Source organism: Camelus dromedarius, chromosome 20 (assembly GCF_036321535.1).
Source record: "Camelus dromedarius isolate mCamDro1 chromosome 20, mCamDro1.pat, whole genome shotgun sequence".
Lineage (NCBI taxonomy): Eukaryota > Metazoa > Chordata > Mammalia > Artiodactyla > Camelidae > Camelus > Camelus dromedarius.
In genome coordinates, this window is record NC_087455.1 from 10,102,489 (window position 1) to 10,174,577 (window position 72,089).

The window sequence follows — 72,089 nt, forward strand, 5'->3', positions numbered from 1 at the left end:
TTGTTCAAATGGTATACCTTAATATATAGTAATGTGAAGCTATCTCTCATTCACTGTAATAGTATTTATCCTCACTGTGTCAGTTTCAGCAATGTTTTGGTTAGTTTCAGTTGTTTACAAATAACCTCAAGTTAATATGAATGATTCATTTACTAGAAAAACTTCATTTTGTGAATGGCATGGAAAGTGTTTTTGATGGACTTCCGGAGGCATGTGTGCATAAATAAAATAGATGGTGATAGGTAGGTAGATAGGGAGATGCAGAATTTGTAGACTCTTCAGCATCTTCAATAAACTCTAAATGTTAATGTCAGGTAAGGAAACAGGCTCAGAAAGGTTGAGTAACTGAGCCACAGAAACCGCTCATAAATGAACCAGGATTCAGATCACCTGATAAACAATTTAACAGCACTTACCCACATCATACTGATAATAGATTTTAGATAGATAAATACTAAAATAAGTTCATACTTTATAGCAAACCAAGATAATGACATAAGAAAAGTCAACTGAAGAGAATGGCAGTGCTATCAATATTCCACGAAAAAGCTGCTTTCGAAGCATAAAAAGAAAATGGCTTTGCACCCGCCCTCACCAGGAAAAAAAAAAAGAATGAATCACAGGTACTGTGCATACGCTGTCCCATTTCATCTTCACAATTAACCTACGTGTCGATATTATCTCCCTTTTCCAAATGACAAAATTGAGACTCAAGAAGTTAAATGACATGCCCAGCATCATTCGCTTCTAAAAGTTGAAGGAGGGAGTAAAACCTACGTCTTCACAGCGCCTGTGGCCGCTTCTAAACACCTCCCATTGAAGCTGAGCTCCTGAGAGCCAGCTCTTGGAACTCGGATGGGAAGACTCTCCGTGCCTTCCGTTTGCCTGCATGGAATTATTCTCGAACTGCTTTCTGGGAGGTGACTGAGTGAGTTACTGGAATAGTTTCTTATTTAACACTTCGTAGATGACATATAATTTTCACCTAATAATTCCAAATGCAGTGTTTTAAAGAGCTCAAAGCTATGTGTGGACGTTTGCTGAAATCTCTCAATTACTTAATCGTCTTCCCATGAATGAATACAAAAAGAAAACATATTGAGTCAGATCAGTGGTGCATTCCACACAGTGCACGGCACTCAGGCTGACGTGAAAAGGTCATTTGTCATTTGTGTTCCTTAACGTCAGCTTCAAAGGGCTCAGCAAGTGTCCAAGCGGGTCAAGCATGTCCTAATTACAAACTGTAACTCAACTGTTCATTATTTTAGCACAATCCTTTTAGAATGTATTGCTATAGATTTATGCAGATTTTATTCACTTCTGTAACTGTTAACTCAAAAACATTTATTGAGTGCCTTTTGTGTGCCAAACAATTTCCAAGATCCAAAAAATCACTAAGACCTATTGCCCCTGAAAAGCACAGGTAAACAGACAACTGCTAATGTGATAATAGATTACGATGAAGAACAGCAGACAGCACCACAGAATCACAGCAGGGGGGCTGTATTCCTGTGACGGGTGGGTTGCTTCAGGAACCATGGCCCCTTTATCCCAGGCTCCAGAACAAACACACAGAAAGCAGATATGAACTGAATTCACCTCTTGGAGCCAAGCCCAGAAGATCCAGCAGCCTCAAGCAAAGCCACCCTGCCAAGCCCGGCCTCCATCCACCAAATGGTAGCCAAGTGCCATGACCAACTGTGAAAACAAATGCTTGTTGTTCATAAGCCTTTTGTTTGGGTCGGTTTTCTTTTATGTAACGTCATTGTAATGAGAGCAAACAAGTATATGGCCCTAGCATACGAAAGATGCTCCATAAATGGTAGATCCAACTATTCTTACCCTTCTCTTAACATCAAGAAGCCATTAAAAATGGAAAGTGCATTTAAGTGAATCTGTGTCTACACCATATTAAGCAAAATATTCCATTACCGGAGAGTAACTGCCTCCACATTACATGAAAAGAAAACTGAGACATAGACATTCACCACGGGGTCTAAAATCCACTTAAATATATGACATGTAACAGGGTCAAGTGTCATCTGTAAAAACTATTGCTTAACATGCACTGGTGGTTCAGTTAACATTGTAGCTTCCCCTCAAAGGAGAATCAGAAGTGGGAGGATGGAAAAGGATGGCGAGGCTCTTGCATAGACTCAAGCAGCTTTTCTTTAGAGGCAGCCCTAAATGCCAGGCTTGAGAATATAGAAACAAAGAAGACCACATGATCCTTAGGAGAACCTTCATGACTGCTACCGAGGCAGGTAACTAACCTAGTTGCTCTGCTAATGAAAGCTGTTCTGAACCCGGAAAAGGGAGGAAGAAAATTCTAAGAGATAAAAATAGCCTGGTGTAATTGCTGGGCTTCTCTTTGCTTTTAGTAAAGGGAGAAACTCAAAGTTACTGGAAGCACATTTTTACCAGAGTTGTACTTTGAGAGCTGAACTTTCATTTACAGAGTCCACCTGAGATGGGCTGGTGCTTCAGCGTCTTGGCCTTCACCTGTGTTCTCACTCTACAGACTGAAAAAAAAAAAAAATGGGGACATTTGCACTTTTCATTCATGTTACACATATGTGCCTACCACTTATTTTGTGGCAGCAAAACACTTAAAACATGATCCAGGTTGGGAAGAAAAAAAGGAAAAGAAATTAACAATCCATTGATGGCCACGTATGACGTTTCTTTTCTATTCTTTGAGCTAGTGTTTTAGGTTGGGTTTCCTGGAAACTGATTCAGTGGCAGAGATTTGCATGCAAGAGGCTCATTGGGAAGTACAAATGGGAACCACATCTGTAAGGAAGACATGGGGGTGGGACTGGGCAGAAGAAGTTGAAGCAGTTACAACAGAGACCTCAACTGGTTCTGCAAGGGGCTCTGAAATTGTCCTAGACTGAGACAAGGGGCTACAATATGTCCAAATAACAACACAAATAGAATTCTTTTATTAGTTCCTCATTATAAATAATCAGATAGGAAGAAGGAATTCACTGATTTACCTTATTTGCTCATTCATGCATTGATTGATGATTGATTTGTTCACAAACACTGTTATGTACCAGGAACTGCTCTAGTTCTGTATAAATTCTCAATATTGATTAAGTGTACTTTGCCCTTTGAGAACCTTACAGTCCAATCTTGTGAATGACTGAGTGAGGTCTTTAAGACATATTCATAAATATAGTAAATCTTATATCAAATTAAAACAAGGAAATACCTAATCTGCAAACAAATTTTCCCAAGGCTACAGGAAATCCCTAAGAGACAAGAAAACACTTGTATAGAGGACTCAGGTATTCCCTTCCCCACTGAAAACCACTCTGTGGGTAAGAGCTAATTAAAGGGTGTACTTTTCTGTCTCATCTCTTCTGTTTGATGGATTTGGCTCTGCACAGAGAGCAAAGTCTGGCTTGGACTGCTTCTGAATTTGCCCTTGCATCAACTGTAATCTCTACACTCTTCTCTCTGCCACAGGGGGGAAAAATATTCTTGTGATGAATAATAACCCCTTAAATGAAGGGACTCTAAAACAAGTAGATTGGAAAATAAGGACTGAGCTAAATAAAAATGTCATAATAGGTAAGAAGTCCTGCCAGTATTTTTCCACTGGGACCCTTATCCCACAATCCATCAATATTTTGGGCTTAAAGTAGACAATGTAATTAGTATGACACTATTTGCTGAGACCTCCATGAACATGAAAAAGCAGAGTTCTGGATTCAGAGTGTTCTTGTCAACAGAGCAATTCAAACCAAGTTTCAACAGCTAGAAATACTTAATAAAGACAAGGTGAGGTTTCTCTGAGGTTTCTTTTTATAGTCAACCAGTCTGAAGCAGATACAAAGTACAAACAGCGTGTCCTCCTCTGAATCTCCTGTCACGTTCCAAGAAGTCTGTAGGAGTCCACTCTGACTTACACTGTACTGCCCTGCAGAACGAGGGCAAAAATAAGAACGACTCAGTGTTAAGAGAAAAGGAGGGAGCTGACATTTACAGAGTGTCAAACTGAGGCTGAATTATACTAATTTAATTTCTTAGAAGCACCCAAATCAACAAGCTTTCTTACTAAAAGAGAGTAAAGAAAAACCCTCTGGAAACTAAGAAGAACAGCTCATTCATAAACTCAGTCACTCATTTGTCCATTCAGTGATGTGTGCTGAGCACCTACTATGTGCCAGACACTATTCTATTCTAGGAACTAGGGATAAGCTGGTAAATACAAGAGGGAAAAAAAAAAAAAAAACAACTTTTTTTTTTTTTTTAAACTCACATTCAAGTGGAAAAAAAAGATAATTATCAAATACAAACATAAATTATGCAAATGTAGTATCAAGACCGATAAGGGTTACGGAAAACTTAAAGCACAGTCATAGTACAGAGAGTGATGACAGGGTCAAGGAGCTCAGATGGGGTGGGAGATACCGGCTTCTCATGAGAGGTGTCGTTGGAAGAACAATTTGAAGGAAGAGAAAGCCTTCTAGGGGAATCTACAGGGACAAGAGTGGTCAGAGAAGAGGGAACAGCCAGTTTGAAGGCCCTGAGGTGGAAATGAGTTGGCATAAATGAGGCAATTCTGGCAAGCCAGCTCATGGTCTGTTCATAAAGCTGTGTGCCCTGGTGCATGGTCTCTGAAAGGTTGCCTGTTCCTAGGCTACAACAAAGACGTAGCCCTGGGAGGGCCAGGAGTTTAGCGAGTGAGAGGGAGAATGGTAGGAGATGTGGTAGTTGGCACAGCCAAACCATGATGTCACTAGAAAAGCAATGCACCTTAAGTCGGATGCCCTGGTTTCTGAGTCAGATGTTGCTCCTCATGACAGCATGATTCAGGGCCAGGTCCGGCTCCATGCAGAGCTGCGGGACTTTCTCCAAAACACAAGGGAGCTGAACTAGATGCTCCGTAAGGCCCCTTTCCCCCACACTCTTCATGATTCTATGAACCTGTTGTTTAGACTGGGTGCCTTGGAACTTCAGACCTTGGAGATGCCAGGGGCTAATCCCATCATGTAATGTTTGGCTCTCTGTTTGTTTAGGCTAAAATAATTAAATCAATTATCTTTACACAATAGCCAGCAAGCAATTTTTTAGTGAGATGAGTAAGGGAATTTGGAGACCAAACATGATGGAGAAAGAAGATAGAGAGTGGGTGTGGGATTTTTGCCCTGCTTGAAGAAGATCAGGCCTCATTTGCAACAGGTGGTGGCTGACTACTTAAGTTCTCTGGATTTTTTAAATTTTGAGCTTATTGTTCTTAGGAATCAATTAATAGATTGTCAGGAATTTTTAGAGAAGGCAGATAATTGGATAAGATCCAGTCAGACCATCCATTGAAAGATGAGCAACGAGAAATGTATTTGCGTTTAATTTAACCACAAAGATTAGATGGAAGGTAACTACTTCATTCTACAAATGAGCAGCCAGAAGCCCAAAGTAGCTAGGGAAATTGGTTAAAATTGTTGATTTCCAGCAAAACCAGGGCTAGGATCTAGTTTTCCTGAATCTAAATCCCTTACATTGAGATGTACGTAATTGAAGAATACTATAAGTATATTTAATTTAATATTCAGGACTGATTCCACAGAGCCGTGATTTCTCGTGTACTATTCAGGCTTCTATTGACCCAAAGAGTCCTTTTTGTGTTAGTTGCAAAGATACATAAGTAAAGCCGGCCCATGCCAGGGTACAAGGCTCTGAAGGAAGACCTCAGATTTGATTGCAGGCTCTCCCACCCCACCCTGACAGCCCTGGCTTTGCAGTGTACAAACTGCACAGCTGTATGTGGCAGCCCTTACGCTGACCCACTAACTACCTTTTGACTATTTGAGCACATGGTGGACTTTATCTTTTTTTTTTGACAAAATAGGAAGAGGAAAAAATAAAACAAGCATGACTTACATTTTCTTCGTGCTTTCCAATGTGCTCAACTATTTTTATAATATTTTAGTTGTTCTAAGGAGCAATCTTGTGAGACCGCGAAGACAAAGAAAGGTTTGGTGCCCCTATTTGATCAGTTTTGGAAATGAAGATTCAGAGGATTAGTGTGACCTCTCCATGTTTACCCAGTCAGTAATTAGGGAGGGTGAGTTCTGAACCTAGAATTTCTGACGTCATATACAACTATTTCTCCATATTATTTCAACAGAGAAACTTAAGGCTGGTTATTTATTTATTTATTTTTTCTGAATTCTTAAAGCTTCTGGACAGGCTTTACAAGTATGAGGTCTTGGGAAAGAAGCTAAAATGTGAGCTGCAAAGAAGTTCTGCTATGAGCTATGGCTTTCATTTTTCCAAGGAATTCTTGTGTTCTATTAGGTTGAATCAGGGAGTTGTTCCCACACACTGACTAATGCTGCAGGCAGGGACCTAGATGAGAATCGGCTACACACTGGTTCATGTCTACTTGGGGGGGCTTGGATCCGTCCAAGTGCAGAGAAAACGGCCACGTTACTTATGAGACACATATATGGAACTGAAAAACAGAAACAATTATGTTAATTAAGAGACTTGCTCAGATTTTGGAACACAATGAAAGAGATTTAAAATTATAATAATTTCACGAAAATAAGCTGTTGTATTTAAGAAACAAAACTCCCCCACACTCTGTCTTACGTTTCTCATGCCACATAAAGTTTGGCTAGTTAAGCCTGTTCACTTTTGAGCTCTTTGGGTTGGCATCTGGGCAAGACAGGAGACAGAGAGTTGAGCTTCTGAGTGACGGGCAAGGTAATGAGGACAATGCATCTTAAGACTAAAAATGTGAAGGAGATGCTGGTTAACAGAGAATCACTATGTGAAGATTTAACTTGTGATGGAAGTTGCTTATGTCAGCAAAAAATCCTGTCTTATTTCTGTTCGATTACGTTTGAAAGGGTTCACAGGCAAGAATGCCTAAACAAGCTGGTAGCCAATCTGCAAGTCTTATTAAAAATGGTGGCCTCATTGGAACCACTTTAGTTTTGCCTCTTAGCCTTGCTCAGGGCATCTGTCCAGGCTCCAAGTCCCAAGCCTTCCCTGGGCCTTGTTGCCAACCCCTCAGTGTGCAGCTATTTCTTTCTTCAGGACTGTCTCCAAGGAGCAGACATTTAGGTATGGCCCCATGCTTCCTGGGCCAACCTTCACTCTGAACCCATTCTGGGCTCTCCTCACCTCTGCACGTCTCGAGCAGAGATCAGCCCTTCCCTGGCATGCTTGGCTCTGCCTTTGGAGGGCCCTCCCCAGGCCAAGGCTGTGGAAGCCCCACTGGCCATGAAGGGAAATTTGGATGAAGAGACTGTGACCATTTGGAGAAAGTCTTTGAGAATCTTTGAAAAAAAGAAAATGAGTTGGAAAACCTATAGTCTTCTTCCGGAGGCAAACCCAGATATTAAAAGATAAAACACTTTAAACTGAAGAAACACCTAACAGAACTGCTATTAGAGTCATTTTAGAAAAAAATATTTTCTCTCTGCTCGACTAAAGCATTGAAAAACCACTCTTCGTATGACTAAGACATGGGTTTTACTATTAATGTAAAGGTGCAAATCAGTGTGACTTGAGCAACTGTATTTTCTCCTCATCCTTTGGTGGAAGATGAGTCGCACCATCTCTTCAAGAGACGACAGTAGGCCTTCCTTGATCTTATGCAAACTCTGGGGACAATTAAAGTCCGCATGATGTTTCCAAATGAATTGAGTTGACATATTTTAATGTGATTACAGTAACACTTCAGCTGTTATTGACAATATTTAAGAATGATGATAAATGCGAAAAAGTATCACGAGAGATTGTTCTCTCTTAAATTGAATTGGAAGCCTGTATACTTCATGTTGCATTGATGAAGTTTCCTGTTGTAAAGAAAGTCCTAAGGAAGGCACACTTCTCATCCTTACTATAGGTCATCACACTTGTGGTTAGGGTCTAATATATCAGAATGTGCGTCCACATCACCCACTGGAGTTCACTGACCTCTGACTTTTACGGCAAGCAAGTCTGTTGAGAAATACTTGGATTGTTTTTGATAACTGATCTGCCAGTATAAATACATAAATTGCAGGCCACTAGCTTTGACCGGTAGGTTTATCATCTTAATGACAGCCCATCAACCAAAATGAGACACTAACCTGCAAAGCAACTGCATTCCCAGCATCCAACCTCATCATTTGGGAAGAAGATAGCCATGGCATGTGTGTGGACAAAGAATGAGGTTCCTTCTCGGTTCCATCCATGGCATAATTGTATTTCTGAAGAAAATAAACTGGGCCATGACAATGCTGTAAAGCAAACACACAGAGTATGCATGTATATTTAACCTAGTGTAATAGCCGAGGGAACAAATCTGGAGTCAGACTTCCTGGCTCAAAACTGGTCTTGCCGCTTCTCAACTAAGAGATGCTGGGCAAAGTGTGCTGAGAGCTGCTGGTTTCCCCACCCGTAAAATGAGAGCTGGAACCTGTCATCAGCTTTTTACGGTGATTAAAAGAAGGTTCTACATGTAAATTTCCTGGCTCAGTTGCTGTCATCCAATAATACGAGCCAGTCTAATTTTAACTTAGAAGAGTAAGATCTACCAGCTGAAGTGACTCCAGAAAATTGACAAGAGTGCACTCCTGCTGAATAACCTCTGAACTGCTGCTTTATAAAGCACATGTTGGAGATTATCAAGTGGAAAAGGAAAAAGCCCTAGGTTTACCATCAGGAGAGCTGAATTTGAATTTCCCCCTTGAGCCAAGTTGTGCATCCTCTCTTGGTCTCTCTGAAATGGCAAGGAGGATGCCTACCTCACACTGTTGTAGTGGAGACTAAGGGCATAGATGCAAATTAACTGACACAGTGCCTCTAAGGAACAAAGGAGGTGCTAAATAAACTAGTCCCCTCATCCTCTTTTCTCTTCCTCAGACTCTGATGTCAGACTTCATAACTTGTCTAAACTGGAGACTTGAGCAATGACATTTCTCAGTGATGTTTTAGGTCAAGACTCCTTGTCCCTCAAACCAGTTCATGAGCCTCTAGTTTAAGCGCTTGGACTTTGGCATAGATTGGACAGAGTTTCATCACAAAGCGGCTTCACCCTGCATCCGTGGAGGAAACTCTCTTTCCAGCTTGGTTCAGCTTTCTGATAAGGTGCCTTTCATGTCACGGCTTTTTGTTGATTGGAATGACACCAACGCTCACATTTCACATTCATGGCCTGAAAATAAGGTATCTGAGAGACTTCGTGAATTTGAGTCATCTCCTCCAGACTCCAGACCTGTCTGGAGAAAATACCGCCCCCTTTTTATTGGAAATACATGAAGGTGTAAGTTGTACCTAAGTTTCTCACCCATTGAGTCCAGCTTCTCCTCTTCTTGATTCAGACTGTTCTCAGGAAGGTAACTGACAATTTCTAGTCAAATTAAGTGGATTAACCAGAGATTTTATTTTACCCACTGTTTTGCTAGATTTTAATAAGTTATGATGGTGACTAATGTGTTCCAGTTTCAGGCTAGGACAAGATAACCCTTCCCAGAAAGCTAGTTCACTTTTTTTCAAAGACAGAATTGTACTGTGCAGTTGAAAGACCAGTTAGGGATTTCCATTCTGGTCGGAAGTCTGGTAAATGTATGCTAATTTTCAAATACAGGGTTGACTCGGACTTCCCTAGTATTAGGAGATTCTGTTTAGAAGGCAATGGATTCAGTCAATTCCTTGCTGGCTTAAAATTTCACTTATTTTAAAAGTGAAAGAGAGGCGGAAGTCAAACTTCCTTTTAACTTGAAGCTGTCAGGTCACAAGATCTTCCTGAACAAAATGTTTCTTTCTATTGCACATGACACAAAATAAATGCTCAGCATCATGACCAGACCGGACATTAATGTTGTAATGGAGTGTCATCATGTTTCCATGCAGCATTCGGAAAGTAATTTGCATCTCCCAGGAAAGTATCTGAATAGCTTTTCTAGCACTCAGTTCCGGGATGCTTTTCCTCAATGAAGTTCATTGCAAAGGTCTGGCTTTCAGTCTACCTGACTAATCTAGCTTTACAATAAGACTGAAAGCATTCAAAAACATGCACTGAGTTCCTTAAGAATTACAACCACATACACCTGCTACCAAGAATTAGACAGTAAATACTGGTGTGTGATCTTGCTATTCAATGCTTTGCAAAGCCTGCCATTGGAGTCTTCATTGTTATGGGAAGTGCCTTTTGTTTGTTTGTTTTTTATTTTGATTCCTTCTGGGCAGTGATTCATATTCAGATTTAGCTAATGTTTGTAGGCTTTTACTGTATGCAAAACGCTGTGATGGGCACTTCACTTGTGTTACCTCATTTAATCCTTGCAATGATTGCTGAGGCACGTATTATTTTTCCCATGAGTTTCAGAAGTTGAAATGACTTGTCTAAACTCACTCCACTCTAAGTGGATAAAGCAGTGACTTAGAAAATGGCAAACCCTGGATTTGAACCCAGTCTTCCCAAGTTAGGCATTGTACTTTGCCAAAACTGTGTTCAATAAAACACACTCTCATTATAGAAAGAAACCAAAAAACAACCCAAGAGGCCTATCATTAAGGAAATTTGAAGAGCGTAGGATAAAGCAAAGTTAACTGGTTTCTTGAGTATAAAATTTTCTTAGTACCAAAAATGAGATTTTTTGCGTTAGCCAAGAAGAGCCTATGGTTGAATGATGACCCAAACATTTTACCAATCTAGTCCTTTCTATAAGCAGCCACTTGTAGGGGTCAACCCTTGTTGGGAAATGTTGCATGACAACATTCTGAGCCTAGCATCGTGTGCTACTTCCTGAGCTTTTCATAACATCTCAAAGAATGGCAGACTCCTTTTGGTTCATCATGGAGTCCTACTGTTCAAGTCATTCAGTGTCTAGCTGGGGAAACATGGCCGACACCGTGAAGCCATTAAGACCCCACAGAGTATGGGTCCTGCTGAGTTTACTTCAAGCATGTCTGCTTATCCAAAAGCATGACTAGGATCCTTTACCTAAAATCATGAGTTTGGAAATACCTAAGGCAGTGAGATACAGACTCTATCTTCTAAGAACATTGATTCCAAGAGCCACAAAGGGACTTTTTATGTTCCATTTTGTGATTCTCTGCTGGAACTTTATAGGAATCAAAATTCTGGGAAATGATAAACTACTGTCCTTGTGAGGAACAAAAGATCATGGAGATATTCTCTTTTAAAATATGTGTCTGAAGAAGAATTTAATGATCTCGTTTGCTCTCAAATCAGCTGGAAAGGAATCCAGAGAAGGGAGATTGCAGAAGAAGCAGTTTCCAAATATGAAATCATGATAAAATCCATTGGACTGAAGCAAAACTTCCCGAATCCTGGATGTCCTGCCCTTCCCACATTTTAGGCTGGTTAATGTGGACTTGCAGGTATGGTGGGAACTGGAAGAGATGGGGGAGGGACAATCCTTCCATCCGTTAACCGTTGTTAACAACAAATGACAATGTGAGACAAGGAAGGTGAAGAATGACTAATTCCCTCACTCTAGATTATTGTACTCACTCTCTGAAGATGTCACCCTCTGGGGATGTTGCTGCAGCTGCACTTGTTCGCTGTGTGTGAATGTGGCTAGAATTCTTGGTATGCAACTGCAGGTCCTTCTACACACGGGCAGGCTAGGTCAGCCTTCTGTGTGATGTCCGCACGACTGACGGGCAGCTCTTCATCATGATGGCTGTTGGTTCACACGCTCAGCTTCTTCCATTCTATCGATACCTCCAACATCTAGGATGCTCTACTTAGGATCACATCCCTCTTTATAATAGGGCAGGTGGCCACCATCTCTGTGAGCTGACTGCCAACTCCAAGATTTTTGTCTTTGATTGTATTTCAAGTTTTGGGAACTACAGATACACACATAGCCATAAGCAAATACATTCTGAGATATATATCTTAACATGCATTAATATAATACACGTTCGTCTATATTAATACCTACTTGTATGACTTCATTTATCCATCATCCTGAAGTGAATTGGGATCTTGGTATAGAACAACAGAATTGTCCTGGCCGTACTACACCACTATACATTTCATTTTTGGCAAGAAATTTTTCTCCAGGAGGGCAGTTCTTCATTTGGAAAGTGAGGCTGATAAAAACTACCTCACTGTGTGATTGTGAGTTTTAATTATGCATTAAAATATTATGCAAATAGTGACAAGCAATATCATTTTGCTATCTTATTCATTCATTGATTTTGCAAAAACACATTATGAATCTACTACGTGAGAACATTTGGCAAGGTGTAGGGGCTCAAAAATAGATAAAGTCGTGTCTACCCACAAAGACTTCCTATCAATGATAGAAGTGCTTAATGCAACAATACTTACTTGACATTTTAGCAGTATTTAATTACAGCCTCCTCATTGAAACCTACTTCTCTTGTGTTCCAAGAAACTGCAGTATGGGTATTCCTTCTGTCTCTCCTTTTCTTCTTCTCAATCGCTTTGGTCAACTATGTCCTTTTACACAAATTTTAAATGTTGGAGTTTTTAAAGTGTTGCTCTCAAGCCAATTTTTGACCTGTATTCTCTCCTACACAACTTTATCTATTGGTTTAAATTTCATCACTATGCCAAGGCCCCTAAAATTTATATCTCTAGTTGGAAATGTGATTTCCTATATTCACAACTGTTAAAACAACTAACAGGCTTTCAAACTAAACATGCCCATTTTGGAAATTTTGACCTGCCCTTGTGAATCTGTTACTAATACTTGTACTTCTTAACTTAGTAAATGTTGACCTCCATTCACCCAGCTGAACTTGCTAAAAACCTGGCTATCATTTGTTATACTGTCCCCCACACATCCTTCCAAAACCTATAATGAATCTCCTCCTCTTGACTGCCACCATCCTAGTGCAAGCCATTAACATCACTCACCTGAACTTCAGCAGTGACCTTCTAACTGGTCTCCCAGAATCATCTTTCTCAAACAAAATTGTGCCTGCTTGCTGAAAATCTTTCAATAGCTTCCCACTGCATTTGGCAAACACACACAAACATACACACAAATCCTTAACATAGTGTACCAGTCTAGGGTGACCTGGCTTCTTCTTCACCTACCAGTCCCATCTGAGGTCACCCCCGTACTGCCGTCCAATCATTTCAACCTTCTTATGTGTCCTTAGACACACAAGCACTCTTGTACTTGCCCCAGTCTGTCTTGAAGCCTTGCCCATCCACTTCACCTTCACTTAGCTAAGACCTGCTCACACTTCCAAATTTAGCTTGAAGCCACTTTTCCAGAAAAAGCTGCCCTGACTCACCATCTAACAGAGATCTCCCCATTTACTCCTTCTCACAGGAGCCTGTGCTTTATCTTCATGGCACCTATAATGATTTTATATTGCTATTATTTGCTTAATGTTTCTTTTCCCCTATTTGAGAATAAACTCCATGAGAGAGGAGACTGGACTATTTACATTTCTGACACACAGCCCCTAGTACAGTGCCTGGTAAATGGCATACTTTTAGAACATATTTATAGAATGAACTAAATAAAGAATGAAAAATATTTTATGATCATTCAGGTAATCGAAGCCTGATCCTGTAAACCACAGGTTTTAATTAAAATGTTTTTCATAATAATTTTTATTAATCTTTTACCTGACTTCATTCATTGAAGTAATAAAACATAATCTCATTATTTTCTTGACTACTTAGATAACCAAAGACAAAAGATAAAAAATGAATGTCGATGAGATTTGTATTTAGGGTTAAAAGCCAACTGCACTAGTGTTAGTTACAGAAGCTTGGCTTTGTAACATAATGAGAACATAACTCAGGGGCTTTAGTTTGACTAAAAATTCAAAATGAGTCAACAGTGGAACATGGCTGACAAAACGTTAATACAGACACAAGCTACATTTGTAGAAATACAGATGCTAAAAAAAGACAGGTGAAAGTTCAGCTCTTCCCTGGACCTAAAATATCTATTTATTTCAGAACGCCAGCATTGAAGAGGCACATACAGAAGCTGCAGGGTATCATAGGAAGGGGCTAAGTGCTGAGAGGCCATTTTATTGTCCTGGTGGATTTTCCCAACCCTCTGATGTTGGCATTCTTTGGGTCTCTGAATGCAGCCACCATCCCTTGTCATTGGGTGATCATAGCCTCTTAAGCAAACTTCTCTCCACTCTCATTGTACCAACGACTTACACTCAACCACTGATTTTCCAAGTCTAAACTGCTCTCCCAGATCTCTCCCTGAGCTTCTGGTGTTCTGATGTCTGCTGGATATCTGTCCCTACTTATATTGTAGGTATCCAAACTTAACCTCTCTAATCTAGTGCGATGTTTCATTTATAGCACCATCTTCCATCTGCCCCCAAATCAAAAACCTAGGACATATTTTAAACTCTTCTTCCTCAGTTCCCAAACATGTTGATGTGCTGTTACATATCACTAGCACACGTCAAGATGTGAACGGTCTACCATGCTCCAGGAATATTTTAGAAACCACTCTGGCATTGGATGGGAGATAAAATGTCTTAGTCAGTTCTGGCTGCTATAACTAACATGTATTAACTAAGATGCTCAAACAACAGACATTTATTTCTCATGGTTCTGGAGGCTTAGAAGTCCAAGATCAGGGTGAGGGAGGTCTCTCTTCCTGGTTTGGAGATGGCTGTCTTCAGGCCGAATCTTCACATGCTCGTCTCTTCCCCTTCTGGTAAGGACACTAATCCCATCATGGGGGCCCCATCCTCCTTTCTTTTACCCAAGATTCAATATGGTACCCACTAAAGGGCTTTATGCTGGAACCTCAGCTCTGCTACCACAGACTGCCCTGGAGCTTGTATAAATAATTCCCCTGAGACTCCCTGTCTTGCAAGGATTAAATGGGATGTAAGAGATACCCATGAAGCACCTGGAACACGTTACTTTCCTCCTTGATTGCAATGAATGAACAAACTAAGACCCCTGTGAAAGCACCCTCCTGTTTCTTTACCATCTAAAATGTATATATTCTTCTAGTCACAGGTCACATCTAAAGAAAGTCTTCCCACAAAAGACAATTGCTATTTTCTTCCTAGCCCTACCTTTTCTCTCCAGTGAACATCTATCCCCTTGACTCAGTGTTCAACCCATTCCTTTCATCCACCTCTACTCTACTGAAAGGACTTTTTTCAACTTTAAAAAACAAGGCCACTATTTCAAGCTTAAAACACTTTAAGAGTTTTCCATTGAATTTATGAGAAAGCCATAGCTTATATTTCTAACAAACATTATCTTCCTCTTCTTTCAACCGTCCAGACACAGTGGCCTTTCCCATACTGAAATATAACTCCAACCTGAGGGCTTTTGCACCGGCTGTTTCTGTTGCCTGGGCTGCACTCTTTCCATCCTCACCTAGTCAATTCCTGTTATCTCTCAGTATTAGTAATTGAATGGGTAGATGTAAGGAAGAATTAATGCAATGGATGGATGGATAATAAGATATATACACTTTGGGGGCACTCGTGAAAGCTGTCTCAACTATCCTTAATAAAGAGACTTCTGTCTGTTTTTCTTCTTTATTTTTTCTTACACTATGAATCTCATTTAGATGACCTTTCTCTAGACTCCACAGCACAATATGGCTGCTCTCTCCTAGCACCTGTCATGATATACTTTAATGGAATATTCTGGTATTTCTTCCTCTGCAATCCTGGAGTCAAGGACCATGCCTTGAATATCTCTAAATCACTAACTAGTATGAGCACAATGACCATGTTTCTATTCTGAAAAGGCAGATTCTTATTAGAGAGACTCATCCTATTTTACATCTGAGAATAATAATTTTACTCGAGTACATTACAGTGAAGCTCTGATGTGTTTTGAGAAATCCTTTTGCTGTGAATCTCCAAGTACAATGATCTAAGTATAGTACTGAGACCTATTCCATTCTTCGAACTGACAATTCATAAAACTGGAGATACAATTGGCTAAGAAAAATATGGAAAAACACTTACCCTTATGAGTAATCAAACAACTACAAAGTTAAAGCAGTTAAATAGGATATTTACTTTTAAAAAATAAAATGAGAATATCTAGTGTTGGTAAGAGTGTGGGCACATGGCCATTCTCATTCATTTGTGCTCAAAGTGTACATTTTTAAGAGAAATTCAGTACAAACAAGACACTTGAAAAACTGATACCAACAATAAATAGTGTGTTGTGAATTGTGAAGGTAATTCAGAAGTATCAGAACTCTTCCTCCTTCTCTTTTTCCTCCCTTTCCACTCTCTCTTTCCTTCCTTTCCTTCTCTTACTGGTGGCAGGGCAAGGATCAAGAAGGTGGCTGGACCTGGAGGCAGAGGAACCGAGGAGGTGATGGCTGGAAACCTAATGAAGAAATACAGTCTTAATGGTAATCCGAGAGAACTGAGAAATCAATCTAACTAAGCCAACATCAGTCACAGCTTTGCAACCATTCAGTGTTATAAGCTCTTCAAATAGAAAGTCATCAAAAGAAACCACTGGGGACAGAAGTAAATTAAATACATTAATAGAACCTGGCTTCTTGGAAAGTTCTAGAGGGAGCCTAAAAATAAAAATGTTCATTTGCACTTTTTTGGTTGTTTGTTTTGCTCCAGTATTTTAATACCCCCAAATTTATCTTTTAAAGGCCAATATAAAGACCATCATTTTTAAAAAAAAATTTCTTTACTCTTTAATAGTTGCTGGAGTCTGTTCATAGTCTTTCCCAAGTTTTACACAGTATTTGTCAGTTATTCTTCATGTCTGAGGCTCCTGATTCAATTAAACTTGGAAGACATGTATTAAGCACCTGCTATGTACCAAGCACTGTGATAGGTAACAAACTTGTGAAAAATGAGTGTGACGTCATCCTTGTCCTTACAGAGCTCATGGCCCAGCAGGAAAAACAAGGACGTGTAGAAATGGCAATAGTGAAATGGGAGATGTGTCAGAACTGACTTAGGTACCTTGTACCACAAGAGCACAGACCAGGAAGGAAGGCAGCACCACCTGGAATGCCCTACACAAAAACCTGTTGCCTGGGCTTGACCTTGAAGGGATAGCAGATTACAAGGCAAATGGACTCCCAGACCCAGATAACAGGATGCACAGAGGGACCTGTAAAATGTCATGGAGAATTCAAGGACCATCAAAAGGCATGAGCATGCAGGAATTACCTGGGGTGAAGGTGGGTTTGAGAGCATGAGATGAAATCACTGGGCGCTGTGACTCTCCCATGAATGACAAAGGCCACAGGGAAGGTAAAGAGGCTCGACTGGGCCCAACAAAGACCACCTGAGCAGCAATGTGAAACTTTTGTACAGCAGCTTCTGTACAAAAACCTGAGGATTCCACCACCGTCCCCAGACAAATGCCTTGGGCACCTAGGTTGAATTTCATAAACAATATTAGTAGCTCCTTCCCTCCCTGCCTATTCTACAGCAAATACAAAGAGGCATGGACAGAGCAGACAGAGCTGAAGTAAGATGGCTTTGGATTCTGAGCTGAAAAGATTTGGAAGGTGAAGACCTGAAGGTAACAAAGCCTTCCAGGTGTGCAAAGTTGTGCGTCCTGGGGTTGGCTTCTGGCAAGGGAGTTGACTTCCTGTGGCTGATTCTAATTCAGCTGGGTAGCTGTCAGAACCAGTGCGTAGTTTCTGCTCTGAGAGAAATGTTTCTGGTGGGATGACTTTCTGGTGAAGCCACTGGCATCAGTGATTGAGCGGCCATCAAAGCTGGGGCATCAGCGCCAGGCAGCTGGGGATCTGACTCTTGCTTCTGTCCTCACTCACTGTGTCATCTCAGGCATGCCATCTAAACTGTTTACATCAATCCAGTGTTGTGACTGAAAGGACAAATGTGTAAGAATTGGAAAGCCCTTAATCCAACACCTGGCGTGTGGCACACAATAAATATTGGTAGATTAATTGACCAACAAATACAGTTCCTGATATTTTGTAAGATGTTGTCTACATTTTTTCAGTAGCTCCAATACTCATAGTTGATCCTCTGATCCACTGGATCCACAATAATACTGAGTGAAATCAGGCAAGGATCATCATCCCCACCTGTACAAATAAGAAGGCAGCCTCAGAGAGCCTTCACATAGCTCCCAAAGGTTGCACAGCAAATACAAAGTAAAACCTTCGGACTAGGTTTTAAGTGCTTTATAATGTATTACCCATCCTTCATTCCTTCTTTTCTTCCACAAATATTTATTGCATTTCCACGATGAGCTAGTTCTTGTGGTGAATATAGTATCCCAGGTCCTAAGGATGGAGGCTTAAATGGTCCAAAATCTTGCCCTCTGTGCTTACCTTCCCCTACTTTTAGGACAAGGAAATTTATTTATTTAGCTCTCTCAGTGGAAACTCTTAGAGACCCTGGCACGAAGTAAGTTCTCATTAAGTGGCCGTCGAATGGGATCGTTTTTGAATGGATAAACCTCATACAGTATATCTCCTGACACTTGTCCTAAGAGTCATGGAAATTGAGCAGAAAGAAAGACCTCTACTCTGCTGAGCCAGAGATGTGCAGTAATGCATGAGCTTTCAAGTCCAATGGCCCAGTTGTGAATCTCAGCTCTGTATGACTTTGGGCAGCTCCTTTCGCCTCTCTGAACTTGTGTCTTTATCTGGAAAATGCAGCCAATAATACTCGCCTTCAGGACTTATTTAAGGACTAAAGAAGATGGCCTACTGAAAGCACCTGGCGTAACAAGCCGGCACATAGGACATTCTCAGTCAGCGGTGGCAATTTTTACTGATGCAAAGCTTCAGGGAGAGGTAGCATTGACTGGAGTTTTCCAAGCATGGTAGGTATGCAGCAAGGCCATCACTAACCAGAATTACGGCTAGAAGATCCCACTAGGTTTGGCCACACTCCGTTTGGACACAGGGCTCTTTCTCAGATAGAGAGACCCTCTGCGGCTCTTCCCTTCCCCATGGTCATGGGAGGCAGGACCAAGCCTTGACTTTGCAGAACTACTGAGTTTCACTCTGGGGCTGAGTCATGCTGACTCAAACCCAGGGTGACTTGTGCCAGGTCATTAAGGTGCAGAGTCCGGCTCTTTATCCCCTTTGCTTCAAAGGCCTCTGGATGCAAAATTGCACCTACAGGACAGAAACATAAACACACTCCCCAAGCCTCTGTTTGCTCTCAAACTGACCGATGTGTCCAGCCCCACCACCCCTATGCTCCCACCTTCCACACCATGGCTCAAAGACCGGTCGTGCAGGTGACTGAACTCTTTCTTCAGTGTTTGTTAATTTGAAGAGGGGCTTTGAGCTTGCGACCAACCCAGGATTCTTTAAGAATTTTTGTGGCGTTTTTAGCAGGAACTTGGACAAAGTATTCTCTGCACAGTTTTGACAAGCATGGAAATACTAATGCAACAACTGAACCTAGAGAAACCCAATGAATAAAATCTAATGAATGAAAAATGAAAGTAACTTCCATGATCCAATAGGAAGAAAAAGATTGAGTAAAATCATGACACACCGAGATACTGGAACATATGGATCCCCTAAACCAATGTTAGATTTTGTGACATCAGAACACATCTAAGACATAAGATGTGAAAACACAGATTAGAAAACTTTGCATACAGCATGATTTCAGTTATTAAACACACATGATGTATACCTAACAGCCTACTTCCATATGGAATTACAATACTCATTTTTACTTATACTTTATGTGTATCCACATTTATATGATAAATGCTTATAATAATGTCTATTAAAAACGTTTTTAAAATGTAACAGCTGGCTTAAGCAACTTTCAATCAACTCTGCCTTTGAAAGAGTTATTAAGACAGATAAATTCAGTAAGCACTTATCCCTCATAAAGTTCTAGTTATCTCTGCAGACATGAAATGGTTAAAGATTGGCAAACAAATGGTGAGTCCAGGATGTCTTAGTTGCCAAATATTGAGAGAACTGCGTTAAACGGAAGGGGAAAAAAAAAAGCAGGATTGTGAGTTAGGACATCAAAGTGCTAGTACTAACTCTGCCGCTAAGTGACTGTTGAGCTTGACTAGATTATTCCCTCTCTCTATTTTTAGTTTTCCTGCTTGTAAACTGATGGGAAATAGTTCCTTCACTCGTTCATTTACTCAAGAAGTATTTTTTTGACAGTCTACTATGTATCAGGTATTCCTGTAGGCACTGGGGGCAGAGCAGTGGACAAAGGACAAGTAACTTCTGCAGAAGACAAAACACAGACTACTGATGAAATAAACATGTGAAATAAAATCGGGTACTTTGAAGAAATATAAGGCAAGGGGAAGAGAAAGAGAGCAATTGGAAGGTCTTTAAGAGGTGCTTTGTAAGAAGAAAACTGAGTGAAACATAGGAGCAAGCCATGCTGGTATCCAGAGGGGAAGGGTGTCTATGCAGAGGGAACAGCATGTGCAAAAGCCCTGAGGCAGGAGTGTGGCTGAATCCAGGTGAAGGGTGATGGAAATGAAGTCCGTTCTTTTCCACTTTAGTTAAACCAAATAGAGTGCACCAGAGTGCCTGTCGGCAGGCTCAAAATGCTTCCAGTGTACTTGAGATTCAAAGTCCAAGGCCTTCACACAGGGAGTGCATTTACAGAAACTTCAACAGCCCCATCGTGGGGCTTTGAAGGCCCGCTGTGCAACTATTAGCTGATCCCACTTAACAAACAGTGACGCAGTCACCAGGCATGTTTGTGCTCAAGCAGGTGATGATTTTCTCTCCGCCGACTCCAGTCAAGGACTTTCCGCTTCCAGATTTCAGGCTCCAGGTGACATTGGGCACAGGGGGTCAGGTGGCGAGTGGAACAGGTCATGCGCCAGGCAGGTGACATGATCTGTACTCAGCTCGAATTTCAAAGAGCCCACTTTTCCACCCATGTGTCAAACGCAGTTCGTCTGAATGCTGCAAGCAGAATGAGCTGATTCATCAATTCCCAAACCCTTGGGAAAGGAACCTATTGTTTAGACTTTTTAATATGTTTTGCTAACCCCTACAGAGGTAGCTATAACTCAGGAAGATAAACTGGGATGAAGGTAAGGGCAAAACACAGAAAAAAAGCAATTACTGTCATCCGTAATTAGAAGCCCTTTCGTTTACTGTGCGCTAATAGTTGCTTTTCCAAGCAGACGTTATTAATTAGTGAAATAACAAGACAATTTGCATTCATCCTGATTTAGAAGAGTTCAGGCTACCACAGACCAAACACGAGTAACCCCACCTTACTATTTTTTGTCTTTTTACTGGATGGGAAAACTGAGGCAGAGAAAATGAACAGATCATGAAAAGAAGTGAGTTTATCCAAAGTTCCGTAGAAATCAGATTGTCGTGAAAGGTAACAACAGTGCATTGGGACAACTTGTAGAGATGGGTTAGAGCAGAACGATGTGGAGGCAGGGAGAGTCAGTTAACCTCTCAGGAGTACCATCAGCTTTGACATGGGATCAAATCACTCTGAGTCTACTTCCCTGTCTGTGAAATGGGACTGTCATTCCTTGCATGACGTGATTGTTCTGCAGAATAAATGAGAAACATTATGTCCCGACAAAGTAGGTATGGTTTGTAACATGAATGGATGCTGTCCAGATTCCAGAAGAAGTGTCATTTAAGGAGGAGGAAGAAGTTCTGCATTGACCTTGAGTGTTTGGGGCTAAATGTTTTCAGAAAAAAGGGAACCTGGAGCCACACAGTCGGAGAGGAATCCAGCTCATCTTAAGGAGCAATGTCAGAAGTCTAGTTGGATGTCTAGTCTGAGGCATGAAGAATGATCCCAGCAGGTCCACTTTCCAGAAAAAATGATGCAGCCAGGAGAGTTTGGAACAGAGTGAGATGTGCATCCAGTTATCCAATGACTTGGTTCAGGAATGAGTTTGATTTGTGAGAGCTTTTGTTGGCCAACTTCTATGTGACGCCGGCTCTGTGACCCAGAGAAGCCCTTATGAGTAAGATGTTCGTTTCTGTACGATTAGAACTTGCAGCATATATATGAAAAGCCACACTCACAAGCACTTTGTTTATGCACATTAAGAAAACATCTATATAGGACAAGCATGAACAGCACAGGTGAGCCAGAGTGGTTTTCCCTGTGAGGTTTTTTTTTTTTTTTTTTTAACAGAGGTCAATTAGTATGAAACAAAACAGAAGAGAAAATAATTATTACACCATAATATAAATCTGAGACACAATGTAGACTTTTTGCTTTTAAAACTAAAGAAACAGAAGCTGAGAATTGCTTTCCCCAGATCACAAAGCATTTACAGTATTTAGTCGACTCTCTGAGCCAGGTCTTCCAAGAGCTTACACAACAGGGCACTGCACGGATGCGCCCTCCTATGTCTTGGAGGGTGAGAGGACTGTCATTTCTGAATCTTAAGTCCTGGCCACCCCAGAGTCTCATCCTTGAGAGAAGGAAGTGAAAGGCAATGTGGTTAAGCAAAAGCAACATGGTATTTGGATTCAGGGACCTGATTTTTTAAGCCCTTCATCTGTACTTTTTGGTTGTGACCCCCGATACATCAGTCAGATCCACTGAGCATCAGTTTCCTCATCTGTTAGATATGGACAATGGAGGCCACTTGCCAGGTCTGTTTGAGCATCAAATGTAAGCAGAAGATTACATACAGAAGGTGCGGATACAGAGAAAACCAGCCAAAAAAGTTCCTATTCTTTTACTCCCTCCTCTTCATGATGCCATTATTATTATTATTATTATTATTATTATTATTATTATTATTATTATTATTATTATTATTATTATTATCATTATTATTATCATTATTACTACTACTACTACTACTACTACTGTCGTCGTTGTTGTTGTTTTCACCCGTATTGTCATTCAGAGGCAAAAAATAGCCTCGCATTTCATCTAGTTCTTCAACACACACACCTGATTTGATTCCCTTTACCGGTTCTAGGAGGATGAAGACAGTCTTTATACTGACATTATCTTTCCTAAAGCAGCATTCATCTTTCTGAACATCCCAGATGAAGGCAGGAAGCAGGACAGTGAGAAGCTCTGCATCCATTCCTATTTATCAGTTACTAGAAATAATGCAAGGACTCCACGCTTCCCCCACCTGCTGCTTGCTAGGGACAGTAATGTCCTATGCTATTGCCTTGAATTACTTGTGATAAGGAAGGAGTGTTTGTTAAATATTATCCAGCTAGTAAGACCCATATTTGTATAGGACACCTGTTATCCAAAGGTCTCACTTTACCCTACAAATATTTCATCGTCTGAAAGACACATCCCAGTGCCATCAATCACCAAATCTCCACCACACCCTCAGTGGCCAGATCACAGCCAGACTCTGGTTGCCTTTCTCAGGCTATTATCCTACCCCTTGGAGCACATTGTGTTATGGTCTGAAAGGAGATTTTATTTTTCTGTTGAAATCAAGGGGGAAATGAGGTAGGAAGCACTGGGCTGGGATCAGGAGACAGGTGGTTCCATGACGATGGTGTCAGTGGTTATTACAAGGTAACATTCTTGATCACCTACTACCTGGCCTGCAGTCCTGACGTCTTCACTAATTTAGTCCTAACCAAAATACTGGTTACGCAGTGTTTGACATAGCTAGCAAAAGAACCAACCAAGAATGGTATAAATAAAAGAAGATAGCATTATCTCATCCAAAGCACTTCCGGCAGCCGGATGCTTCCAGGATTGGCCCCACGACCTTGAGATTCTGCCATCTTCAGCCTTCAGCCTTTGATTTCATATTTTTCTCTCAAAGAGCATGGGGTGACTGTTGTACTTCCAAGCATCACATCTTCACACGACAATGAGCAAAATTAGAAAAGGGGTGTAAAAGTCACGTTTTCAGTTTTTTTTTAAGAATGAGAAAAGTTTCCCAGAGGCTCCCCAGAAGATTTTCTCCAGGTCTCACTGATCTGTGCCCATTACTGAGTCATTCACAGGTAAGAGGGACACCACCACACCTGGCTTATATCGGCCAGCACACATGCGTGTGTACACACACACAAGCACACACACACATACACTCACACCACACCCCATGGCCAGGGCTGAGGAGCAAAAGAATGACAATGAACCCATCATAATTAGGGTCCCGCTAGCAAGAAAAAAGGAAAGACGCTCAGGTAAGTAGCTCTAAGTAGCTCTATTTTATAAATGAAGTAGAGGCTCAGGGTAGTTATTTCAACTGCAGGGTATATTAACCACTGTGACAAAGGGCTTTAAAATATCAGCGGCCTAATATAATAATATTTTATTTCTCGCTCACATCAGAGTCCAATGACAGCTGTCAGGAGAGGACAGGATACTGCTCCCTGTAGTCATTCAGGGACTGAGGCAACCTTCCTCCAGTGAGTCCACCTTCCTCTGTGTCCTTGGAATCCTCTCATCCCGCTGGGGATCGACGATGAGCAGAAGGATTGTCCACGGAAAGTTATTATGGGCCAGGTCTGAAAGTGATGCTTATCACTCAGCTCACATCCCGTCAGCGATAACTCGGTCCCCTGGCCACACCTAACTGCAAGGTGGCTAGCGGTGTACTTCGGAAGGAAAGGTTGCTCTCTCCTCTGGTCACAGGGCAGGTGGCTCAGCTACAGGACCAGTCGAGTAGGTCTGAATGCAGGGGTGGAACCACACTGCCTCTTACCCTGCTGATGCTGTTAGCTGTGTGGCCTTTTTTTGGTTTATTTATTTTTTAATTTGAAGTATAGTCAGTTTACAGTGTTGTGTCAATTTCTGGTGTACAGCATAATGTTTCAGTCATACATACACATACATATATTTCTTTTCATATTCTTTTTCATTATAGGTTTCTACAAGATATTGAATAAAGTTCCCTGGGCTGTACTGTAGAAACTTGTTTATCTATTTTATATATAGTAGTCAGTATCTGGAATAGCTACCAACTCATTTAACTTTCCCCTGAGAGTGTGACTAACCATCTATAATTGAATCCCTGCCCCCCGTAATGGTACCTAAACCACCTTTGTGAAACTTACCCCAGATCTTGACTCAAGCCTCAATTTCTTGGACCTCTCAGTGACGCCAGATTCCACTGGCTCCATCTTGTAGAAACACCGTCTTCCCTCAGTTCACAGACATTGTTCTTTCCTTGTTTCTTTTCCATTGTTCTTTCCACTGGCCCATTTGCTGTCAATACTGGCCCCTTCTTCTATTCCTCTCACATCCAGTCCACATGCCTCTACTTTCCTCATTGTGGGAAAACTATTCACAAGAGCTCCAGTTCTGACCTCTGTGTTATCTTCTACAAAATTTACACCGTTGCTCGAGTGGAGAAGAGATAATAACCTGGAAGTCTAACGCTACCATCTGCATTCTTACCCATTAAGTTCTAGTGCCTGTGGCAATGCCACTAACTCTGGCACATTCCTTCCATAGTCTCTTACAGCTGTATTTGTTCCTTGCTCATTCCTTCCACAGAACAGATTCTCAAGAATCTGATGATGGAAACAATCTCCTTCCTTGGCTATAACTAGTCAGCCCCCTTTAAATTAAATGTATTAACTACTCTTAGCTAAACAGTTTATATTCAAATCAGTTCCACTATCTGTCCTCACCTTGTCCGTTATTATCATCTTGCAAAAACGTTACTCTTTGTATTAATCAAGGCAGACGTCTCCTTGTGTCCACATGGGTTGGATTTATCATTCTCTCCATGATTTAAACTTTGTTAGGAGTAAACTTTGTTTGGTGGGACTTTTAAAGCATCCTGCATGTCAAGATCTGATAAAAGGTGTTCCAGATCAACGGAGCACCATCTGCCAAGATTATTCTCATTGCTTCAGCAATTGCTTTCTGCTTTGCTGTCTCACGAGAGGCACCCAATCAATCTTCACGGGAAGTAACATGATAGGTAAAAAGAACACAGGTTTTAGATTTATTCATTTATCCAACTGCTATTCCTCAATAAATTAAGCACTTAGTAGGTGATAGTTACCATCACAGTACCTTCCTGGAGGGATGTCATGCGGATTAAATGAGGTAAAAGTCAAGTCTTTTGCGTTGTTTCTGGCACATAGTGAATCATACATATATAAGCCCCAATCTCCATTTCCTCTTGAATAAACCAATGTGTGAATGCATCTGCAAACTCATTTCTGCTATGGCATTCTTAAGCTGTGTCTCTCCTCCTGGTACTTCGCACTGGCCATTTCCCACAATCTTGCCTCTTGGCCCATGGGTTGAAAATGAAGCCCAGCTAGTTTTGCTTTGTGTGGATTGTGCCAACTATTGGTTTTCATCCTGGCTACCAGTTCTGCTTCATGCTTTTCATTCAACATCAATTAAACACATTTTTATGAAGTCCCTGCCATGTGCTTGGCACTGGACTAGGCTCTGTGCATAAAGTGGTGGCCAAGATAGATATGGCACCTATACTTTAAGTAGGAAAGAAGCAATGACAATTTAGTGGGGAAACGGATAAGCTTAGGAAGTACAGGGTGGTATGGGAGAACACCGTGAGAGCAAAGCACAGCATATGCAGAGCACAGCATCCCTCTTGTCCCGTTGGGCTGGGCTAGTGACCTCTTTTCCTTGTGTCTTGTTAAATCCTACTCATTTTAGGGTGCTATTGGTTGCGGTTAGAAGGAAAAATAAAAACTGAAAATGACTTAAATAGCAAAGGGCAGGCTTTTTGGTTTTGTTTTTGTTTTTTTCTTGGTTCATATGGCTGACAAGTTCAGAGACAACTAATTTGAGGAGACTCTACCTATAGTGACTCAAGATAAGACCAAGAGTTGCTTTCTCTCCATTTCTCAGCCCCAGATGGTCAGCACTGGCTCCCTATTGGCAAGCTCCTCCCCTCGTGGTCCCAAAGTGATTGCCATTTTCTGCCCAGGATTCATGCTTCCTAGTTCACAAAAAGCAAGGAGGAATGCCATGAATAAAAATCCTAATAGGACCCCCTGAAGTCCCATAGCTGTTCTGCAGGCAGCTGGAAGAGTCCCCACCTATGTATTTCCATACGTAGAATTTAGCTTTGGTCCTCATGTCCCAGCCCTAGACCTAGGAGTGAGGTCAACTCTCCTAAAACATATGATCTGCCCGAGCGGGGAGAAACATGATAGGCATTCTGTGCACTCTTCAGATTTATGGTTATTGCCAAACTGCTATACAGATTGGATTCCAATCTAAACTCCAGCCAGCAGCAAAGAAGATTTGCCAGTTCTCCACATCTTCACTAAATTCAAGATTTTCTTAAAATTACTTAGGTTAATTCTTCCAAAAATGTAAAATGGAATCTAATTGTTGATGGGCCATTCTTGCCTCCTTTTTCATAAGTTCACAGGTTAAAAAAATGCCTTCTCTATAAAGAGGTCATTTTTCTTCCCTGTATTTATTTTTTATACCAACTTTTTATCAACAACAGGTTCTGCTAATAATTTTTATAAGTCTGTGTCATTCCATTTTGATGTTGGTCCATTTGTTACACAGATGCTTTGAATTTCAAGATATCCAAAGTTAATCAATCTTTTCTTTTGGCTTTTTTGTGCCTTATTTAAAAAAGAAAACAAACAACCCTTCTCTAGCCAAGTACTGTAAAAATAATCTTCAACATTTTCTTTTACAAATTTTAAAGTTTTGTTGTTTGTCTTTATGTCCTTAATTCACCCAGAATTTTTTTGTGGGTAACATGAGGTAAGCACCTTACTTATCTATGTACTATTTATTGCAATTTAGATGATCAATTTTTCTAGTACTATATATTGGCTGGCCCATTCATTCCTATAAGTACTAGTCTGTATTTATAAATGAGTCTAATCTTGGCCTCTGGATTCTATCCATTAATATTATGTCATGCTTTCTAACTTCCTTTCTTCTCCCTTTTTCTTCTTCCCTGACTCCTTTCAGATTGATAGGGTTGTCTTAACTCCTACTCCTTTTCATGCTCCATCGATTTAGAAGTTACTTCTATGCTGTTCTTTAGCAATCATCCTCACCATCATCACACTCAACTTTGATTTAGCAATGTAGAAGTTTACAATACATTTTCCTGTCCCTCCTAAATTACAAGCATTTTAGCTCACTTAAAATTTGCCACCCTTTTCCCTTATCCATGGTATTAATAACTAGTATTTTAATTCTATCGTGCTTGCAACACCTCGATCAGTAATCATCTTGCTTTCCACAGTCAAGCCTATCTAGATTCATCTACATGATTCTCAACTCATTCGCCCAGAACACAGTTATGTCCCTGGTTTCCAGCACCCATTGCTACTGCCAGACTAGTTGCTGGATCTTCATAGATCACAGACATCTGTCTTCTCTCCCTGCTTGCTTTTAAAATCATTTCTCTATGTTTGGTGTTCTGCATTTCTGTTCTGTATATCTAATTGAGGTTTGTGTTTTTATTAGCCTCAAAATCTAGTGTGCTTCTTTATTCTGAAGATTCATCTTTTTCTTTTAGTTAGGATACCTTTAAGCCATGATTTTTTAAAAATATCACGTTCCCCCTCTTCTCTCTACTTTCTTCATTTGTTTATTTATTTTTGGACAACTTTCTAGGTACATGTTGGACAAACTTATTCTATACTCCATATCTCTTAACTCTTATTTTGTCTTTATTTCTGTTGAACCACATTTCGTGTAGTTTCTTCTGATCTCTACTCGCAAATTCTTTCATCTTCTGTGTCTAATTTGCTGTTTAACCCTTCCATTGAGTTCCCTCCTCACCGCTACACATTGTTCATCTTGGAAAATTCTCTTTGCATGTGAATGTATGTGTGTGCGCACTTTATAAACTGTACCTGCCCTTTTGTTCACAGTGCAATTTTTCTTTCATTTTTGTCATAATTCATCATTATGTATCTTTAATATATTCAATTTTTAAAAACTTTTTATAGCCCCTCTTAGATTACGTTATTATATTGAATCCTTGGTGGGCTATCCCCCCAGTGGCCGTATTTGCTGTCTTGCCCTTATGGTACGTCTTTCCCCCAGTGGTTTGTAACTGGGGTTTGTTCACTTATCTTCCGTGGACGTTGATTCTTCCTCTGCTGGAGTCACACAGGCCAAGCGGTGAACTTTATGTCATCTTCCAGAGTGACATCAGTTTACTCGTGGATCGATAACTAATTTTTATATCAGTAACTCTGGGATTCTTGTGCCACGTGGAAACTATAAACTCAGACCCCGTAACCTCAAGGGGTATAGACTTAAGTTTTGATTTCTCATCAGAGACCTTTCTTATCCACCCAGAGCCCTGTTAACAGATGCCAAAACCCTTACAGGACCCCATAGCTTCAAGATGTAAGTCTCACCTCAGGGCACTGTACTCAGGCCCTAACTTTGATCTTCCTAATCACATAGAGGGCACTCAAACCTTCCTCATCAGCAAGAGCCCATACTACATCCATCACCCATTCACAAGGGTCCACAGCGCCAGCTTGCTCTTGCCCACCAGGACAAATTTGAGTTTCTTCTTAACTTGTAGTATGTAAAGATTTCTCTTTCTTTTGAGATTTTGCCTATGTACCTTTAAAAAAATGCTTATTTTAAACATATTTATATGTATTTGGTATGAGGCTGTACTGCTTCACTTTGTTTTTCATGCTATTAAAAGTTAAACCTCAAAATCCATCTCTTATTTAATCTAGCTAGCTAGCTAGCTAGCTATGTCACCCGGGAGACGGAGTTCCTTATGGGTTTGGATTTTAGCTCTTTTACTAATTTGGTAAGTAAGTTCTAACAATCCCACGGTTAAGATTACTCGTAAATTATAAATGTTCTGAGCTCCAGTTTCCCTCATCTAAAAATAGTGATACCAATCTCCCCTCTTAGAAGTGTTATGCAGATGGAATAAAATAGCTCATAAGAAAAAGACCCAGCACAATGTCTGATGTGTAACAAAAACAAACAACAAACAAAAGCAGAGGGAAAGTGTCCTCAAAAAATGCTAATTAGTAACACCAGGAAATTTGCTAAGTGAGTATATGAATAGATGAAAGAACCTTAGCAATTCACAGATGAGGGGCGATGTATCCCAGATTCCAGAAAGCAGGGTTCTCTCAGTAAGGAAACAACAGGATTTTATTCAATAATCAAAGGCACCTGGGCCTCCCCAGGTATCCAGCCCTAGAGAACGTCCAAGCCAAGCTGCCTGTCCTTGGGACTCAAGTAGCATTTCCTAGCTTCCCTGCGCACCTTTGTGGAGTAACAGCTCTCTGACACCCTCCCGCGTGTCAGGTGAGCTGTAATTACAAAGGTGCTAACTCCCCACCTCCTTCGGGAAGTTTGTTACTCCCATGTAATTTACCTCCCTACTTGCACATAATCACAAAGTCACATTCTCTAATATTGGAAGAGAGAGAGCAATTTGGGTTAACAGGTAGGGTACTTGAGGTGCAAAAGCAGGTTAATACCATATTAAGAACAAAGATGTGAATGAGGCAGCTCTTCTGGGGAGATCTAAAAAACCACTTCCCATCGCAAATGCGTGGTGCTCAGGCTCTAATCGAAGTGTTACCAGCTCATCAAATATTTCCACTCCGTGGGCCTCACCCAGGTGAAATTCCTCAACCATGCTTTAAAGTTGTCTCTTCTTGAGAGTGGAGGGGAAAGTCAGCGTCGTGTCTCGTAAAGCGTGTCTTGTTTGGGAAACGGAAATGAGGCTCGGTGACCAGGGGGTGGGGGGAGTCAAGCCTGTGACTCTATCCTTTTGGCTTTTCCCACAGTGACCTGGCCACCATTCTATGGGACCTCTGTCCAAAGACATGAGAAATGGCTGCAAGGGAGGTGAGGGAACTGGCAACAGGTAGCCTTGAGAAGAGATTGGAAAAAGACGTGATAAATACCCTCTCCGATCCGTACGGCGCTCGAGAGGAGGCAGCCCTTATCTGTGATGCTCCCCAAACTCAAGGTGTATGTCCTCCGTTATTAAGTCATCACTTATTGGACCTGCTCTGTACCTGGCTCTGTGCTGGCCATGGAAATACTAGCGGAAATTTAGTCCAAGTGAGTGTTATATGCCAGTATGCAAGGTATGGAAGGTCTTTAATTTTTATTATCTCACCTAACTTTTGCAGTACTGCAAGTAATTTTCAAAGTATTATCTCATGCCCTTGAGAACTATGTCTGTTGCTTCCCAGTTGCTGAACAGCAGGGTTTCGCTCAACATACAAAGCACTGTGATTTAATTGAAATAAACAGGTTTTGTAGCTACAAAAGCCCAGGTTTGCTTCCTACCTCTGTCAATTATTAGCTGTGTTACCGTGATCAATTTAATTCAAATTCCCTTAGATCCAATCTGTTCACACATAAAACAGGCTACTAATAACCACATAGTCTACTCAAAGGATTAAAATGAGATGTATTTACATCAAGCATATGAGCAGCTAACATTTATTGAACACTGTTCTTGTGCCAGGCATGTGATAAACAATTTATAAACATCTTATTTAGTCCTCACAACCACCCCTCAGAAATACAAAGAATTTCAATTTTTTAAATAAAGAAACTGATGTTCATAAAGATTAGTACTTTTTTTTGCCCAGGGTCATGGGCAAAAATTGTCATGTCCCAAGTCCATCTGTCTTTCTCTACGACCCAAGTTCTTAACCACTCTCCTTCAGAGGGTTAGGGAAACCCTTGTCTGAGGGTTTCACCCTTAATTTCCCACTTATTTTGTTTGCCACCTTCTCTGCCCCACACAGATACACACACACATACATACACACACAGAGTCACTGAAATTATTCCATCTAAAAATTCATGGGGATAAGTAAGCCTCAGGTCTTAAAAATGTGACTATTTTATGGAGGATTAAACGGTACACCAGACTTTTTTTTTTTTTTTTTTTTTAATTAGATGGGTTTTCTCATGAGAGCACAGCACAGTGGAGAGAAGAGACTTCAGAGTCTGCCTGACTTTGGTTTGAAATGACTCTGTCTTATTCATTCACTACGTGACCTTGAGTGACTTATTTAACGTCTTTGGGTCTCCTTTTCCCCTTCTCAAGGGGGAGGTGGATTTCTTCCTCACAGGACTGTCGAGAGGATGAAACAAGCTTCTGCAGCTGGGGTTGCCTATCCTCTGGGTGGCAGGCACATAGTAGGGTCTTCAACAAATATGAGTAGCTTTCCCAGAAGAAAGTGAGGTACAGGAACTGAAGAGAAGAGGGTTTGGTAGGTGCTGCGGTGAAGAGAACTGAAGTAAACAGGCAAGAGACCAACAAACCCTCAATAACAGACCCATATTTGGGCTAACCACACCCAAAGTCACAGCAGCACACACACACGGGTAAAACACACGAAAGGAATAAAAACATCAGTTGACCTTCAGGGGATGGAGATATTTCTAGAAATTCAAAGTAGCGGGCTTTCTAGGCTCCACAACGCAGACAGGTCTTCTTCACGGGGCACTGGACACACCTGCCAAGGCCCCTCCCGGCTCTGTGGGATGAGGACACCACAGGGAGCCCATTTCCTCTTGTGGAGCCTGGGAATCCCAGCCATTCCCCCGGGGGAGGTGGCTGGCTGCCTCAGCCAGAGTGATCTGATTCGGGATGAGCCACGATATCGAGTTCCAGTAAAACCCACAGAATGTTCTGAGCTTGTGACTAAGCCTGAGCTAAATAAACAACCCTCAGCATCCACCTCAAAGAGGATGGCTGTGTGCGGTATGGCCTAGTAAGCTCTTGACTCAAAAAAAAATCAAAGAGCTGAGAGGCTAGACTTGGCCGTTTTCAACATGATTTGAACAATTATGTGGTCAGCCCCTATTTCATGCCGGTCATTGTGTTGGGAGCCCTGTCCGAGGGGAATGTTACTGACTGTTCTCTGAAGCCCAGAGCCGTCTCGGGACCACCATGGGGTGGGTTATGTAAGGGTGGAGCTGAGCAGATGGTGTCTGCCTGCTGATCCCTGGAGTCACCCAGAACAGCTTCTCTTTTATCTATTTTATTTTATTGGCCTTCCTCATAAAATTTTATTGAAGTGATAAAAATGTAAAAAAAAAAAAAGGCCTTTTTTTTTTTTTAAAAAAAAAGTGTGGAAATGGAATCTAGGGCAAGGATATTAAGCTGAAGGGCTGATGGGCATATCAGAGAGAGCTGATATTTATTGTGTCTCAGATATTGTTTTCAATTAATTTTCATGTCACCCTAGAAGTGCGCACTATTATTAGCCCCGTTTTAGAGGGGACGGAACTGAGGTTCAGAGAATTTGAGTGAACTTACTCAAGTCATGTAGCCAATAAGCAGTGCGGTAGATATTTTCATCCCAGGAGCACTGACATAAGAGTGTGTGCTCTTAACTGTCACCTTATGTTGACATTGCCCCCTCCCCCCTCCCAAAATCTCCCTTTGTGACCCCTTGGTCCTCTGCCCGGCTTTGCACCTCCATCCCTACCCTTTGCCATATTTAGCCTCTGCGCAGACGTCCCCTCCTCAGAGGCATCCTCCCTGACCAACCCATCTAAAACAGCGCCTCCTCTGGTCAGTCTGGTTCTTCTTTTCACTGATCCATTTTCTTTCTTAGCCTTTATCCCAAACTGATAAACATTGCATGTGTATTTATGTATGGTCTTTGGTCTCCGGCCTCCAAGAATGTCAGCAACTTGAGGTGAGGGGCTTCGGAAGCTTCCAGATCCCTGGATTAGAAAAAGTCCTGTGGAAATACATATGGAAATGGGTACAGGAGTTGAAGAAGAAAACATCTGGATTGTGAGGGCAAAATGATATAGGGTGATAAACCTAGAATATAGGTAGGCTCAAACAGCTTCAATCTGAATCACAGACTTGCTATGAACTAGCTGTGTGACCATAAGCAAGTTTCAGTTTCCTCACTTGTAATCAGGACTCACAATGCCATTGTGAGGATTAAATGAGACAGTGTACATGAATAAACGGCTCTTTATTGTCTACCGAATTCATTTTTTTTCCTTAGAGTGGGTCCTGGAAACATAGCTAAGCATTTAGTAAGTACTCAATACACACATGATGGAATGCTGGCTCACAGGTAATAATGGGAGAGGCCATGGTGTGTTATGGAAAAAGCAAGGGAAAAAGAGTAAGGAGCAACTAGACCCAGTTCTGTCATGTAACTAGTTGTGTGCCCTTCGACAAGTTGCCTTGCCTCTTGGGTGCATATTTTCTCCTGAGTGAAACAAGGAGGTTGGACAGGATGATGTATAAGTTACCTTTCATCTCTGAAATCTATGAAATTGAAAACATCCCACAGTTGATCTGGTTTCCCTTGGATTTCTGGTAGCAAATCATGCCACCCTGATTGTTGTCAGGAAGCTAAAATGAATTATTATGTTTTTTATTTGTTTCCTGGGTTCCAGTCCAAACAAAAATTCTTCGTCCTACTCACATCAGAGAATAACGGTTGGTGGCTTGGCCAAAGGACACTGATATTTTTACAATGGGCAATTAATTCACTCTCTTATCTGGGTCTCCGAGGGTCGTTCTGGGTTGGTGAGCCTCTTGATTCGCTTGAAGGAAATCCATCACCCCTTGTACTTGCCCTCAATGAGTGGGAAAGGAATGAGATGTATCAGGGCTGTCTTGGAGACTTCTGTTCCAAGTCCACCTTGGAGAGTTCAGTGGTTTTGTTCCTGTTCCATGGGAGGGGTCATTGTTCCTTCTGACACGTTGATTTATTGGAAGAGACTGCTGCCAAAGATCTTGCTGGCTTCGAAAATCATATTGGTGACCTGATGTGAACGTTCTGTGTTCTTAACCGTCACTTCCTTGGCCATTATTTCAAAGTAACTGACATTTTACCTTTGTCCTGTATTAAAAAACTACACACAAGTAATGATTTCTAAAAATTCCACAGCGTAATCACTGTTTTGTGAATTTGTGTCCTATGGCCAATGGACCAGCAAACACTTCTCACTCATAAAATATGGATTACCTGAAAACTCATTTTAAGTCTCACCTTTTTGACACTAAAAGCAACAACAGCAACAACTCTATATAGCACTTTTCAGTTTTCCCACTAGGACACAGAAAATCTAGGAAAACAGAAAAGGCAGTAGTAACCAGCAACCTGCTTGCATAACTACCAATAAATTAAGACCTGAGCTGCTCCCTGGCCCCATGGAAATTCAGCAGGTGTACAGAGGTGGGAAGGTAGGAGGGGAGGTAGGGACTCTGAAGACACCTGCCAAGGAGTCAGCTGGACCTAGGTTAAACACCCATAGTGCCACCTGACAGCTGTGTGACTTTAGGCAAATGATTTCCTCTTTCTGGGCCTCACTTTCTTCAGGGATAAAGAAGAACATGTCCCTCATAAACTCGTTCTAAGAATCAAATGTAGTAATACACATAAAGTGCTGGGCAGGATCCTTGGAACAAAATAGTAGCTACAATTTTGTGTGATTATGAACAAGTCATTTCACCTTGTTGTGCCTCAGTTTCTTTATGTATTAAATAAAGTGGTTCAACTAGATGAACTCCAATTCTTTTTCCTTCAAGTGCCCTAAATGATTTATGACTGTATTCCATGGAATAGGGAGATGGGATTGTTAAGGATTTATAGAGTGACATGTCACTGAGATATGCTAAGTTGTCTAGCAGGACCTTATGCGTGAGTAGAAGGTTGTAGTTATCCCATCTCATTGGTAATAAGGATAATATTTTTAAAATCTATCTTTTATTGAACCCCTACTAAAATATATATTATCTCATTAATTCCCCATGAAAACCCTATCAAGCAGGTAATGTGGGCTCATTTTACATATGTAAGGAGATTAAAGCTCAGATGGGGTAACTGACTTGTTTAAAGCCACCCAGATCGTCCATGGTGAATCAAACTGTGTTCCATCTGACCCGCCCTCTCATGCCCCTTGCAGCATCCTGTGTTGGCCCCATTCATTAAAGTGGCTATTTAATCTCTATACGACCTTTGTTTTCCTTAGCCCATGTCGACTTCTCCTTCTACATTCATATGTCTACCTAATAACGATAGAATGAGTATTTAAACAAACGTCCCCTCTGCTGCATCGTGTGCTCTTGCAAGTATGTGATCTGCTATTATCGGCTTAAATCTATGCCTTTATTGCATAATTCAGCATTTTAATATTCTCTTCGAAAAGTGTTTTGAGTCACTTCCCTACGAAGGTGCTGTATTAAATTACATTCATTTTTATTCTTGCTAAATGCAGACAAGTCATGGTTCAGGTGAACAAGAAAGTAAGTCCCATTACCCTCAGCACATTCCATCACATTCGTTATTCTCGGTGACATTTATCAAACACAGCATTTAGACATTTTAAAGAAAGGGGGAAAAATCACTTTAAATTCCAAAGCATTTAACTAACACGAAGCCAAATTCTGCAGGTGAAAAAGTCACTTCCTTGCTGCGAGTTACACGTGTTGCCTGGACTCTTTGGGAGCACAGTGCGAAGATGCAGAGCAGCATGCTAAGAATCAGAGTGTGTGAACTATTAAATCTACCTGCTGTGTCTTATGCTGCGTCATGATTACAAGCAAGCTCGTGTTTTTCTTAATAATGTATGACTCCCTGTGCACCAAGGATGTAGAGGTCATGCTGACATTCTCCTAGGTCCCTTTGTCACCTCCATGTGTTATTTTTTCATCCTTGTGCAGACACTCTGTCTTCTAAGAGACATGCTCTCTGTCTATACTGCCTTTCAATGTCATCTTGGCCAGCATTTACCAACCTCACTTCCTTTATTCATGGAGACACCGCAGCCTTACTACCTATTCCAACTGTAGTCACTTTAGGTGCTGTGTGGGGGAGTTGACATTGTCTGAGGCTGGGGTCCTCAGAAGCAGATCCCAAGATGATGATTCAGATGCAGGTGATTTATGAAAGTAGTACTTCCAGGAGAATCTGGTTTAAAAAGAATGGAGACAGCAGACCAAGAGGGAGCCCTCAGGTGAAGTCGTGTGGAAGGGAGCTTCGTCCATCCTGCGGGGGGTCTCTGGAGTGGGGGGGGGGTCCACCTCAGGGCCCAGAAAGCTGGCTATTTCTACACCCTCACCCCTCAGCCACTGGCCAAGGACCACTAGGTAAAGGGAGGGAGGGAGGTTATAAACTCCCACCGTCGGCACGCGAGGGCAAGGCTGCTCCTGTAGCCTGAGGGATGCCCTCCAGAAGGAAGGTCAAGCCCAGTGAAGTGGGGTGCAGGTGGGGTGCAGGTGGGGCAGAGTCTGAGCAAGCAGTGAAAGGCGGCAGCTAAGGGAATGAGGCCGAAGTACCAACAGTATCCACTAGAGGCAGTCACACAGATCATCCAAACCCTAACACAATTCCTTGACATTTTGATTGGTTTCCCAGGACTGCCACAATGAAGTGTCACAAACTCAGTGGCTTAAACAACAGAAATGTCTTGTCTCACAGTTCTGGAGGCCAGAAGCTTGAAATCCAGAGTTGGCAGCTTTGTTTTCTTCCTAGGGCTCCGAGGGAAGGATGCGCCCCAGGGTTCCCTCCCTGGCTTGCTCGTGGCTGTCTTCTCCTCCCGTCTCCTTGCACTGTCTTCCCTCTGAATGTCTCTATGTCCAAGTTTCCCCTTTTTATAAGGATATCAGTCATGCCTGATTAGGGGCCCACCCTCCTCCGCTGTGACCTCATCTTAGCTAATTATATCTGCAATGACCCTCGCACACACAGATCATGTTTTGAGATGCTAGGTGTTCAGATTTCAACATGTGGATTTTGAGAGGACCTCAATCAACCTATAACAATGTTCTTCCATTTCAAAACCTTTATTAAACCCCAATTCAGCAACCCACTTCCACACCCTCTTTCAACTTCTTGCCTCCTGCTGCTGCTGTCTGGGATTTTTAACCCTTTACTTTGTACCTACACCATGCCTGTTAGTTGTCTTTCTCACAGTCTTCAGTCCTTGATGAACACAACATGGGATAGTTATAAAATGCAAAGGGTATGGGAAACTGCTTTGTAAATTATAAATTTCTATATAAGTTTTAATGGCCACTCATTAGCATTCCCTCAAGAAAATACGTATTGAGCACCTATCTTGTGGTTAGCACATATTCCTTGGCGTTTAGAAAACTCTGTAAGTGAGGGATGGATTAAAGGAGGGTGTTCAAAGTAAAAAAAAAGGATGGCGTCTGGAGTCAGGAACCACAGAGCAATCCCCAAAAAGAAATGTGAGCTAGAGCCCCGAAGGACAGGGCCGTGGACTTGGTGTCTCATTGGGTATTGTCAGGGATATCACGGGAGAAAGGGCAGATCTTGATACTTTTTTTTCTGTATCAAATATTAAGTTGCATCCACTTTTTTGTTTTTGTTTTTGTTCTTTTTGTTGTCCTACACTGCTACTGGTTCCTTTTTAAATGCCAAATAAAAGACAAAATTTTTTAGCAAATTCCTTCCTGACCTTGCCCCTGACCTTGCCCCTGACCTTGCCCCATCATCTCCTCCTGCCCTGTTCACACCTCGCCAAACTCCCTGAGGCGGAGCTTCTTACCTTTGTGTCTCACTGTTGCACCTGCTCTCTCTTCCTGGGAAGTCCTTCCCCAATGTACACACCTGACAAAAGCCCAGGCCAAGGCGGAAAGAGAGAAGCAGGACTGGACTCTCCCGATGAGACTCAGCCTCCCGGGCTTCTGTGTCACCTTTGCACCTTGTAAATCCTTCCATTATCATTCTTCTCACAATGGCCAGCAGTCACTTCTTATCACCCCCCTCATTAAATTGTAAACTGAAAGATAATCATACGTTACATTCATCTTTGTATCCACAGTTCTGAGCACAATGGCTTGTCCTTGAGTGGAGTCAAGGAATATTTGTGACGTGAATAAAAGAATGTAGACACAGATTAAATCAGATACTAGGTACTGCATTCCACCCCGTGCAAGGGATGTTACTGACATGGAGAAGTAGACATTAGGAATCCTTTGGAGGCTCTATTCTTGAGGGGTTTTTTTTAGAATCTGAGAAAAATGCATATTTCACAAATTTGCTTTCCTCCAGTTCTCCCAATCCTATCATCCTGATGTGTTGGACCCTTGATTTAATTACCAGAAACCTCCACACATTAGCTGGGCTTCCAGAACGCCCACATGGGAAGCTCACAGTGTCTTCTGGCGGCCACTGTGGATGCCCAAGGGCATCTCCATCGTGTGTTCACACCAGCTGTGATGGTCGAGGCTCCTGATGCAGGAGACACTGGTTACTAGTGAGACAAGCTCCCTCTGAGCTAATGAACAGCTTCTACATGGCTGAAGCTGCTGAACTTCAACAGTTGCCCTGTAAATTAGCCCTCCTTTTCACCCAGTTAGGATATTCCCCTTCAGATTGTGATAAGAAGACATTGACTCGTCCTCAATTTTTCATTTTTCTGAAGGACTCAAACACCAACATCTGGATGCCTGTAATCAAGAAAGCAGAGTGTAGCCAGAACAAAACAAACAAAACAAAACAAAAACATTCATTTTAGACAGAAGCTTGTGACTTCAAAACCAGGCAATGCTAATTAATAGCTCTTTGACCTTGAGCGAGTTATTGAAAATCTTAAGTTACTTCATCTGTGAATTAGGGGTAATAATAACTGACCTTACAGTATTTGGTAATGATTAAAAATTATGCAACCCACATTATGGCTCTAGCTCTGTGTTTCCCTAAAGAGCACTATTGACATTTGGGGTGGGGAAAATCCCCTTTTGTGCAAGTCTGTTGCATACATTGTAAAACAGTAACAGTAAACATCTCTGGAAACTGAGTTCTAAACAGCAAATAACAGCCCGGGTCACTGGGTCACTGAGGCAACTGAAAACACCCCCAGTTACCCCTCCAACACACACACACAGATTGCAAAAAGTCCCATCACGATAAGAGGTAAAACTTATCAAGTGCTACCACATGCCAGGGAGTGTTCTAAGAACTTTATTGGATTGATCAGATTTAATCCTCATAAAAACTTTACAATGCACTGGAAGACTAAATAGAATGCCAGGTTATATAACTGGAAAGTTGAGGGTCTGGGTTTGCAGGTCTGTGAGTTTAAGCCTCTGCACCATCCTGACTGGGAGCACGGTAGGTACCCAATAAACATTCTCTTCCTTTCTTCCTCCCAATTTGGTTTCATTTCTAGGGTCTTCGGCTAACTCCTCAGTTAGCTGCAATGAGATTTTGTCCACACATCTCTCTCGGGAACCCCAGATACACAGACATCATTGGCTCAAGCTCAGTTTTGACAAGACTGAAGATGCCTTTTCTTTTTGTCTAGTGACAGATATCTCAGGGCCAAACCTGTCTTGCTGTAACCCGGCACAGCCCACTGAGGGTTTTCACTGGTGATAAATAAATAAAATATTCGCTCACACATTTTTTCCTCTTACTGATTCTTCTTCTGCCTTTCCCCCGGGGCCTTCCTGTGCTTTGGGTAGCACTCTCACTTGACTGATTTTTGTAATTGCTGCATTGGGCTATGGAGGTAAGAGTTCTGCACTCAGTTTCAGTGGGGCAGGGCCTCCAAACATCCAAGCAATTCTCCAACACCAAGTGGGTACCCTACAATTCAGCTCAATTCTGACACTATGTGCCTAGAGATAGTGGCAAGTTCCACAGGTGAAGGGCTCAGTTCTGCAAGGCTGCCTCCACACCCCAACTACAGATGCCAATCTCAAGCTCAGGTTGATACCTGTGCTTCTGACCTACAGGCTATAATGCCGAGGTTCTCACATCCCCCTCTTAGGGTTCCACTGAGTTGCTAGAGCAGCTCACAGAACTCAAGAGCAACGTTTTACTTATTATATCACTGGTTTATTATAAAGAGATATAACTGAAGAACAGCCAGATGGAAGAGATGCATAGAGCAAGGTACAGGAGAAGGACAAATCTTCCACGCCTTCTCCAGGTGTGCCATTCTCCCCAAATCTCCAGGTGTTCAACAACCTGGAAGCTCCCTGAGCCACATCCTTTGGTGTTTCTATGGAGGCTTCATTACATACGCATGGTTGATCAAATCATTGACCACTGGTGATTGATTCAACCTCCAGTCTCTCTCTCCTCCCTGGAAGTAGGGGGACACAGGGAGACAGACTAGGGATGTGAGCAAGGACTGGAACTTCCATCCCTCTAATCTTATGGTTGGTTCTCCTGGCAACCAGCTCCCATCCTTAGATTATTTAGGGGCATTCCAAAAGCCACCTCAGTATCATAGAAAACACCTTTAGTGCTTTTTTTTTTTTAACATTTTTTATTGATTTATAATCATTTTAAAATGTTGTGTCAAATTCCAGTGTTCAGCACAATTTTTCAGTCATACATGGACATATACACACTCATTGTCACATTTTTTTCTCTGTGAGCTACCATAACATTTTGTGTATATTTCCCTGTACCATACAGTATAATCTTGTTTATCTATTCTACAATTTTGAAATCCCAGTCTATCCCTTCCCACCCTCTGCCCACCTGGCAACCACAAGTCTGTATTCTCTGTCTATGAGTCTATTTTTGTCCTGTATTTATGCTTTGTTTTTGTTTGTTTGTTTGTTTTTTAGATTCCACATATGAGAAATCTCACATGGTATTTTTCTTTCTCTTTCTGGCTTACTTCACTTAGAATGACATTCTCCAGGAGCATCCATGTTGCTGCAAATGGCGTTATGTTGTTGGTTTTTATGGCTGAGTAGTATTCCATTGTATAAATATACCACATCTTCTTTACCCAGTCACCTGTTGATGGACATTTAGGCTGTTTCCATGTCTTGGCTATTGTAAATAGTGCTGCTGTGAACATTGGGGTGCAGGTGTCATCCTGAAGTAGGTTTCCTTCTGGATACAAGCCCAGGAGTAGTGCTTTTATCACTTAGGAAATTCCAAAGGTTTCAGGAGCTCTGGGACTGGAATGAGTTTGAAGACTAAATAAATATTTCTTATTATAAATCACAATATCACAGTAGGCTTTCCAAACATAGTCAGTCATGTATACTTGTAAACAGCAGCCAGGAGTTCCTGGCCCACCTGATATAATGTGTAAATACCCCCTTCAACTCTAACATTGTGGGGCCAACATGCTTTTTGCCACTTAGTGCAACTGTAGGGAGTGGGAGCTGCAGAGAGGTTCAAGGCAGTGGGAGTGAGGGATAGACAGCCTCACTGAGGCAAGGTGCTGGGGTAGGAAGACTCCTGCACTTGGGAAAGAACTTGTTCTGCCGTCAGTTCACCTCATGAACTCAGGCTCCTTCCTAAAACGAGAAAGCATATTGAAATAAATGCTCCTATGGCTACTCTAATTTAAGATTCTGATAAATTCGAAAAAGCAGACTCAAACTCAATGAAAAGGCTGCAAAGAAAGAGCAGGCAACAGAAGCGGGCAAACTCAAGGAAAGCTCCATTCTGGGCAGCATGCTTTGAGCCCCCACCATGTGCCCAGTGCGTGCTGGGAGCACAGAGGTAAGTGACATCACCCACCCCAGAGGGGCTCATAGTTAATCTATTATTGGCTTAAATTAATAAGATGGAAAAGATTATGGATTATTTAAGTTGTGTCTAATTTTGTCTAGGAGACTTGACCTAAGAAGACTGTGTCGGAATCATTGCGAGGCTGGCATGGGACTCAAGGTGCCTTAGGGTTGCCCCCAACATTCCTACAGACTCCAGTGCGATGCCGTCTCTAAGATGACAGCGTCGTAGCGCAGATCTGTGGGGGTACTGATAGTCTTCCCGATCTGATTCACATCCAGGAGCTCCACTTTTCAGTGTTGTGACCTTGGATGTCTGTTTGCTCCTCTCTCAACCTTACCTCCTTCCTCTTTGAAGTGATGACATTATTTACCTCCAGGTGATCACGGGAAATGGGGCGTGAGAGGATGGCCATGTCCCAGGCTCCAGGCGAGTCCCTGGAATACACCCCAACAAGTGAGGGTCCTTGGCTTCGCACAGGAGAGGATTCACAAGCATGCCATAGTTGAGTAAAACTAGATTTATTCAAAGAGATGCACACACCATAGACCTAGCGTAGACCATCTCAGAAGGCCAGTGAGGCCACGAGGCATGGAAGTAGCTGTTTAGTTCAAAGTAAAAGTAGATGCACACTCCATAGACAGACTCTGGGCCATCTCAAAAGACAAGAGAAAGGCCATGAGGTGTGGGGTTTTTAGTTTTTACAGTAACTCCATATGCTAACAAATGGAAGGATTATGCCAACTACTTTGGGGAATGGGCTGGAGTTTCCAGGAATTGGGCCACTGGCCACTTTTTCACCTTTTATAGTCAGCCTTGAAACATTCATAGCACCTGTGGGTATGCCATTTAGTATGTTAATATATTATAATAAGTGTATAATGAAGCACAAGGTCTACTGGAAATTGAATCTTCCGCCGTCTTGGTGCTAATTGCTGTGTCATTCTTTTAATGGTTGTGCCTGCCCCCTCCCCTCTTGTCTCATAGGGTGTGTGTGTTTATATACATACATCATATATATATATTAGGTAAAAATATATTACCTATGTACATATATATTACACATGTATATACATACGCAGATATGAAGTGTTTTTCATATGATATAATTTGCATATAATTATTGCTATTTGAAGAATTCTCAGAAATTGACTTATCTACACCCAGAACACAGGAGCAGAAACTGAGGTCCAGAGGTGCAGTCACTTGTCCAATGTCATATTTGCCCACAGTTCATTCATCGAAATCTAGTTTCCAAAATTTTCACACCCAAGTAGAAATCAAACCATGGACCAACAAGATGCCTCAGACCATGCTAGTTCTTTTCACATCAAACATTGAGGATATGCATTATTATCTCCATTTTACAAATAAGAACACTGAGTCTTAGGAAGGCTGTAAGGGACCTGCCTTCCCAAGGTCGCACAAGTAAGAAATGATGGTGACAGAGCAGACCCCACACTGCCAGCCTCCAAGCTGGTGCCCTGTTCTGCTGTGCTATGTGGACACAAACAACCTATTATTTATAAAAGTTGGATTGTTTGATTTCCAGAGAAGGCACATCCTCAGTTTGAAAGGACATATAGACTAATTTCACCTGTTCAAGTAAGTTTCTCAAAAGCCTTCAGAGAAGGGAGTCTCTGGCTTGAGCTGAACCCATATTTCTGTTAATTGCCCTTGTTACAGTTTCAGAATTACAGAACTAAAGTTTACCCCTGCAGGATTAAAATATCCAGAAAAAAAGAAATCAGGAAAAGGGACAGGGGGAATCCTTATTTACTTAGCCTTACAGAGAGATACCTTTGTTTCCGATAAATCCCTCAGAAACATGAAAGGCCACTGTGATTGCATTTATCTGTGAGAAAGCAGATAATTTTCTGAGAGGAGAAGCTGGATTGTCAAGAATTTTGCAGGGACCAAAAAGCAGAAGAGGACAAGAGAGCCAACTTCAATTTCTGTGAATAAAGAGACAAGAGATTTTTAACATCTTGCTGAATGGGGTGGCTCTGGAAAGGTAGGGGGGACTTGAACCTGTCAGCCAGGATTTACTGGACCCAGAAATAAATGAGTCCTTAAAAGTTGGAAATGAATGGGCTCAGAGACCATCTTTTTCTGGAGTGGACACCCAGACACATCTTACCTTTCCTGGCAGTAAGGATAGGACAGCTCACAATCAGTAAGGCATGAATTTAGAATCATTTGCCAGGAGTGAAAATGGATTTATTCGTTTATTCAATCATTCCATGTATTATTAGGGCAAATGCATGTTTCAGCACCATGCATAGTTTCCCCGTCCGAGCTGGCCAACCTCATGACCGTTTGCAAATTTGTGCCCAGTTGCAAAGTGATCATCAGCAGCTGCAGAGCTGAGCCAAGCTGTATGGCCTTAGGCAAGACAGTTCTTCAGTGTAGCTTCGTTTTCCTTGTCTGCAATATCAAGGCTGGACTAGATGACCTCAGACCTCTTTCAGCTCTGACATTTAAGGATTTGAAAAATGGTCCCCAAGGGAGAATAAAAGGCATGTCCATACCCCATTAGGTACTGTGGTCTGAGTCAGTGACACATCCATGGCTTCTACCCTTTAATCCATCAATCAGTTCCTCACTCTCACAGATCCACGGCAAGCATGTATTGAGCATCTCCTCTGTGCACGTGTCGGACAACAGGGAACGCCCAGGCTACTCAGCGAGACAGACTGTGTGTGATGTTGGCAAACTGGTGTGCTGCCTTATCCTCTAGCAATGAAAATGGCTGGGGAACAAAAAGGATAGAGACCTCCTTCCATCTGGATAAAACACAAATACGCTTTTCAGTTGAGAATGAAAGAAGCCAAGAAGAGACTGGACCTCACATAGAACTAGGAATGCGGCATGTCTCAGCTCTGTCACTTACAGAGTGAATATCAACATGTTTTTCATCTCACTAAGCCTGTTTCCCCATCTTCTCTATGAGGGTGGCGAGAGCACTGCTTAAAAAGTAATAATGATATTTCCAAAAGTGTTTGGGAGGACTCAGTGAGATAGTCCATGAGAAAATACTTGCTAGATGGAAAGAAAGTCTGGAAGTCCTTTTTGTTTACGCCCACTCCCTTTTTACCCCAATCCTTAGCACTGAGTATATACTTAGAAATGCAGGACTGAGTATATACTTAGAAACCCTTACTTGATATTCCTTCCTTATAATTCGAATGCTCATCTCCAGCCCAAAATAGTGAAATCACTGGATCCATTCTCTCACCTTAGAGATTTCAGAATCTCCCTACCACTAAATTTAGGCCTTCCTTTTACAGCTTCCCAGAGTCTAAGGGAGGATCAGCTTACATTTACGACTATGAATACTTCCTGCGCATTTGGGAGGGGGCAGAAGCTGATAGAGCAAGTCCGCAGCAGTTGATTTCCCTCCCAACTTTAAGTTCATGGTGCTCTATCCTCCCTCCCATTCTGTGTTATCTTGAAAAGTAATATTTCATTGTGCTCATTTAATAGCTGCCACAGAGGGAGGCAATCGAGGTGAAATTGGCATGATGGGTGTTAAGGAACTCTGAACCAGAAGTTGGACTTGGGGAACCAGGTTTAAGACTCAGCTCCAGCCACTAATAAACTGTGAGAACTTGGCTAAGCCATTCAGTGTCTCTGAACCTCAGTTTCTTCATCCAGTTTCATAAGACGGTCGTAAGATCAGAAAAAAAGAGATGGTAGGTATAAAAATATTCTTAAAGTGCTAAAGTCCTGTATAAACACTAGCTGTCTGGGTAATTAATATCAACACGGATAGTAAAAGGGTTAATACTTACTGAGCTGTACCCAGCAAAAGCACCAAAATGAATTTTCTTTATTCCTTCCTTGTGACAAATTATGGGAGAGTGTGGCCATTTTTGATGATGCCACAGAAACAGAGTCCATGAAAATCTGAATGGCGTGGCCATCTCCCCCAGTCTGGTGGTTTTAAAGGCAGCAGAGCCTCAGTTTCTTTGCTTTCCCTATCTGGGGAGGCAAGTGCTCTCTGCAGAAGGTATTGAAAGTTGAGCATTTCAACACCTCCATGGGAGCCATGGAAGCACTGACTTTGTCTACTCGCTGATTTAAGAATCAGTTTCAACAGGAAGCAACTCAAGCTAAGTCTGAGTCATCATCATTCTCTGCAGTTTTTGAGGGTGGCTCAGCCCTGGAGGGCATACCTCATAGATATCATGGGTTCAGTCCCAGAACACTGAAACAAAGTGAATACTGTGATGGAGTCACATGAAGTTTTTGGCTTCCTAGTGCATACAAAAGTTATTTTTATACCATACTGTAGTCTATTAAATGTGCGATAGCATGATATCTAAAAAACAATGTACATGTCTTAATTTTAAAATATTTTTTTTGCTGCTAAAATTTCTAATCATCATCTGAGCCTTCAGTGAGTCATAATCTTTTCGCAATAGTAACATCAAAGATCGGTGATCACAGATCATCATAACAAATATAATAACAATGAAGTTTTGAAATATTGAGATAAATTCCAAAATGTGACACAGAGGCATAAAGTGAACAAATGCTGCTGGGAAAATGGCACCAACAGATGTGCTGGGTGCGGGGTTGCCACAAACCTTCCATTTATAAAAAATTCAGTATCTGTAAAGCTCAATAAAACAAGGTATGCCTGTATTCTGACTGCAGACACGCACTCCCTCATTTGTCTGTGCCTCTTTTGTGAACCTTACATAAAATCAAGATGTTACTGCATTGGTTAGTTACATATCAGTCTCATGCCACTAGATTCTAAGCTTCTCAAGGACAGAGACCCATCCAGCAAGTCTTTGACACATAGTAAATAATTAACATGATTAGTGCGAACGCATAAATTAATGTCAGTGAGTAGGTCGATGTGTGGTTGGATAGACAGGCAAATACATCCTGGCTGCTTGGAACACAGAGCAAAGTAAGTGCATGACTTCTGTCCTTACATTGGTCCCTAAATCCCACCGCCACTACCACCACCACCTTGTTCAGCCGTTTATTTTATCTTCTCTTCAGTGTCTCTACAAGTTTTCAAGTTCAACCCCGATTCTGGCCCTGAGCACTGAGGTCTATGAGTTGACGTCTTTGTATTTGGCCTCACAAGGGCAGTCATTCTTGAGACTGGCTGTTGTGGTCACCAGTGATCACGTCCTTCACCTCATCACACAAAATCTGGGGATGCTGGAGTTCTCTGGAGGCACTAATGCTGATCAGATGTTTCCCCAGACAGTCTCCTTGTCTTCACCCTGTCTATCTGCCGTAGATTGCAGAGAAATCCCAGCCCCGCTACTTAAAGCTGAAGGCAGTCTAGTACACAGATCAGCAAATCATGGCCTGTGGGCCAAATCTAGCCTGCTGCTTGTATTTGTAAATAAGATTTTATTGGACCATAACCCTGCTCGTTTGTTTACAGATTGTCCATAGTTTCTTTGGCACTTCAACTGCAGAGCTGTCACAGAGACCAAATGACCACCAAGTCCAATGTATTTACTATCTGGTCCTTGCAGAAAAAGTTAACCTCTCTCTTTTGTAATTTAACCCAGATGTAAAAGTGAGTTGAGCAACTCTGATGGAGTTGGCTTGACACTGGATTTAGGGGCGAGTGGGCCACCATGCTTCTATTTACAAGCACTCCAAGTTCTGACACCACCAAGAGACAATGACTTTGTTGGTATGGGCTGATTGTCTGGTAGAGCTCAGATAATTCTAAGTTCTAAAAAGGAAGGAGGGAAGGAAGGAAGGAAGGAAAGAAGGAGTGAAAGAAGAAAGGAAAGAAAACAGGTAGGAAAGGAGGAAGGGAATAGGAAGAGAAAGCAGCAGTAGACACTCCTGACACTGAAAGATCAACCTAGGGCTGGTAAGAACAGCCCTTTAGAGCGAAAAGAATATGGACAAACTAACCCGTATTCCCTACCTAGTTAATACTTGCTACCTGAGTGACTGTGCACAAGTCATTTACCTCAGTCTCAGTTTACTCATCTGTAAAATGGTCAGAATATTTACCTATGCACAGTATTTGAGACAAATGTATGTGAAGCAAAAGAAGAGAGAACGTTTTTGCCTTGGAACCTGGGCAGAGGTCTTCCTAAAATTCTTTCCATGGGCATCCTAACTTTTCCATGCCCCACACTCATAAGAAATGCTTTCCCATGAGTACTTCCTATTTGATGACATTTTGATATCAGAGCGACACCAGTCACTGCAAATTGGGTGCCAGTTTGTGTTGTCACCAGCCCTGGAAATGTGTAGATTAAAAGTGGCAGAGACTAAATCATTGACATGGCAGGCACAAATCACAGCGGGAGCACATCACAGGCTGGGAACCTAATTGAACCGAATGCCATTCACACAAAGGGAAATCTGGGAATCCTGCCAGCCTCTTCCCAGAATAGTAATTTTTCATTTAAATTCACCCCATTTTCCCCCGCTCAAGGCAGACCTCCTTCTCCATCATCATCTTAACTGCTTAACTCTTCCTCCCCCCTCATCCCTGTTGTAGAAGCAACTGGGTTCTTCCTAGGCCTTCCCAGAGTTGTTATTTGTAGATGCCTACAAATCAATGAGCATTGTGTATCTGCTCCAGGGCCTGAAGACTCATGGGGTAGGAACACCAAGAGTCTCACCTAAGCTGCCAGGGTATTGTCAGGGCCCTACGCTGAAAGAAGAATGGAGAAGATTTTTATCCAACATGGCTCCAGTAGTGCCGAGACAGGCTGGTTGTTCCAGGTCCAGTTATGAAATGATCCCTGCAGAAGGTGAAGGAGGCTCAGTCTTGCTCCCACTGACCCGTATGGAGTGAGTACGATGGCGTTTCATGACTTTCATCATTTTACACTCAGAACATCGTCTGAAGGGATCTGAAAGTGTCTACATTGGAAGTTCATCTTAAACTTAAAAGCCTAAAATACCATTTGAGTTAAAAAGAATATATAACTTAAACTTTGGGCAAAGATGAATTTAACTTAGGCTTGACTGTTAAAATAACATATACTGCGATGCACAATGTTAGAAATTTGCCAACAACCTTACGATGTACTTCAATTCGTGAATTAGTTCAATTCACTCAGCAAAAATATTTCTAATGCCTGTTCGGAGTCATAACTATATAAAAATAGCATTTGTATAAGGCATTAAAGTTTATAGAGTATTTTATCTCATTGACTCTTAACAAAAATTCTCTGATGGAGAAAAGAAAGCCATCCTTATTTTAACAAGTTAAGGAACATTCTTCAAGAGCAAGGCCATTGGTTCAAGGTCATAAGGCTCAAAAGTGATGGAGTTGTGACAGGAATTTGTGTCTTTTGGCCCCAGATATCTGAAGTCACGTCTGTCTGCTCCACACAATCTTAGCTAATTTCACTGAAATGCATCTTAGTTCTAGACTCTCCAGGCTGTTTTTTCCCACATTCTGATGTTTATTGATTTCTCAAGTCGAATTTACTTCCATGATAATATTTATCAGTTAAGGTCTATCACCTAAAGTTGCCTCCAGAGAGCAACTCGTTAGATTAGGGATCATCAAATATTTTATGTAAAAGGCCAGACAGTAAATACATTAGGCCTTGTGGGCCATATGGTGTCTGTCACAAATACTCAACTCTACCATTGTATTGGGAAAGCAGCTGTAGACAATACATAAACAAATGTATGGCAGTATTCCAATAAAGCTTTACTTCCAGAAACTGGCAGTGGGCCAGATTTCGTCCAAGGGCAATAGTTAGCTGACCCCTGCTTTAGATCTATATTGCTTCTCAGTAAGCTCTCAACTAGTTAAAAAAAAAAACACTAGGATTTTTATTAACTGTTGAGCATCTTATGGAAAACACTGAAGTTTTCTAACCTTCATGTCAAAGGAAGCACATATCAATTAGAGGGAAAAAGAAGCTGCACAATGAAAATCCAAAAGATGACAAGATAAGTGGCCACCAACACAGCAGAACAGTAGCTCAGCTCATCCAGAGGACAGTGTAGAAAAAAGACCTCACAAATGCTTTTCTGTGAAGAGTAAGTCTAGTAAGGGAGTAAAGCAAAGACAGGAATGATCATTTTTAAGTGCTTATCATGATCTAGCCACTGGGCCATTGTCCATGGCTCCCTTCACTCTACAACTGCCAAGTTGAGTAGTTGTGACAGAGACCAAATGGCCTCAAAGTCTAATAAATTTACTATTTGGTCCTTTACAGAAGTTGTTTACCCAATTTTTATATTTGGTTATATTTCATATATATTTTATATAGTTTATAATTCTCAAAACCATGATTTTACACCTTTTATAGAAGGGGAAAGAGAGCCTTGAGTTACTGAGCATCTTGCCCAAGTTCAAACAACTGGTAAGTGGTGAAATTCGAACTCAAACTCACTCTTGTCTAATTCCAAAGTGCACATTCTTTTGAGTTACCATGGGGCCCACTTAGGAAAGAGCTAACATCCCTCAGTGATAGGAATACAAGCTCTGATGCATTCCCAGCCCTGAGCACAAAATAGACACTGAAAACACGTTTATTATAAGGATATCATTGAATTGACGAGCATTTTGTTCAACTTACACTGGCAATGAAAGATTGATCTGAATATTTAAACTCTTCAGAATAGCTCATTCTGATCCCTTGTCTCTTCTGTTGTTGACCAGCTCAATTTAAAAAGCTTTATGGTCTTTATGATGGAAAAATACATCACTAACCCATGTGATTAACAAGTCAGCAAAACAGACGTCATGAAACAGTGAGTCAGCTGTGGGCTAAATCAGAAGGCGAAGCAGGTTCCAGGACAACCAAGATATTTCTCAGAGCTAATAAACAATAATGATGCATGGTTTTATGTCTTCGGGTGAGGGTGCAGAGAAGATATTGGTGCTTGGCAACATACGTCTCTACAGCACAGCAACTCTATTTTTCCTGTTACATGGAAAACACAGAGTTCAGAGGGCACCAGATGGTAGACTCTTTTTTGAAGCTATTGTTCTTGTTGATGACTTTCCATCATTGTATTTCTTTCCTACAGTCATGTGGGAACCTTGATCTGAATAATAATTCTTTGAGTAAAGATGACATGTTAATACTATATCAAACAAAAGACAGTAAAACCAAACTCTTTGGGATTTTAATCCAAGTCTGGAATGGAAATAAAATTTATCTTTATTCTTATTTAGTATAGAATATTTGGGAAGTTCCACCATTTAGTATCTTATACCATCATTTCCCAAACTGTACTCTTTGGACAGTTGGCATCTGGAGAGAATCCAATGAGTGACCCATGGGGAGGAATTGGAAAGAGTATAGTATGTTCTCAATGGCCAACTACTTTAGGAAGTTGTATGAGTTATCTTTTATTGTGTAACAAACTACTCCAATGCTTATCAACTTAAGGCCAGTTTCTAGGGGTGAGGCGATTGGTCTCTGCTTAGCAGGATGCCTCTGTTTCAGAGTCTCATGAGGTGTCTGTGGGACTGTCAGTCATGGCTGCCATCATCACAAGGCTCAAATGAGGTGGAGGACAAATTTATGTCCAAGTTCACTCGCATCACTGCTGGCAGCCTCAGAAGCTGCCCTTCTAAGCGTGCTCATGTGACTGCTTGTAGGAATCAAATCCTTCCCACATGGGTTTCACCAGAGGCTTCCTGAGTGTATTTATGACATGACAACCAATGAAAGCCTATAGAGCAAGAGAGTACCAGAGGGTGCCCCCCACAAAAGCCGTGGACATTTTATAAGCTAATCTCAAAAGTGACATCTCGTCAGTAAAAGCATAGCCATTAAAGACAAATCAAAGTCTAGCTTATACTCCAAGGAAGAAGATTTTACAAGAATGTGAATACCAGGAAGTGAAAGTCATTGAGGACCATTTTAGGAACTGCCTAGCCCAGGAGTTCTGGGTTAAACAACATTTAAAGATTTCTTGAGTACGGAACTTTTCAGAGCTTTTAATACATGAATTCTTTTGAAACTACCCAAAATGTCATTGAGTAGGGGTCAGGAAACTTTCTCTTACAGAGCCAGATAGTGAATATTGTAAGCTTGTGTGTCTGAGGATCTCTGTCCCCACGATTCAATTCTGCTGCACAAAAGCAGCTACAGACCATACATACACAAATTGGCATGGATGTGTTCCAATAAAACTTTATTATAAAAACACAGTATTTTGCTAACTCCTGGATTAGAGGCTGTGACTTTAGCCGATGATACTTAACAACAACTTTTTGTTATGGAATCCCCATCCCAGAGAACAGAGTGAAATGCTACCATGTATGTATCTGTGATTTTTTTTTTAAGTATAACTGACTTACAATATTATATTAGTTCCTATTAGTATACATAGGAATCTGCCATTTTGTCAGTAAATGCAAAGATGTCAGCAAGAAGATTAAGCACCTTTGCTAAACTATCCACTGTTTTCTTCCTTGTTTAGATTCACAGGACTTTAGGGTTTCTCAGGGGTCTTGAAAGTCTAGATTACTAATTCCATCAGCGCAGAATCTCTGTCTGTCTTAGGCTCCTACTGCCATATTTGCCATGCCTAGAACCATGTCCATAGACACTCTATTTTTGAATGAATGGGTGAGTAATTGAATGAACCCCAACATTCTATGTACGTTCCTTCTCTTTTTTTGTTATCTATGATGTACAAATATCCACATTCCAATACATAAAGTGTCCTGACCTATAGCTGACCTCCTCCCCACAAAATCTCCCTTCTTTCTTGCCCTCAGTCTAGACCATAATCATCATAATGATGGCCCCATGAATTCAGCTTGAGTGGGTCTACCCACTCTCGTCCTTCGCTTTGCTACTTGAAAACTTGAGGAGGGCAGGATGGCAGGAAGAAAGGAAGAGAGGGGAGAGAGGGGGGAAAGGGGAAAGGAAGAATGCCAACATATTTCACAAGCTCTTAAGTTGTCATGACTGAGTTAGGCACCTCTGTTCACAGTATGCCATTCAGTTCTTTTTACACAACATTATATGGGTATTACTGGCTCTATTTTGCAAATGAGGAGAGAATCTTATTGTTCTGTGTAAGTAATTGCTGTAAATAATTGTTCTGTATTGTAAATTCTGTGATTTGCCAAAGATGACACAGCTAATTGGGGGCAGAGATGAAAGAGAAACCTGGTCTACACGGACCCTAAATTTCATTCCTTAAACCAGACAACCCAGTTTGTTTGGAACAGTCTCGGTATCCACCCATTGTCCTGGGACAATTATAAAAATCATTTTTGTACTCTCAAAAGCGTCCCATTTTAGGAAGCATATGATCTAATCATCTGCTTTAACCCTGTCTCCCTGGAGAAAGCTCTGGCTCCTGCCATGGATATAAATTAAATCAGAAGCTCCCTGGCTAGGATTTTACCTTAAAGCCAGGGGCATTCCAATGAGGCGACCACCAATTGCCCAAAACAGTCTGTGGAGCTCTTACCATGCCACTGACTGTTATATTGTACATGCTGTAGGAAGGGGAGCTGTAGCATGAACGCCACCAAAAAGGCACATATGCAGGTGCATATAGACAGAGATGGGCACACACCTGTGCATTTATTTGCAAGCCAACTTCCAAAGTATTTTTCTTTCACTTGCCTTATGGGAAGAATTTGGAATGCAATCATTGCTCCACTTGGATTCTTGTACAATAAGTTTCTGCCTTTCTCCCTTAGAGTCATCGCTACGCCTTCTGTTGTGGGTTAATTCTGCCTGCTTGGAAGTTCACCTAACAGATTCTTAATTTGGACTTGGCTTAGAAAGTTCTTCTTTTCTTGGTATTTATTGCACACTTAACATTCAGTCCTTCAGTCTTAGGCACTGTCAGTCATTCTTTGGTGATATTTAATCCTTTTATATCTAACCTAGATGGTTAGTTTTCAGTCTTCCTCTCTCTTCTAATCAGGACACCTAATGTTCTTACGGTGCATCACAGTTTGCTAAGAGCGTCACACACATTACTGTGTTGGATTCTTACATCAACCCTATGCGGTTGCTCAATCGATTCACATTTTAGAGATGAGAAAACTGAGATTCAGAAAGGTTAAACAACTCACGCAAAGTCACACAGTGAGTAAAAGCTGACAGAGTTGAGACAACTTGCAGAAAGAGATCAGACATGATTTATCTCTATAGCCTTCAGAATGTCTTCCTTTTAGTAGGCACATAAGATATTTATGTTTAATGACTGGCTGAATTAATGAGCAAGTATATAGAATTTAATCCTCCTAATCAACTATGGTCTCTGTCCTAACTAGGACAGGATTTGAAACCACATCCTATGAGAAATGATAGGAGGATATGTTTAAATCGGGGGGGGGGGTGCGATGTTTAGGGTAAAGACGGCAGTTGAAAAGAATTAGGAGCTGCCATGTGGAAGAATAATTGGATTTGGGCCCTGCGTCAATGGGGATGCAACTGGAATTATTATAGGAAGGTCATAATGACTTCAGTTCATTAGAGCACACATGTTCTGGTTAATAGAATTGTCTAGACTTTAGAAGCATCTCAGGAGGAAGTGAGGTTTCCATCCCAGGGCGGGGGCTCTGTCCACAGGAGCTTGGCACACTTGGGCTAGAATACAGTGGAGTGATCCAAGCATTGCACACGGCACTTGAAGTGGCGGAACACTTCTGCAGTCTCCTTTGGCTGTTGGAGTCTCAGATTCTCTATTTAGATGCATTTTGATGCCTCTGCTCCTTTTGATTGTCTCCCCAGTGTGCCTATAGGCTGTTTGAGCTGACATGCTGCTGAGCGTTCTGCAGTGCTGACACAAGCGTCCGTGAATTCTACGTCTTTGTTCCGTCTCCCAGCAACCATTCTTGTTTTGATATCAAAGTATCCGAGCCTTAGCCACACATATAGTAACAACAGGTGTGAGCCATTTAAAAATGGCTGCATCATAGTACCAAACAACAAATGGGGTTGATGTCACTGGAACAGGCTGCTTAGAGACTACTCATTACCAGAGGGCTTGGCCCCTTTCTCAGGTTCTGAGTCAAGGGATCACACACTCAAGAAACAGTTTCATTTCCACGCCAGTGAAGAAGGAGTTCCAGCTAACTCCTGATGCATCTTTGTTCAGGCTGATCTCAACACACAAGTCATCTCATTGACTACTGAAGACAGCTAGCAAATGAGCAATGGGAGAAGAGGGGCTTACAGTGTTTTAGCTCTCACTGGGTAGGAGGTAAGAAACAAAACCGAGTAAACCTGGTGGGGAACGAAGAGATTACAAATAATGAATCGTAAATTTTATACATGAGGAAACCGAGGCAGAGACAGCCTAAGTGACTGGTCCACAGAAACACAGGGTGAACCCTGGAACTTCAGCTCCTGATTCCTACACTCTCCAGCCTCCCAATCCTCTGAGTAGACCTGCAAAGTACAAGTGTGCATTGAAGCCAGAACCTAAGAACTGTATTATTTGTAGTAGTGGAAAGTACCCTAAAACATAAAACTTGGGAGGAGACTGGTATGTCCTAATATGAGATACGGTTGAATTACTCTGCTTTCCTAAATCTCATTTCCTTTCTCTATAAAGGCAGAACTTGCCAGTGATTCATTCAGTCCACATTCATGACAAGCACAGAGAAGAGGTACGTCTCAGTGGTGAAGAGCGGAGATTCTGAAATCCGACTGCTGTGTCTACACCGCAGGTTCCCTTGCAGGTCCCTCTCAATCCTGCTAAGCCTCAATTTGCTCTTTGAGTGCTCACATTGCACTGCGCCCTGTTCTAAACCCTTTGTGTGTAGTATCTCATTAAAACCTTACAGCCAAGCTCTGAGACAGGACTGGATTCTTCTCATTTTCCACACGAGGAAACTGACACCCCAAACTTAGGTATTGTGCTGAAAATTAAACTCTTCACCTCAGAGTGTGGCTCTTGAATCAGGTAATTCAGGGAGAGTCCTCAACAGAGTACGTTTTCAGTAAATATTTACCTCCTCCTCCTAAGATTTCTTCTTCCTCTACCACCACAGGGAAGACCGTGGCTCTTCTACAGTGTTTCTCGTTCTCTGTAAAGTGCTATGTATATGACAAGAAACGTCCCTTTTTCATCCTTAGGAGTTCACAGCTAGCAGGGGAGTGAGGTAATCGCATGCAGTGAAAAATACAGCATGATATGGGACCTCAAACTGTTTTTGTCTGCAGATTTCCTTAGAGTGGTCAAGGCCTGTGGCTGGCTTACCCAGCCTTCACCTTATTGGCTGCCAAAAAGCATCAACAGTGACAACCGCAATATCCTGCACAGTCCTGCTACCTGTTGTTTCTCAAAGTCATCAGCTCATAAGGAACACCCTTAAGTCAGAAGTTACCAGGCTGTTGCTATTATCATTAGCATGTATTGGAAACTTACTGTAAGTTGGTGGCAGGCTAGGTCTGCTTCAGTATTACCTCGTGTGATCCTTATGATTCTTGGAGGCAGTTAGTCTTGTCCTGTTAAACAGAGGAGAACATGGAGACTTAGAAATTCCAAGTGTACTATGCTGGAAGCAAATCCAGAATTTGACCCAAAATTTGTTTCTAAAACCTCAAAACCACTTATCTCAAAAATATTAAATATTATTGCTAATTTATGTAAAAAATGTTACTCAGTAAAGAATTGATTATATGATAAGATATTACGAGCCTATTAAAGGGAATGAAGTAAATTTATACTAATCTAGTAAATAACTCAGATAAGTTAAGTGAAAAAAATGGAGAAAAGCCATAGTAAGTGATTTTAAAAGAATAGCATAGCTACATTTATACACATATATACTCTGCAGTTTTCTTGAACGTTCTATGTGAAACTGTTACCTGTGGTTACTTTTAAGAAGTGGTGCATGAGTATTCAGGGTAGATGAAGAGGGAGTCACTTTTCACTACATACTTGCTTGTGTAGTTTGAATATGCTTTAAAAAAAGAAGATGTATTATCGTACAATAAAAATAAAATTGTATTTTAGAAAATAAGTTTTAAATACATTTTACTTGACTAAATAACAAATACATATTTGACTTAGTCACGGTGAAGACCACCAATGCAGGAGGATCTGCCGCAGATCACTTAGAAGTCTATAAAGATATAAGGGGATGGAGATAAGGCTTACTAAACACCCACAAAAGCCAGGCAGCGTGCTACTGCATCCTTCACTCAGAAAGGTGGGTAGAATGATATGCATTTTATAGATGAAGCTACTGAAGTCCTGAAAGGTTAAGAAATATGCCCAAGGGCACACACCAGGAACTTCAAGTTTGAGCATTAACTCTAGGTCTGCTGCATCCTCAAATACATACCCTTCCCACTCCAACACAGTAATAATTCCAGAAGCACTTTGAAAACCCCCCTTTTTTTTTCTGCCCTTGGAGATGCCATGGGAAGAAACTGTTTGTAAGGCTCTTTGGTGGCAAAGAATAAACGAAATGTAGATATACAAAAAAGACATCTTTATTAATAACAATAAGAAGTTTAAATTGTTTTAGAGGCAGTGAGGTGCTTGAAAGTCCTCAGAATTATTTATTTTAGGGAAAGATTCATTCCCCTGTGTTTCTGGGCAGAGAGCCGGTAAGATCATAAGATTATAAATGCCATGGCTACTCTGAGGTCATCATGAAAAAATAATAGACCTTGATGATAAGAGAACAAGGTAGTCATCAATTCCATCCCCTTTGCCAAAAAAAAAAAAAAAAAAGACAATATTTAAAGTCCAGTAATCACTTGTATTCAATTTAGACTCAGTTCTTCTGTGGAACCAGATCTGCAAATACTCTATCTATTAACGTGACCTAAATTTTTATGTTTTTGAATGAATTTTAAAGAATTGGAATTTCCCATAACTATACTTTTGTGATTTCATAAAAGGATCTTCTACAAAGTGGAGCCCATCCTTTTGCACGTAACTGATACAACCGAGGGGGCTGAATGATGGAACATGTAGAGCACGGTTGGGGAGTTAGAGAGAAGTGAGTTAAAATTCTGGTTCTGCCTGTGAACCCTTGTGCCTAAGCAAAACCACAGAGGGCTGGGTTGGGTCCAAAGATTCCTGAGGATGATGAATGGGACTAAATTTAATGTTACTTCCATTACTAGGCAAGTAAACAGACTTTGTGGATGGCAAAGGATGAGGATACAGATGAATGGACACAATTCCTTGCGCTTCTCCTGTTCTCCATGCAAGTGAAACTGAAGTTGAGTGGTCCCGCAAGAGGTGGGGATGAGAAAGCCATGGAGTCGGAGGACTAAGAAAAGGGAGAGCTTACTGTTATTTACATCACTAAGTTGGAAGAGGGGCAGATCAACATTCATAGCTTAGTCTTGTGGCACCTTATTCACACACTTCCTATTTCTTTTTTCTTAAATTGAAGTATAGTCAGTTTATAACGTTGTGTTAATTTCTGGTGTATAGCACAATACTTTAGTCATATAAGAACATACGCATATTCGTTTTCATTTTCTTTTTCGCCATAAGTTACTACAAGATACTGAATATAGTTCCCTGTGCTATACAGTATAAACTTGTTGTTTATCTCTTTTATATATATTAGTTAGTATCTGCAAATCTCAAACTCTCAGTTTAATCTCTTCCCACCACTTTCCCTAGTCCTCGGTAAGCGTAAGTTTGTTTTCTATGTCTGTGAGTCTGTTTCTGTTTTCTAAATAAGTTTTTTTGTCTTTTTTTTTTTTTTAGATTCCACATATAAGTGATATCATATGGTATTTTTCTTTCTCTTTCTGGCTTACTTCACTTAGAATGACATTTTCCAGGTCCATCCATGTTGCTGCAAATGGCATCATTTTATTATTTTTTATGGCTGAGTAGTATTCCATTGTATAAATATACCACAACTTCTCTATCTAGTTATCTGTCGATAAGCATTGCTAATTCTCTCTCTGCTTCCTAGGACTCCAGCAGGCTGCCCACGACCTACAGTATCTAGGGCAACTTACTTAAGCTCTCTGAGCCTTAGTTTCTTCACTTGTAGTATAAGAGTAAAAACACCTCTCTCACTGGCTTTGTATGAAGCTTAGGATGGATGAGATCACCTATGTAAGGCAACCTGGCACAAAGTGAGTGCTAAGAAGTATCACTTCCCTTCCCGCCCTGCCTTGATTCCCATCAGGGACACGTATGCTCATTCTTACACTCTCACCTTTCAAGGCGCTTATGTCCACATGAATAATTCTACCTTCAACTTTGTCACACTGCAGGGAGGGAAATTCATTCAACCCTGAATGCTTCTCACAGGGCTCCCGCCTGGGCGTGTAAGAGCCCCCATCTGGATTTTGTGCAGCACCTCAAGGCTCTCATATTTATATAGTGTTTCCTCATCTGCAAGCAACATTCTTCCCTGGAATCTTCTTTTGATCTTGGAATGGATGCAAAACAACTCTTATTACACGCATTTAACAAAGTCTGAAGTTGAGGCATCAGAGGCAGGAGCAGCCTTGTCTCTGTCTCAGGGGCTCTTGAGTGGTTTACCTCAGCTCCTTAGGCAATTCACCCAACCCCTCAGTCCCTGGACTGGAAGTCCAGGCAACCGCCTGGGACAAATTATATTACGCTAGGCTGCCTTTCTATTCATATGCCAAAAAACGGTTTTGTCACTTACACTTTACAATGAAATAATTTACCAACCCTTGCTTAATTAACAGCAAACTGAAAAAACACAGAGAAAATGTGAGGATCTGATAGGAAGAATCAAAATCATATTCTGTGTTTTACACAAGAGAACTCTTGATCTCAGACTAAGTGTCACCACTATCAACTGACAGGCCAGGATTGGAATATACAACCCAGGATATTCTTTAATAGGAATAAACTTCCTGGGGATTTCACTGAGCATTTCCAGTACCAAGTACTCACTGCCTCATGAGGTTCCCCCAATTCTGGTAATTCTTCCTTATTTTAAGTTAAACTACCCCTGTGTCAATGTATGCTTTGGACCATTAATTAACATTGAACTTGTATGTAAATCTCTAGAAACAGAACCATTTTGCCTTAAAGTACTCTGTTATCTGTCTGATATGAGGGTGTTGCCTGCTGAAACTTACACCTGCTTTCCAATCATTTAGGGGTGATAGGCTTCCAACCTAATTGGACCTGGGGCTGGAACTTAGGACTCATGATTTCCAATCCAGGACACATTAATATCAGCAAAAACTCACTAAGTTTTTGTCATGTATCATGTACCATATTAGGATTAGGGGATGAGACTTGAAAGAAGACAGATCTGGCTAAAGTGACCATATCATTTATTGTCCAAAATGACCTATTTTAGAGAGTAAAGGCGGGCAATAATAAAAATCAGAACAACAGGCAAACACTGGGACTGTCCAGATCAATCAAGGTACATAGTCAACCAGACACAGCTCCCGTCCTTGCAGAGTGTTCTTTCTAGTCGAAGAAGGCAGGGAGAAAAGCAAGTAAAAAGTAAAGGTATGTGATGTGTCTTAGGATAGAAGAGGGTAATGCGTTGGCAAGTGGCTGAAGGAAAGAGGGCTACTTTGGAAGGAATGATCCCTTAGTGGGACGGCTTCTCTTACTGAAGAAGTGATATTTGAGTGGAGATCCTTGATTAAAAAGAAAGCAGTCATAGATGTCAAGGCGTGTAGAAAAAGCAACAAAGGCCTTCCGGTGGGCAAGGGCTTATTCTGCTGGAAACACAGAGAGGGGACTATTATTGTAGAAGGTGTAGACGGGGTGACAGGCAAGAGCCAGAATACGTAGGGAGGAGTAGGAAAGAATTCTCTGGGGTGTTTTAGAAGTTTTACAATAGTCAACTCAAATATCCATAACATAGAGACTATTCTTTTTAAAATCTATAAGAACAGGCACACTGAAACGTCTCAGCTAAATTTTAAAATCTCAGAGACCCTCTAATGGGATATCTTAGTTTTTGTGCAGAGCTCAGAACTTAGAGCTTCCTTCCCCATTTCTGGGCGTACAGCTAAACTTCATGGAATTATATCATTATTTAGAAAGTGTTTTTTTTTTTTTTAACTTGGAATTCCTTCTTCTTGGAATGCAGCCCTGTACACATCTGCTTGCATAAAATGGCACAAATGAGCACACATACACTGCGTTTAGTTAAATACTAGACAGGACTCTCCGGGCTTGGAGCACACTTTCAACACAGTGTGCTGCAGGTGGTCCAATAAAACGTTTCATGAAACACCAGAGCATCACCTTTTTTATTTTAGTGCTTGTAAATTTTGGATCCTTTGACACTGGTATTTATAATAAGGAATATGGGCAGTAGCTAGATATTGTTAGTGATTTATATTAGGGTAGCAAAGATCCAAAGATCTTCAGAGACTCTTAGTTTAGTGAGAGGCTGCATGGTGCTTTGTAAGACACGCCCTCTCTTACTGTAACGTTTACATCTATGTGCCTGCGTGAGTGGAGGCTTAAGTTGAGACTGCGAAACCCGAACAAGAAACAAAAACCAAAAGTAAATGGATTGCTGATGCTGGTATGAAACAGTTATCATCTCCGACCTGCAGATCCACGTGTTTATTTCATCAAAACTGCCTCAAGATTTTTTTTACATCTATTGATAGTAAAATGAACATAGCACATTGGATCTTCTGAAATAATGGCATGCCAGTTGCTTTAATGGGTTTAAAAATTGGGTTTTCACGTAAAATTTTCTTTGAGAACAGGATTCATTGCTTAAAGTGTTTAAAAACAAGGGAGTCTTCACTTCCTTTTTCCCCAACACTTGTTTGAATATTTGGGGGAAATTTTTATCTTGGTTAACCTCAGCTGGCTTACCAACAAAACAGGGTTAATAAGAGCTTACTGCCTCAAAGACAAAGAATTGAACCAAATACCTGTGGACACTCATGTTTAAAAATGAACGATTCTAAGCTCATACAGTGCTGAGAAAGGAATCGTAGGACCTAGTATGTGGCAGTTGACATTCAATGACCAGAACTATGTCATCGTGTGAGGCCAACATAAATACAACACATACAAGCCAGAGGGTCCTTTCAGAAAAATTCAGCTGTCAACATCAAGAGACAAGTAAGTGCTATGATTCTGAGCTTCATTGAAAGAGTCACATTCAATCCACGGCTTCCTTGAAAACTGACTTTATTACCATGGCTCCAAGTTCTACAGGGGAAAAAAAAAAAACCACAAAGTATGCATGAACCAGATGAACAGTCTGTGCTGATGACAGAAAAATAGAAGGGCATTGAGGTGCAGGGCAAGCCTGACAAAATGTCTTCTGTGCACCTCCTGGAAACATCGATACGAACTAGGTGCTAGAATCTGGATCTTTGATTGGCGGCCTCCAGGGAGGTGGAATAGTGGCCAGTCTCCTCCAGGCCGAGAGATGGGGCAAGAGTTGGTTTGGATTCAGGAGTCAATAAGGAAGAGGGCAGTTTTGTGATACAGCTTCTGGGGCAGGGGAGGAATGTGCAGGGAAGGGGAAGAGATTTATTACCTTTTTCTACATTTGCCCTGACTAGAGACCAGAAAAAAAGACCAGAAATGTTTTCCATCTGCCTGGGAAACACTAGGAATTCACAGAATTGAGTGTTTTTTTCCCCCGGATTCCAACATTGATCATGAGATTTCAAGCACATCATCCAAACTCTCTGCCTCAGTTTCTCCCTTTGGTAACAAAGGGAATTAAAATGTCAACAATATGATGTCTGACATATTTTAGTATGGAAGTGAATCTTGGGAACTTGAGTTTAATAATTCTATGATTTGGGGGAATTCCTGAAGTTTTGAATACCACTCTTACATAATTTCTTCCATAAAATGAAATGAAGAATAAATGAAAACTTGAAATCCACGACTCATGGACAGTGGGCAAGCGTGACAACATATCCAAAACTGAGGAGAGGAAAAACAAAGCTTAGGGGGAGTCTGAAGCATAGATATACCCCAGTAAGTGCTCCTCAGATGCTCAGCTTTCGTGGATGAGCAAACAGTTTTGTTTGCTTGTTTTTTCAACTAAGAGGCTATTCTAAGTATTCCAGGATGAATAAAATCACTTCAAACACAACTACTCTACTACCTAGCATCATTTCATAAAGTAAAAATCATAAAGTGATTCTTTATGAAAAGAAAAATAAAAAATAAAAAATTGAAAACCGTAATCTCAGAGCAAAAGACAATCATTCCCAAGGCAGTACAGTTGGTTGACTAACACAAATATATGAAAATACAGAAAAATCCCAGTATGCATTGATTGGTGACAGTATTAAAGAGTATGTAATTTTTTGATTCTTATATAAAATTGAACATCTATATCCAACATGTTCATGTAAAGTAGAACTAGAATGTGAAACTGAATCAGGATCACTGTGATTAGAAATTTATTTTCACGTGATGAGAATGAGAACAGTACCATGAATGCTATTCGTTCAGTTAAGCTAGAATTCTGTCTGAGACCTTTGCTCAGCTTCAGACCTGTGACATGGGCCTTGATCAAGAACAACCCTGCTTTACACACCATGATGTTCCTGGCTCACACCCCTGTGATTCAATCTGAGACTTTACAACATTAGAAATGAAGCCCTGATGAGATATTATTACTAATCCAATGTTTCACAATGAGGCAGCGAAGTCATAAAGGAGATTCAGTCAGTCATTCAGAGCAGCACCATTGCTAAGTGGTATCTGATTCAAAATCGGCAATTTCTGGGTTCCTGATGAACGGAATCAATCATATCTAGTAATAGCTAACATTCTGATTATTTATTATGTGTAAGTTGTCATGTGAAATATTTGACATTCATTATGTTACCAGATCCTCGCGGTGACCCTAGGAGATGTGTTCACCATTATTCCCAATTTACAAGAGAAGAATTAAAATCTCAGTGGTGAAATCACATGCCCAAGGCCCAGCAAAGTCTGCCTGGCCGAACAGGGATGCGGGCAAGCACTCTGGCTCCAGCCCTGCCCTCTTTACCTCAGTGTTTTCCTCCCTGGAGGGCGTTTGCCAACTCTGGACACAGGCTAAGGACCAGACTTGGCCTGAGTCAACAGCCTCCCATGGGGAGAGGAGACACCTGCGGAGGTCTGACAGCTGAGCTGACAGGTACGCCAAACTGGAAGCTGGAGGAGCCCCAGGAGCCCGAGCTGAGTGCTGGGGAGGCAAGGAGGCTGAGACTGGGCTTGCCATGCTGAGTGCACAAGCTCCCAGTTTAAAAAAAAGAGTCTGCAGCAAGCAAAAGACTCCTGCGGGTATTTCTCTCAAGACATATTTTTAATGCTTTCTGGGGTAGGAAGCTAAAAAGAGAAACTTCTGGGGGACAGTGGCAATTCCTCTGAAAGAAAGTGGAGATAAAATGGAATTATTTTTTAAAACACTTGGTTAATCCAGAAGAAGGCTGGAAAAGTAGAGTAAAGGGCAAAGCAATAGGGCAAGTGGAAAGCAAATAGTAAATTGGAAACACAAGTCCAACTTTATTAGTAATGAAATTGAGTGTAAACTGATGATTCAGTTCAATTCAAGGACAAAAGCTGTCAGCCTAGATTTAAGAAAAAAAAAATCTAGTGATATGTTGTTTATGAAACACGCTTAAAACTAAAAGGAAGTTAGAAGTTGGAAGTAGAAAGACAGGAAAAGCTAGACCACGTGAACAGCAAAAGAAAGCTGACGTGGCCACATTTATTTCAGACAAAACAGAGTTGACTTTAAGGCAAGAAATATCATTAGAGGTTTTTTTTTTTTTTTTTTTAAAGCGAGATCTGTGTAATGATAAAAGATTCAGTTCAACAAGAAGACATAACAATCCTAAATTTGTATACATGCAACAAAATTGTGGCAAAATATACAGAGATCCATGGCGGTGGACAGGAACCAGAGTGGAAAAGAGGCAATAACACTATAAAAATATTTGCAGAAATAGACCTGTCTGGCCCCACAGCCCGCATTCGGCTTACAATGCCAACACTGTACCTACTTCTCACCCGCAGCCTCTCAGGAGCTGTTATTATTGGCAATATCAGTGGCAACCGTGTCCACGTGGGCCACTGCATCCTTCACTTTATGGTGCTGTGAAATGCGAAACTGGAGAGACGGAAGTTGCCCCAAGCGAGAGAGCGTGCACGCCAAGTCCTTCAGGTTTTATCTCTTTGACTTGGATCAATAGTACCTGGCTTAGAACTCTTTGCAGTTGAGGTGATAACCAATAACGGCCCGTGTTTGCTTTGCAGAAGGGTAAGCCTCGTGTGAGCCTAACGTTTGGCACAGTTTGATTAGCATGTGCACACACATCACACCTTCCATCCCCGGGCAAGGAGCTGATTAACAGTCATGAATGAAAAAGACCGAAAGGACCATAACTGTTTATGGTTTTGTGCAGACCGTTTTTGTTCCTTCTGAACTTTGCCCCTTTAAAAGGTTCTTAATCGCGCCTAGAGATTTGCTATCTCCCCTCGATGTGAGAGTAATTCAAAACATAGGCAGTGTCAAGGCCAATCCTCGGCAAAATTATGAGGAAGGCACTGCTGCATTGCCCACGGAGAGGAAGGAAGCAGTTTACTCCCTTGGAGGCACCCCCTTTACCCGCAGCCCTTCCCAGATGATTGCAGGTCTCCCAGCATCTGCTCTTACATCCATCAAAACCAGCCTTCAGTTCCTTTAGTTCTGTTTCTCTTCACGTGATTGTAACCAAAGGTAATTTAGAGTGTATGCCCCTAAATTAATTCCTACTAAATGGAAAACCCAAAGTAAAACAAATGAAGCATGAATAAAGCCGATTTAAATAAAGCATGTCCTTGAAGCAGACACAAAGGACACCCAACTGGAAGGTAGGGCATTGGATTCAAATCACAAAGCCAGATCTTTGTACACCTGTAGGGAGGTCCAAGGTAGATTCCTGCTTCTTGTTTCCAGAGTCCTGTCACTTTTCCAGTCTGTACCCTCATCCCTGGATCTTACTTCCTGCTGTTCATTCATTTGTTTAACTGAATGTGCCAGCTGCTACGCCAGGACCTGGGGTCAATCACTGAATCAGAGCAGCTCATCCCTCAAGCTCGCTGTGTAGTGGGCAGACAGACTTAACTAAACAGCCAATCACAATAATGCAATATTCACAAGGGGTGCGGAAGGCGTCGAGGAGGGAGCCGCTCCCATCCTGGAGTGTTTGGGAGAAGGCTTCAAGGCGGAGATTACACCTGAAAGAGAAATGAAGGTGCATGACTTAGCCAGAGGAGAAGGCATTCCGGGAGAAAGGCCTATTCAGGTACTAGGGACTGTGTAGATAAAAAGAACAGAAGCAAAATATAAGCATATTGTTTTGAGAAAAGTATAAGCCATTTGGAGTTGCTTGAGGCTGAATGGCAGAAATGAAGCTGAGGCAGAAGGCAGAAGAACCAGACCACCATTATCATCACCTTCTTCATCACCATTCTCAGGATCATCATCATCAACAAAGGAACTAACAAAATTGAAAGCTTACCATGCGCCGCACACTGTCCTAAACATTTTACAAGTTACAAGTCACTTATAACAAGTTCTGTAAGGTGTTACATGCCCCACCAAGTAGCTTAAAGTTTGACTTGTAAGAAATATGGGAAGCTGTGGGAAAATTAAGTGAAAAGGTTGGCTTTTAGATGAATCACACTGGTGCATGTGGTAAGAATGAAAAAAGGGAGAAACTGAAAACTGAGATACCAATGCAGAGGCAGCTCATATATTGAGGCAACAGAGTAAGACATTCCCATTTGGGGCAAGAATAGTTGGGATACAGAGGAAGGGAGAGATTCAAGAAAAATTTAGAACGCAAAAATTTTTATTTGATGATTGGATTTGGGCCAGTAGTTGGGAGAAGAAGATAAGAACTACTTTATCGTCTATCAGGATAATCGCTTAGAATTCCTGTAGAATGGTGGTGTTGCTTGGTGGGAAAGAAAATACCAGGGGGTAAGATGCTGTGCTCTGGTTTGGATGCACTGTATTGGAATGGCCAAAGGACGTTTGGAGCATTGGAAGTTTTCCTGTCTCATGGTCTCAGTGATAAGGTGATCTGCTGAGAAGAGGTTGATATGGTGTTTGGAGAGATTGATAAAGGTTTGAAGGAGTCAGTGAGGGAAATGGAAGAGAGCTGGCTGAAGGACTGACGGCTCAGCAGGACTGGGGGGGTGGGGCTCACTTCCTCAGGTGCAAGAGTGGAGGCAACAGATTGCAACTTGGTTCCAGGACTGACACTTTGCTGGGTGGGAAGGCAGAAAAATGGAATATCTTCTGCTTTTATTCTTTTCATTCTACTTTTGCTAGGTATTGAGCACCTTTATTTAGCTGGGCATCTTTAAAGGAGAAAGAGATGCAAACTTGGTCACGTAGAGGTCCTAGGGCTGAGTGTGGGGTAATGAAACTGGCTAATCATCCTAGGGTCCAAATGCTAACTCCACCACATATTGTCAGCTGCTTGACCCCGGGGTAAGTTGTTACAGAATTGCTTTGAACACCCGTTACATCATTTACAGAAGAATTTTAAGCATTAAATCAGCTTATAACCACACAGCCCCTAGTTCATCATAGGCATCAGAAAATGCGTGTTCTCTTATTTATCAACACTTCATGAGTGGGATATCTCTTGTAAAACTAGACCCAAACCTACAAAATCACTTTTTCATAGTTGAATTTCATCATGGCAGAACAGTTCACAAAACCCTGTCCTCCATCACCTTGATTTAGCCATGGAGAATTAGGATGATCCTTTGAAAAATAATTCCTGCCCCAACCTCCCATCTTTTCAGGGTCTTGATTCAGGATGAGTAAGCGTCTGCATTACTTGATGTCATTCTCCATTTTCCAAAACAGCACAGACTGAATCAAGTCTACAGCTGCCTACTAAAGTCTCCCATCCAAGTCTCTGCTTTAAAGTGGGGGTGCTTACAATTAATAGAGACTATTTAAATCATATTTCTAATAAGTCAGAGGGCAGGTAAGTCACTCTAAAACAAAGCTTTTATTGAGTAAGTCTCCATGACTAGTTACATCAAATAATTCAGTAGAAGTCTCCTTACTCACCTTTAGCATCCATCATTGTCCATCCCTCAGCCATTGTTAGTGGAAGGGAGAACAAGGCTGATATTTTCCTGGAATAAACCAAACTGTTTACTTCCAATCTGTGCCATAGTAATTATCCAAAATTCCTTCTCCGCCATCATTAATACCAAGACAGACTATCTTGAGGCTTCCACTCAACTGTGGTCAGTCCTCCACAAGAGTCAAGTCCAATTCTTCAAATGCTCTCAGTGCTTCATTGACTAAGGAAAAGGACGTTCTTGTGGTATCTTCCTTTCCCAGACATTCAAGTCACTGCTACCTGCAGTGGTTGTTGGCTGTTCTGTTCTCCTTTGCTTTTTAGTGCCTGGGTTGAGTGCCCAATACCCACTCGGCTCTCAGAAGAAAGTTTATTGTATTGAATCCTGACCTGCTTCAGGGGAAAGAGGTTTTCACTGTTGTCGGGGGACGTCCCCTTAAAAAATAGGAAGTGAGCTGAGTTTATCTTGGTGCACTAGAGCCAAGGAAGAATTAAGTGAGATCATTGCAAATATACAATATAATGGATATAAAGTGGCTTTCAAACTCCACATAATATACATATATTGACAGTGATTGTAAAGGTGGAACTATGCATAGGACAGGAGTGGAACTGGGTGGCCTTCTTTAGAATACAAATGTGTACTGAGTGTTTATTATGTAGAGCATTGGGGATGTATCAGTGAATCAACCAGGCACAGTCTCAGTTTTTGGAGGATCTTATAATTTAGGGTTTTCTTTAAGTCATCTTTCCACTGTCCTTTGATCCTGGACTTTTCTACGACATCTGTATTGGGGGTAGGGGAAGGGAAGAGTTGACATAATGAAGAGGTAGGTGGCCTTTAACTTTGCCCCATTTGTGAATCCTTACATTTTTTCTCTCTCCTAGGATTGTGCCTGGTGGATTTATTGTCTTTAATGCAGAAACAACATGGAATGTTCCTTCCAGCCTGTTGCAGCAGAAGTAGGCAATAAATGAGGGTGATCAGGACAGATAGGAGGTGCTAGGTAAAGGAGAGATGGGGACACAAAGCAGAGTGGCTGAGAAGGAAACAGGAGTGGTAACTAGAGGCAGAAAAGCCTAGTGTGTGGTGGCGAGAAGAGCCCCCAAGAAGAGTCTTAGCAAATAACTCAGTTTATAAGATGTTGGTAAACTAAGGTCCAGAGACAGACAGTAACTCAACCAGAACTGCACATCACACATACCAAGTGGCCCACCTCTTTTTACCTGACGATCAAACAGTTATACTTCTTTTTTTATACACTTTGCCTTAAATGGCTCTCTAACCATCCTGTGTGGCATGATGATTAAGAACCAGGGTGTTGGCTCCAGACTATCTGAGTTCAAATCCCAGCTCTGCCACTTACTACTACTTTAGCCTACTTGTATCTCAATTGCTTCATCTCTAAACAGAGATAATCTTGCTACCTCTCTGTGACTCTGAGGGGATTAAATTAGTGAAAACATAAAAACCTTAGAACGGTGCTTTAGAATATAGTAAGCACTACGCAAGAGTTTATAGCATAAATATGTGTAAGTGTATAGTTTTAGTCAAGCCATCCCTCAAATATTAGTTCAATTGAGCGAATCAGCTTAGTAAGCAGAATTTATTTCTTCCTCATTTGTTGCTTGACTTTTCTCTTCTATCCGTTTTAAATGTTCAATATGTCAAAGTGATGTGTTTATTAAATATTCTTTAGGAAGTGGGCTAGGCTTATACAAACAAATGCGTTCAACAAATAGATGTTTACCCAGGATGGAAAAGCACCATCCTCCAGGACACTCGCATCACTGCCTCTCAGGACATAACTAGCAGCTCAAAAAAGTATCTCCCCAAACGGGTGCTAACTCAAGCCAAGAAATGCCTATAAAGTTAGGATGAAGCCTGGGGTTCCGAACTCTCCGGAAAACGATTCAAGTGCTCACCTTACCCACTTCCTCACCTCTTCTGGGACAAGCCGAGTTTTACCCAGAAGTGGAAACTTCATTGCAGAATGGAGAGAGTCACCAGGAATCTCTAAGCCAAGAAAAGTATCTCTTTTTATCCTCAGCCATTCAAATGTAGGGCGATGGGTCCTCTTTCCTTCCTCTGCTGGAGGCCCCCCCTCTGCTACTTAGAAGAAAAGAGGAGGGAAGGGCGACTATCTCAGTTTCTAGACAGCTGTCCTGCTGCCCTCCTCCAAACCCCCCACCGCCACCTTCTCTTGCACTCCCAGGACGCTCTTGGCTGTGAAATTCAGTAACCACGAGATGAAGGGGGAGTTCCTGATTGAGGAAAGGTCAAGTGGTAACAATAAGAGCTGACATTTATTGAATACTGACTCCGCGCCAGGCACTGTTCTCAGCCATTCATGTGCATAAACTTTTGTCATTTTTACTGCAACACGCAATGGGGGCTGCTACAATTCTCCCCACTTTGCATAGGGGGAAATTGAGACCAAGAAAAGCACAGTGGAAAAAAGTAGAGCTAGAATTCAAACCCAGGCCAATGGACTCTGGAGTCAAAAATGGGGTCTGGGGTCTGGTTCCAGTCCCTGACCTGTAACCAGTGTGTGAAGGGATGAGTACAGAAGTTGAGAGTAAGGACTAGGACATTTTATAGTAATTTGCTATTCATCGGGCATGCAAGAGGGTGACCAGCAGATCCATCTGAGTGAACAGGGCATAAAGCAGTTCTGGTGGTGTTGAACCCACCTGATAAAGTACCTGTGATGTAGGCTGCATACTAGTTGTGCCCAGTAGGACCACACAGAGACCCATGAGCAACTGGAAGTGTGAAAACAAGTCCTTCTCCACTGCTCTAAAGCATTATGCTCTATGGCCTCTTATACCTCAATGCTTGCTGTGAAAATAATAAACCTGTGAGGTAAGAATGTAGAGCGAAAGGAGCACCGAGTCAGGACCAGGAGATATTCAGCAATGGGCATGGTCAGTAAATAAGTGGTATCGCGTGTTAAAAGTTAATAAGTGTCAGGGGAAAACCAAAAGCAGAGCAGAGTAAGGGGATCAGGGGTTGGGGGAGGGGCCCGCGGTATTAAACGGAGAGGTCATTAGGACAGTCAGTGACCATTTTCCCCCAGCAGATAAGCCCCTTTGTAAATGTTTAACTTTGCCTTGGCTTCTCCCTGCCCCTCCCTCTCATATGTTCTGGCCCTCCTACTTTCTTTCTGAATCTGTTAACACAGAATCAGTAGAGTAATCAAAGCATAACAAGGCAGTTCATTCTGTGCCAACCAGGAAAGTCCAGGCCATTATGCCATGGACTCCAAAGCTAAATTGTGGCTTTGGAATAGATAATCTCTAGGATCTCTTCCCATTTTGAAATCCAGTGACTTTGGCTAAAAGAACTGATGTATACCGCTCTCTGGGAACTAAACTTTTATATCAAAAAGGCTCATTTATATGATTCATTAATTTATCCATTCGTTTATTTAACATATATTATTGATGACCTACTATGAGTCAGGCATTGTCCTAGGCATCGATGTTACAAGGATGCATGTGCGAACTCTGCCTTGAGACTTTCAGAGTGCAGCATGAAACCTGGACATACAAACAAACAAAAAGGATGACAACACAGGTCTTCAGTGTGACGGCTCATATCTGAACAGAGTGCTATGAGAAAAGAGATGAGGGAGATGTAATTCTTCTGGGTAGCAAGAAAGGAGTATTGGAGCAAGACTGAGAGGTGGTTGCGTGTACTCTAGGTTTTGGAGAGTGAAGAGAGTTGGTCTTCTTGAGTATGGAGGAGGCAGGAAAACAGATGTGGAGACATCCAATTAGGTGACACATTTAGGAAATAGAAAAATAGCTTGGTCTC

General features: G+C 41.5%; 1 long non-coding RNA gene across 1 annotated transcript; it reads right to left on the reverse strand.

Annotated features, from left to right (window-relative positions):
• Positions 1-6,231: 6,231 nt before the first annotated feature.
• LOC135318681 (uncharacterized) lies at positions 6,232-8,722 on the reverse strand. The gene is made up of 3 exons (XR_010376952.1): positions 8,666-8,722; positions 8,097-8,246; positions 6,232-6,466 (listed from the first exon to the last, which is right to left on the reverse strand). It is a non-coding gene; the product is annotated as an uncharacterized LOC135318681 (long non-coding RNA).
• Positions 8,723-72,089: the final 63,367 nt, after the last annotated feature.